The sequence below is a fragment of the Heteronotia binoei genome, chromosome 1 (genome assembly GCF_032191835.1).
Source record: "Heteronotia binoei isolate CCM8104 ecotype False Entrance Well chromosome 1, APGP_CSIRO_Hbin_v1, whole genome shotgun sequence".
NCBI lineage: Eukaryota > Metazoa > Chordata > Lepidosauria > Squamata > Gekkonidae > Heteronotia > Heteronotia binoei.
The window spans coordinates 193,518,822-193,590,910 of NC_083223.1; the positions used below are offsets into that span (position 1 = coordinate 193,518,822).

Below are 72,089 nucleotides of genomic sequence, written 5' to 3' on the forward strand. Positions count from 1 at the left end.
GTCTTTTAGCATGGGGCTTGTCAGAGTAGAGATTATACATATTGCTTCAAATGTGCAGTACAAACTTGCAGGAGCCTCTGAGTGTTCATGTGCCTTTGTCCCCAACCAGTTGTGCCTTCCCTAAGACATTTCTGGGGCTTTCCTTGAGGCAATGCTAGAAAAGAGTTACAATTAGAAATTCAATGAGGAATGGCTCCTATATATATGTTTTCCTATGTAAATGATGGTTTTGCTACAATACTTCCTCAATGAAGGGTTGTTACTAAATTGCATGCTCTATTGATACTACATTAGCAATGGTTTGAATGTCACACTGCTCCTGATAGCCACACTGTACTTCCAGAGTGCTATATTAGGTGCCCCTCTCCTAATACAGAACTCTCTGAACTTTTAAATTACCATCTAAAAGAACCTGATTCCTTGACAAATGCATAATGGATACTTGATTGGTAAAATAAAAGGTGACAAACCTTGCCTCAAAATTTGCCAATGGACCATTTAAAGAATTTCCGGGGTCTGAGCCTAATAACATCAGGAAAATCTGTTGACTAGGCCAGGGGTGGCCAACGGTAGCTCTCCAGATGTTTTTTGCCTACAACTCCCATCAGCCCCAGCCATTGGCCATGCTGGCTGGGGTTGATGGGAGTTGTAAGCAAAAAACATCTGGAGGGCTACCGTTGGCCACCCCTGGACTAGGCAATTCAGTAAACACTCTATTAAGGGAGGAAAAGGATTTGAGGAACCATGAAGGCTGCAATCCTGTAAGCACTTGAGATCAAATCACATCAAATTCAGTGGGACATGCTTCCAAGTAAACATGCATTTAATTGTATATCAGAGTAGTTCCACTCTATGACTACTGGAAGAACAGTATGTGCCATTTTGAATAATAAAAATTATCATAATTTACAAAGGCATCCTAAGAATTATAATTTAACATTTTTGTCAAAAGGGACCAGTAAATTGCTCTGCTGAATAGATCAAGATAGGTAGCCATGTTAGTCTGTCTGTAGCCGTAGAAAAGAGCAAGACTGCAGTAGCGTGAAGGCTAACAAAATAAGTGGCAGGCTATGAGCTTTCATAAATCACTGCTTGCTTTGAAGAAGTGTGCGGTGACTCACAAATGCTCATTGTCTGCCACATATTTTGTTAGTCTTTAAAGTGCTACTGTACTCTTGCTCTTTTCTAGCTCTGCTGAATGACGCTTTACTATTACAGTGGTGACACTGCTACTTCATAGGTTTCCAGATAGAAATTACACACTATTTGGTCACATTCAGCTAGATTTTCTGTCACTAATAAATCAATTAAAATATCGCAACACCTTCCAAACAAACATGTGAAAAGTATGTAACCTCTTAACCAGTCATTTATTCTTTGGAAAGTGATCAAGTCTATTTATTGAGGGTGGGATGGGGATAATTGCTAAAATCGGGAACAGCTCCAGCTGAATCTTTTGTGTTTAAGGTTAAGGATTTAAATGCACTAGAACTGAAAAGTTGCTTTTTGAATGTCCTTTAAGTGTGAATCTAAACACAGTAGTTTCCAGATTCCCCCCTAGCCATTGGCAGAGGGATAAGGTTACCAGCTCCAGGTTGAGAAACTCCTGTAGATTTGGGAATGGAGCTTATAGGGAAGATAAGGACCTCAGTGGGGTACAGTGCCAATAGAGTCCATCCTCCAAAGATCCATGTTCTCCAGGGGAACTAATCTCTGCAGTCTGGAGATGAGCTGTAATTTCCAAGGATCCACAGGTTCCACCTGGAGTGAGGCTGGCATCCCTGGTTTCAGGGAGCACCTTTTTGCATTCAGCATTCCACACTAAATTTCTCCTGAAGCAATCTAGTTCTCAAAACTGTTTCTGGAATCCTGACCTATTTAGAAACCTCACAGATTCCACAGACATTTGATTATGCCTAGGACTGCGGTCCTTTGTTTGCTGCATTCCCTGTTCTGCTTTCTATGTTCATAGTAAAGCTGTAGTAAGGAGTGCGATTTAAAAATAGAATTCCTGTGGGAGGACATCCCACTACAGCTCAGCCTGCCTGCAAATGGAACTCCTTTTCTCCTGTTGTCAGCCCATGCTTTCTTCCTTTTTAGCCATCACGAGAGCCTCTCTTCGAGATTCGTCCCTGTAGCCACCACTCTCCAGTCTGCAGGCCCGCTCCCCGCTAAAAGCTCCTAAAGGCGTCTTTCCTGGCCTTGCAGCCAGTCATTCACGAGAAAACCTGCCCCATATTAAAGCGCTGCGAGTCCATGACGTCACCCCCAGGGCCTAGTTGCCAAATATGGCTATCAGGCTGGGCGGAGTTTCCCTGTTCCATGATTACACTGGTGGTTCGCAGCTGTTTCTGCGCAGGAGGTTTTCTGCCTCTGCTGCTGCCGCCTCGTCTATCTCACGACAACGGAGGCTCTGGCTGATAGACGCTGAGGAAAAGGCTCGCTGGGTTTTGCCCTTGAATCGCCTGCTGCTTAATTCTGTAGTAGGCAGCCTGACGATTGTAAAGAGAGAGGAGCAAGGCTGCTTATAAGAGCTGGAAAGGAGCAACCAATAGAATTCACTTCCAGTTTAGTGGCCAATTCTATTCATATCCAAATATGACTAAAAGAAATCACTCTTGACTTAATTTCTAGTCAAGTATTATTGCCAAATTCACCATCTTATTTAGATGGGAGTAGTTTTCTTCACAGTGGTGCTCTCAATTTCCTTTGAGCTATTAATTATTAAGAAAAAGAACTTTCCATTTCTGCAAGGATCTCAGGAAGTCAGCCATCTAGCTCAGCCTCCTGCAGAATATCTTAGGAAGCTCTCTCAGAAAGGGTGACAGCTGCCAGTTCCACACATGAAAGACTGATTACAGTGCAACAGATTTAGAAAAATATGTGTGTGTGGTGGTGACAGATTCCCCATGAAAAATACTGCCATCTGATACAAATTTCTACCTAGGATTGATTTACAGGAATTGTGCAGCCTGGTCATATGCATAGTTCAAGGCACACCTTGGATTGCAGCCTAACAGTGGATCCTAGGCAGAGTAAAAGATATCCTTAAAAGTGATGGGTTTAGTAATGCCTAACTGGGTAATAATTCGTTTTTAACCTGTGAGGAAATTTTGTCTTGTCTAAAGTGGCCCTCTGACAACACACGCAAGGAGAGATTTAGTTTTCCTTTCCTCACCACTTTTCTTTCTAAGGAGCTCTACTCACAATTGAGAATCATTTTTCAAAAGTACACTTCATATAGTTCTTATCCATATCCCTGCAATATAATGTTTAGTAACCTAATTACCACCAGAGTACATGACCTAAGCATATTTCACCAGCAGTTTAGATTTCTATTCATCAATAAGTTTAATTTTTAAAAAACCAGTGGCAATGAGTTCCACAGATCAGTTTCTGCAAAATTATGCCTGACATGTGAATTTCATTGAGAAGCCTTGCTTCTAATATTATGCCAATTTTACCTTTCTATATTTTCTTATGTTTTCAGACACTGTTATCATACAAGAGCTTTAGTATACGGCAGGGGTGGCCAAACTGCGCCTCGGGAGCCACATGGGGCTCTTTCACACACATTGTGTGGCTCTCAAAGCCCCCACCGCCCTGTTGGCTGGCTTGGAGAATGCATTTAAAGTTGCTTTCTTTCCACATCTCCCCATCTACTTTCTTTCCCTTTCCCTTTCCCTTTCCTTCCCTCCCTCCCTCCCTTCCTTCCTTCCTTCCTTCCTTCCTTCCTTCCTTCCTTCCTTCCTTCCTTCCTTCCTTGTCTTGCAGTTCTCAAACATCTGATGTTTATTCTATGTGGCTCTTATATTAAGCAAATTTGACCACCCGGCATATGGAATATACATTCTATGCCATACATATATTACACTATAATAGTTAATACCAGAATTTTATGTACTTTTATCATAACATTATTGCTTTTGGTTCTCAGATCTTAGGCTCCGATCTGAAGGACACTATCCTAGGAGTAAGCCCCATTGAATAACGACATATTTCTCAGTAGATCTGCTTAGGATTGTTCCTTTATGTGACTTACTACTGTTAAAACTATCACTTGCTTCTAAAAAAAATGTCCAGTGAAGAAGAACATTGAAGACCACCATGATTTTCGAGGACCTGAAGAAGTGTGCATGTACATAAAAGCTTATACTCGGAATTAAACTTTGTTGATCTTAAAGGTGCTACTGGACTCTATAAGAGTTTATCAAAGCTGACAAATGGAGTTTTGACTCTCAAAAGCTTATACCCTGAAAATTTTTTTTGTCTCTAAGGTGTTACTGAATCTAGCTCTTTTAGAATTTGGGTATCCCACCCAATCCCCCCAAATCTCTCCTTGCAGGCTCTCAGAAATGTGAACAGGCTGATATCTCCTCTCAATCATTTATTCCTTGAAATAACACTCAGCAGTTTGCAGTCCTCAGTGTTCTTGAACATATCCATTTCTCATCCAATTGTTTTTTAATCCTCCCCCCACTTTTTCTTTTGGTTAATTTACAAGGTTATATTTTTCTGTGTATCTGGAAAGCCAAGCATGTAGAAGTCTCTGCCTTCTCAGTGGGTGGTCTGGTTTTACTGTTTTGTTATCCTTATAGGGCCAGCCACTTCACTGTTTGTTACAATAACAGGCTGAGAACCCAGGAAGAATCACAGCAAGGGAGACCAATCTTGCCCAGGATATTTCTGTGAAGGAATCTATACCTGGGCAGGGGCAGCGGTAAGCTGATTCCCCTCCTTTTTAAACGTATGCTAAGCCACTGTCAACATGCTGTCCCTTTTAGACTATAATCTTCATCAGACTATTTTGGGAGGGTTCCCCCCACCTTCGGATACTTTACAAAATCATTTTTTTCATCATACCATTCCTGACAGACGTACAGATCATTATATCAATTGTGTACGATGTGGCTTCACCAACCACACAAGGGTCAGCCAGTTTACTATTATAAATTTACAGTTTATATTTGTTTATTTAAACAGAGGTCCTCAACCCCTGGGCTGTGGACCAGTACTGGCCCGCGGCCTGTTAGCAACCGGGCCATGAGCTGTATAATTATTGCGATTGCAATAAAAAAGGCCAATGCCATGCTGGGAATTATTAGGAAGGGAATTGAAAACAAATCAGCCAGTATCATAATGCCCCTGTATAGATCAATGGTGCGGCCTCATTTGGAGTACTGCATACAATTCTGGTCTCTGCACCTCAAAAAAGATATTATAGGATTGGAAAAAGTGCAGAAAAGGGCAACTAGAATGATTAAAGGGTTGGAATACTTTCCCTATGAAGAAAGGTTAAAACTCTTGGGGCTCTTTATCTTGGAGAAACGTTGACTGAGGGGTGACATGATAGAGGTTTACAAGATTATGCATGGGATAGAGAAGGTAGAGAAAGAAGTACTTTTCTTCCTTTCTCATGATACAAAAACTTGTGAGCATTCAATGAAATTGCTGAGCAATCGGGTTAGAACGGATAAAAGGAAGTACTTCTTCACCCAAAGGGTGATTAACATGTGGAATTCACTGCCACAGGAGGTGGTGGTGGCTACAAGCATAGCTTCGAGAGAGGAGTGGATAAACATATAGATTCAACTGGATTATCTAGATCCATATGTTTATCCAATCCCCTCTTGAAGCTGTCTATGCTTGTAGCTGCCGCCACCTTCTGTGGCAGTGAATTCCACAAGTTGAATCCAGATATGCTAAAGATAAGGCGGTGGGTTTCACCAGTGAACAATACTGATTTGATGAAATCCTTTTGGGACCACAGGAAAAGTTAATTTCCAAATTATATGCATATTTACTTCAAATGAAGACACAAGAAGTTGTAAAAGATTGCATGGTTCAATGGGCGAAAAATTTTGGATATAACATTACCTTAGAACAGTGGGAAAGATTGTGGAAATTCAATGTTAAACTAACCAGGTCAGTGACTTTTAAAGAAAACCTCTATAAAATGTTTTATAGATGGTACTTGACCCCACAGAAACTGTGCAAGATCTACACTAACATGTCTAATAAATGTTGAAAGTGCAACAAACAAATTGGTACTTTTTTCCATATGTGGTGGATGTGTGAGATGGTGAAAGACTACTGGAAAATGGTACATGAAATGTTACAGAAGATTATGAAAACTCATATATATTTCAAACCAGAACTATTTTTACTACGAGAGGACTATTCTAAAGAAATGAGACACATGTTGGCACATTTTGTTTTATAACAATTTTATTATCCTGTAATATTTTGCAATAATACTCATCATCAATTATTAAAAATTCATACAAAAACATTACATTTTTCTCCTCCCCCCCCTTTTCGTGACCTCCAACTGTGTATTTTAAGTAAATTGCTAAAACTAAAAGGTAATTTTTTCAAATAATCTTCATAAAAAAAACTTACAAGAAGATAAAAAGGAAAGAAAAAACCATATATAATAATTATAATTCATCTTCATTATAATCCTTTAGTCCTTATCAAAAGAAAATTTAAAAAAAAAAGTATATTCCCGCTTTTGACTATAGTCCATATATACTTCTTCCAAAGTTCAACTCTTGTAAAAAATCGCCAAGTATCCTTTAACTTTCCATTGTTTTTCAACATATATTTGAAATTTTCCCCATTCATTTTTAAACTTCTCTAAATCATTTTCTTTTAAGATTCTTGTAAGCCTGTCCATTTCACTCCACATGTTGGCACATTTTAATACTGCAGCTTGAATTCTGTTAGTGCAGAGATGGAAATCTCAAGAAACCCCCTCAAAAATGGATTTGGTGGGAAAAGTTTTGGAGACTGCTGAGCTTGACTTTTTATCTCAATTGATGGCTGGGAAATCTAATGAAGAAGCGAGAAAAAACTGGATGAAATTCTATGTTTGGTTCGAAACTCAAGACTCTTAAGATTCTCTGGTGTGATTTGATTTCTTTTTCTTTGTTCCTGTGCTTATATTATAATACTTTTCTTGAATCGAATTTTCAATTAAAGATTTAAATTATATAATTTTAAAATATTTAGATTAAAATAATAATAAGAGATAACATATGTTAAGAAAATATTGCAGAATTATCCTTGTGATTTTGGAAGGTATTTTATAAAAATAAGACCAGAATGTATTGTGCTTTTACCCCTTTCCTCTTCTGTTCCCTATTTTCTAAACTTTTCTGAAACTAATAAAAACTTTTGAAAACATAACATGGAACAGAGGTCCATCAGTGGCTATTAACCACAGTTTATTATTGGAACTCTCTGTCTGGGGCAGTGATGCTCTGTATTCTTGTGTTTGGGGGGGGCACAGTGGCAGGGTTTCTAGCCCCACTGGTGGACTTCTTGATGGCACTTAGGTTTTTGGCCACTGTCTGACAGAGTGTTGGACTGGATGGGCTATTGGCCTAATCCAACATGGCTTCTCTTATGTTCTTATGTTCATTAGATATTACAATGTAATAATAAAAATAAAGTGTACAATTGTATCATCCCAACACTATCCCCCCCCTCACCGGTCCATGGAAAAACTGTCTTCCATAAAACCAGTCCTGGTGTCAAAAAGGTTGGAGACCACTGATTGAAAGCATTTATTATAGGAACTCAAGGTGGCTTGTAAGGTAAATAATAAAAATATATACTTTAAAAACACTGGTTAAAATCAATAATTTAAAGCCACTGCTAGACAGAAGAACTAATCAAATACCATCATGAATAAAACTGTCTTAAGTTGCCTCCTAACAATCAAGAATGAAGAGGCCAGGCGCACCTCCCTGTGGAGGTTCCTCCGTAATCTTTGGGCTGCCACTGTAACTATCAGATGAGCCTGTAGCTCGTGTAGCTACCAGATGAGCTTCTTTGGTCAATGGGTCAGTCAAGAGGGCCTCTCCATGTGATCTTAGTTCCCGAGAAGGGACATATGGAAGAAGACACTCCTTCAGATATGCTGGTCCCAAACTATGTAGGGTCTCAAAGGTCAAAACTAACACCTTGAATTTGGATCAGAAGCCAATGTAATTGCTATAGGATTTGGGGAGGGGGTGTCACATGATCCCCAATAACAGGTCCCAACCAGCAGTCTACCCACAGCACTCTGCAATAGCTGCTATCTTTGAACACTCTTTAAGGTACCTCCCAAGTAGAATGCATGTAACTAAAGGCATGGATTACTGTACCTGGATCACGCTCAGCCAGAAATGGGCATAGCCGGTACACTAGCTGAAGCTGGACCAAAGTATTATAAACCACAGCAACCACCTTATTTTTTTAAGGTGACAGCTGTGTTGAGTAGCACTCTAAGCTGTGGATCTGGCTTTTCAAGGGGAGTGTAACCACATCCAAGACAGAGGATGAAACGGAAACCCCTAAAACTCATCTGGAAACTCCAGCTAGTACAAATGCAGCAGCACACCTGCTGACTGCGACATCTTTATTGGTGAGTATTCAGCCAGTGCTGTACTAATTGCACTGGCTATCAATTGAGTACCAGATCCATTTTAAGGTGTTGGTACTGACCTTTAAAGCCCTATGTGGCCTGAGACCAACATATCTGAGGGATCGCCTATCCGTATATGTGTCCTGGAGAGCCTTGCACTCGGTGGACCATCATTTAATGGTCATCCCTAGCCTAAAGGATGTCTGCTTAGCCTCAACCAGAGTCAGGGCCTTCTCTGCCTTGGCCCCCACCTGGTGGAACATGCTCCCATCTGAGATCAGGGCCTTGTGAGAGCTATTACAGTTTTGCAGGAGCTGTAAAAAGGAGCTGTTTCACTAAGCCATGGGGGTTAAACATGCGACCCGCAGGCCGGATGAGGCCCGCAGAGAGCTCCAATCAGGCCCTCCAGCAACTGGCTGTCATCTGCTTCATTTTCCCTTGCCTGCTTTTTCCGGTGGTCATTTTGTGTTTTTCCCCAGAAAAGCTAGAGCAGCAAAGCAGCCCTTCCCTCTCCCCCCTCCCTTTTCCCAAAGGGAGAAGGAGGGAGGAGCAGCCTCAGCCAATGAGGAAGCTTGGCTCTATAGCTCTGCCGGGTGATTAAGTTTGCCAGGCTCAATTAATCACCCTGCAGATCTACTGAGACAAGCCTCTCTTCTAATTAATGGTTGAGGCTCCACCCCCTCCTCCAGCCTCCGGGGAAGGAAAGAAAGAGCCAGAGCTTCCTTTGCATAGACCCCACCATCAGGAGAGGTACAAAGAGTGCTTTTAAGACTAGCAACATTTTAGCGAAGGTATGAGCTTTTTCACTTGCTACAGAGAAAGAGAGAGATTTGTTGGGCTTGTTATGGGTATAACTGGGTTCCCCTCCTCTTTTTCAATAGGAAAGCATGTGAACTATTTAGAAGAGAAATATCAGCATTAGGCTGAGAGTGTGTTCCTCCCCAGGTTTACCCAGCAAATTTTCCTTAATTTTTCTTTCACATTTTCCTTTGATTGGGGGTCTTGAATGTAGACTTCCCAGATAGTAGGCTGACACTGACCACTGTACATGGCTGTGTCTCTGTTCTTGTAGTTGTTTTTTGGAGGAAGTTGTATTTTTATAGTTTTGTAGACAAGCACATAGCCCTCAGTCTGTGCCATGGTGCCTTCACATGTTCTTGACCAGCACTTGAAGCAACTTGTGTACAAAAGCTTACAATGCCCAGCTGCTTCATGTTCCTCTGGGTCTTAGGCTCAAAGCATTGACCATGAGATGTCTGTAATGAATTTCAATGAATCAAAAGTAGGTTTGCAATTTACAGATCTGCACACCTGAACAGCACATATTCAAGACTGGTACAGTACAGACATTGTCTGCAGTTTTTGATGCAATAATTCATAGCAAAAGGTGACATTTATTAGAGACTGTAAAACAAAATATTGCTAGCATGCTAATATTTTAAGCATGTTTTATTTTATGTTTAAAAATTATTTATGTGTGTGTGCCCTTTATAAAGTTTATATGTCCGCCACCTGGTATTCCATTTTATGATACACATGGCCCAACAAGGTCTCATTTATGCCAAATCCAGCCCTTGTATCATGAGTTCGACACCCCTGCACTAGGCCTTTGGTTGAGATGGCAGGCGCCCAATTATTTGGGCCTCCTTTACCTTTACCTTCTTTTACTGAAGCTTTCCTCTTTTTTTACTGAAGCTTTCCAACTATATGCTGCCCACATTAATAAGATCTTACTGCTTCTTGGTTCATGGCATAATTGCTTTCAACCATTTGGGATTGTTGAACTGTATTAATTTATTGAAGTACCTACCCTTTTAATTGTTTTAATTATTTATTTGTTATAATTGTTTTTAATGGTTTTGCAAAATTATTGTTGTGAGCTACCCTGGGCTTGCTTGCAGGGAGGGCAGGATATAAATAGAAATAAAGAAATAAATTAATGCTCCAAGCACCAGTTTAGAGCATCAACAGCTTGGCAGGCATGTAGTACAGCCAAAGAAAAATAGAAAATGATTTCTAGAGCTAATTCTCAAGGAATATGTTTCTTGTTGAATTATATAGACTTTCTTCTCAAGGATACTCAAGAATTTGTTTTAAATGCTATAACCTCTACAAGATTAGTCTTTGCTAGATCCTGGAAAAGGAACACAACTCCAAATAAAAAGGAATGGTTGGAGAAACTAAAAGAATGCATACAGTTCAGTAAACTAACCTGAATGTTGCATGGTAAAAAGTTAGATAAATTTGGTAAATGGAATGTTATTCTGACTAGAATGGTGAACTGAGTAACGTCTGTGTGGTTTATTTACAGAACTGAAGATGAATTTGTAAATTTGTACCCAATTTTTTTTCTACTGAATACATTTTTAATTAAGAAAAAATCAGGTGGAAAAGAAAGGCAAAGCTGGGTATCATCTGCATATTAGTGACACCATAGCCCAAACCTCCTGATGACCTCTCCGAGTAGCTTTGTGTGGATATTAAATATTATCAGAAATAAGATCAAACCCTGCAGAAGCCCACAGGCCAACAATGATGGGGCAGAGCAGAAATCTCCCAGCACCACTTTCTGAAACCAGCCTCCCCGATGGGACTTGAAACAACACAAAATGATGTCTCTTAGTTCGAGTGCCAAAATAATAATAATAATAATAAATTTTATTTGTATCCCGCCCTCCCCGCCGAAGCAGGCTCAGGGCGGCTGACAGGACATGGTCTAAGCCATGATTTGTATAAAACAATTTAAAATACAGTTAATAAATACTTTTAAAAACAGTTACATAAAGAATTAAAACTACAATAGATTAGGTGCTATTCCAATAGATATATTCCGGTGGCTAGATATCGTTTTCAGGGTTCCTTGTAAGCTTGCAGAAAGAGGGTGGTTTTGCAAGCCCTGCGGAACTGATTAAAGTCCCGCAGGGCTCACACTTCCTCCGGTAGTTGATTCTACCAGTGGGGGGCCATTATAGAGAAGGCCTGCTCCCTCATTACTTTCAGTTTGGCCTCCTTTGGTCCAGGAATCCTTAAAAGGTTTTGGGAGCTAGATCTTAGTGCTCTCTGGGGAACATGTGGAGAGAGGCAGTCCCTAAGGTAGGCAGGTCCTCGGCCATATAGGGCTTTATAGGTAATGACCAGCACCTTGTAGCGAACTCGGAATATAATTGGAAGCCAGTGCAGCTCCTTCAGCCCAGGCCGCACGTGTTCCCACCGGGGTAGTCCCAGTAGCAGCCTGGCCGCCGCATTCTGCACTAGCTGCAACTTCTGAGTTCGGCACAGGGGCAGCCCCATGTAGAGGGCATTACAGTCGTCTAATCTCGAGGTGACCGTCGCATGGATCACTGTTGCTAGGTCGCTACGTTCTAGGAAGGGGGCCAACTGTCTCGCCCTTCTAAGATGGAAGAAGGCGGATTTAGCAGTGGCTGCTATCTGTGCCTCCATTGTCAGGGAGGGCTCCAGTAGCACTCCTAGGCTCTTGACCCTGCGCACTGGTATCAGCGACGCACCGTCAAAGGCCGGTAGGGAGATCTCCCCTCCCAGCCCGCAGCGATCCACACAAAGGACCTCTGTCTTCACTGGGTTCAGCTTCAGCCCACTCAGCCTGATCCAGTCTGCCATGGCCTGTAACACCCGGTCCAAATTTATAGGGGTGTCGGCGGTCCGGTCGCCCATCAATAGATAGAGCTGAGTGTCATCAGCATACTGATGGCAACCCAGCCCATGTCTCCGGGCAATCTGGGCAAGGGGGCGCATAAAGATATTAAACAACATTGGGGAGAGAACTGCCCCCTGGGGCACCCCACAGCTAAGTAGGTGTCTCTGGGACATCTCTCCTCCAACCCTTTGTCCCCGACCTTCAAGGAAGGAGGAGAGCCACTGTAAGGCTAGCCCCCGAATTCCTGCATCGGTGAGGCGGCGGGTCAGCAGCCGATGGTCGACCATATAGAACGCAGCCGATAGGTCTAGCAACAGCAATACCGCCGAGCCGCCTCAATCCAGATGTCACCGGAGGTCATCCATGAGGGCGACCAACACCGTCTCCACCCCGTGGCCCGGGCGGAAGCCGGACTGATACGGATCCAAGGTGGAAGTGTCATCCAGAAAACTCTGTAACTGCAATGCCACAGCCCTCTTGATAATTTTGCCCAAAAAGGGCAAATTTGAGACCGGCCGGTAATGAGCCAATTCGGCCAGGTCCGATGTAACCTTTTTCAGGAGAGGGCGGACCACTGCCTCCTTCAGGGGCGATGGAAAATAGCCCCCTGAAAGAGATCTATTTATGATGTCCCGTATAGGACATCTTAACTCCTCCCGGCAGGCCTTAATTAACCAGGAGGGGCATGGGTCCAGATCGCATGTAGTAGGGCGTGCAGTTACAAGGATTCTGTCCACCTCCTCCAAGCTGAGTGGCTCAAAATAGTCCAGGGTCGAATTAGAAGACATGCACGGAGCCTCGAGTTCGTTCACTGTATCTAATATGGCCGGGCAGTCATGGCGGAGTGATTGGACCTTGTCTGCAAAAAATTTCGCAAAAGCCTCACAGCCTATTTCCAATTCCTTAACATTTGACTTGCCTTGTGGCAATGTAGTGAAAGTTTTCTTTGCGGCCTTGATTGCCATCTCATAGGACCTCATAAACGCCCTATAAGCTGATCTAGTCACTTCGTCACGGGTGCGTCGCCATTGCCTCTCTAGCCGTCTGAGACCTTGTTTCAGCTGACGCAGCTCCGGGGTGTACCACGGAGCCAGCCTACTCCGAGGCCGTAGAGGGCGTCGAGGTGCGATCTTGTCAATGGCCCTAGATAGTTGAGCGTTCCATGTCTCAACCAGGCCATTGAGGGAATCGCCAGAGGGCCAGGGATCCCACAGGGCTGATTAGAACCGTTCCAGGTCCATCTGGCTCCGCGGGCGAGCCATAATGGGCTCGTCGCCTAAACAGGTTTGGGGTGGCATATCTATATGAGCCCTAAGGGCGAAGTGGTCCGACCATGGCACCACTTCGGTGGTTATATCATCCACCATAAGGTGGCCCGGTAGGATGCCATGGTTGATGGTGCTGAAGGCTGTTCAGAGATCCAGCAAAACTAGCAGGATTACACTCCCTTTGTCTAGTTCTTGAAAGAAGTAATTAACCAAGGCAACCAAAGTGGTCTCTGTTCCAAATCATGACCTAGAGCCAGATTGAAATGGGTCCAGAAAATCAGTCTTATGTTCTTATTATAAAAGACAAATCATGAACGTACATAGTGTTTTTAAAAATTAAAAACAGAGTATTTAATTTAAAAATTAAAAACAGAGTATAAGAATATGAAGAGACAAGCATTCCTGGAATGCCTGTTTCCAGTTTATCTTCAGGCAAGTTTCAAAACTTAGAAATAGTGCATTGTTGTCAGATAACAACCTAAAAAATGTATTACTTCTTCTACTTAGGGAAGAAGTAGCCATGATTGCTATCCTCACAGAAAATTCCAAACACGTCTTAATAGTCAAGCTCTGGCCACAGTGCAGATTTTTAAAACATCCACAAATGGGGCCAGCCTGAGTTCAATTTAAAGTTCTCCAGACCAGGGAAAAACCCACCAGGTTTACAGAAAAATATAAAGTGCTTTCTTTCTTTTCTTTAATTTTTTTAAAAATATTGTATTAACGTTCAAACATCTATACAATATAACATAGTATAGAACAAAACTACATGGGTTGTCTGTTTTTATACAGAAAACAAAGTTGTCTAAAGAAAAGGTTTAAATTAAAAATAGAGCATTTTTGCATAGATTGGGTTACACGCAGGCCTCAGATTCAGCAGGAGCTCACAGGAGAAAAGCTCCTGAACCTTTCTGAGGGTTCCCCCTCCTCCTCCCCACCTCCCTTATCCATTGACTAGTAGGTGCAGCTGCATAACAATCCCTGGATTAGGAGAGCCGGCAGCCAGCCAGCCCCAGGGGCTTTGCCACACCCCCCAGCAGCCTCATTAACCCCTGCAGAAGCCTACATTACCCTTTCTCCACTTCTTATGTGATTTTGGGCGGTGGGTGGCTTGCTGGCCTTTTGACTGGGGGGGCGGCAGCCAAGGAGAGCCCCAGGTGAGCAAGGTCTGCTTGTGCCAGCTGGATCTCTAGCCAGCCCAAACAGACCTCGTTCACCTGGGAATCTTCTTTTTTGCATCAGGTTGCTTTTGGCTGGGCAACAGATAACATATGCTAATGAGTTATGCTATGAGCTCTACCACCTATTTTTCTACAAAACAACCCCTGGTTGAGTGGGCTAAAGGTGAAAGAGATTGAGAGTGATTGCTGCTCATTGCTTAGGAGTGCCTCTGCTCCACCCTCTTTGCATTTTAAGCTGCGCCTTGCCAAAGGGGGAGAGCTAAAGGGTGGTGGCTCTTTGCCTAGGGGCTCTTGGCCTGTGGCTCTTCGACTAGGGGCTCTCTAAGGACCAGGAACCCAGATCCCTGATTTCCTTGTTCTCCCAATAAGGTAAGTTGACCCTCTAGAAGGGGGGCCACTTAAACAAACAGCATTTAAAGAGGACTGTATATTTTAAAATATATATATCATGAAGATAGAATGCCAGCAGGGGGGTGGGGGCTTTCCAGTGTTTTGCACTGAGTGTCACATGTACGACTATCTGCCCAAAGGACAGAAGTCTTGGGTGTGTGCTCGATGCAAGGAGCTCCTGGTCCTCAGGGAACGAGTTCATACCCTTGAGGCCGAGCTGACTACCCTGGGGAAGCAGAGACGGTCAGTTAAGCACTTGGGGAAGACTCTCAGGGCGTATTAGATGAGCCCCGCTCTGAACGTAGCAGCCCCGTTGCTGCCAGAGAGTGTGAGGGTCGAGAGGGAACAGGGCACCGTGCTGAGGATAAGGGGAATGCGCCCTTCTTCGGTTGGTGAGCGGAAATCCTTTCGCGCCAAGGAACCATCCCTGGGCAGGGGGAGAGGGGAGGTTTTGGTAGTTGGTGATTCGATCCTTAGGCAAGTAGACAGCTGGGTGGTGAAACCGCGTACTGACCGTATGGTGACTTGCCTGCCTGGTGCGAAGGTAGCGAACATTACGCGTGTAGTAGATAGGCTGATAGACAGTGCTGGGGAGGAGCCTGTGGTCATGGTGAGTGTTGGCACCAACGATGTGGGGAAATGCAGTCGTGAGGTCCTGGAGGAAAAATTTAGGCTGTTAGGCGGGAGACTTAAGGCCAGGACCTCCAAGGTAGCCTTCTCGGAAGTGCTACCTGTTCCACGTGCAGGGCAGGAGAGACGGGCACAAATTAGAAGTCTCAATGTGTGGATGAGATGATGGTGTAAGGAGGAAGGGTTTAAGTTTGTTAGGCACTGGGATGCTTTTTGGAACAAGCGGGAGCTGTACAAAAGAGATGGTCTCCACTTGTCCCCGGATGGAACCAGGCTGCTGGCGCTTAAACTCAAAAAGGTGGCAGAGCAGTTTTTAAACTAAATCTTGGGGGAAAGCCGACAGGAGATGAAATGTCTCTGGTTCGGGAGGACTCGTCTCAAAGAGATGAAGGGTTGGCTGCTATTTTTCTACCAGGTAACAGATCAGAGTTGTCCACTGTGATGGTGACAAGCAGTATGGACTGTCTGCCAGAGTCCCAAGGCGGCAGGAGGAAGGTGGCGGGCCTAGCTTGCCTGGGAAATTATAGATGTTTGTATGCAAATGCTAGAAGTGTTCGAAGTAAAATTGGTGACTTGGAATGTTTAGTGTTGGGAGAAAACATAGACATTATGGGAATTTCAGAAACTTGGTGGAATGAGGAGAATCAGTGGAACACGATGATTCCTGGATATAAGTTATATCGGATGGATACGGAGGGAAGGGTTGGAGGTGGGGTGGCTCTGTATGTCAGAGAGGATATACAATCCAGTAAGACTGAGGTCACAGAATTAGATTCCCCTTTTGGAAATGCTTTGGGTTGAAATAGAGGGCCCAAAAGGAAATTTAACTATGGGAGTTTGTTATCACCCACCAAATCAAAAGAGAGAGGACAATTATAATATGATGGAAGGCTTATAATATGATGGAAGGCTTAAATGTAAAAACTGTGTCATAATAGGTGATTTTAACTACCCGCAGATTGATTGGGTCAATATGTGTTCTGGTCGAGAGAAAGATATTGAGTTTCTTGATGCTCTCAATGACTGTGCTATGGAGCAGATGGTCTCAGAACCTACCGGGGTGGGGCGATCCTGGATTAGGTCCTAAGTAATGCCCAAGACTTGGTGAGAGATGTAAAAGTGATTGCGCCGCTTGGGAGCAGTGACCATAATGTTATTGATTTCACCGTTTGTATAAATAGGGAGTTGCCCAAAAAGATCGCCACAACCACGTTTAACTTTAAAAGGGGTAAATTCTATGAGATGAGGAGGCATGTGAGGAGGAAACTGAAAGTAAAGGTAAATACGGTCAAAACCCTTGGGGAAGCTTGGAGACTATTTAAAACTATAATCCTAGAAGCTCAGATAAAATACATACCACAAGTTAGGAAAGGCACAAACAGGCATAAGAAAAGGGTTGCATGGTTAACAAACAAAGTAATGGAAGCTGTAAAAGGTAAGAAAGACTCCTTTAAGCGGTGGAAAAACAGTCCAAGTGAGATTAGTAAAAGGGAACACAGGCTATGGCAAATCAAATGCAAGACTGATCAGGCAGGCAAAAAGGGACTATGAGGAGCATATTGCAAAAAACATAAAGGCCAACAATAAAAATTTCTTCAAATATATTAGAACTAGGAAACCAGCCAGGAAGGCAGTGGGGCCCTTGGATGACCATGGGCTAAAAGGATTACTGAAGGAGGATAGGGAAATGGCTGAGAAGCTGAATACATTTTTTGCTTCCATCTTCATTGTGGAAGATGAGAACTTTTTGCCCGCCCCAGAACCACTAATTTTGGAAGGGGTGTTGAAAGACCTGAGTCAGATTGAGGTGACAACAGAGGAGGTCCTACAACTGATAGACGAATTAAAAACTAATAAGTCACCAGGTCCGGATGGCATACATCCAAGAGTTCTGAAAGAACTCAAAGTTGAACTTGTGGATCTCCTGACAAAAATATGTAATCTTTCATTGAAAATTGCCTCCGTTCCTGAGGACTGGAAGGTAGCAAATATCACCCCCATCTTTAAAAAGGGTTCCAGAGGAGATCCGGGAAATTACAGGCCAGTCAGTCTGACTTCAATGCGGGAAAGTTGGTAGAAATCATTATCAAGGACAGAATGAGTTGGCACATTGATGAACACGAGTTATTGAAGACTCAGCATGCGTTCTGTAAGGGAAGATCTTGCCTCACTAACCTGGGGAGGGGGAGGTATGGCGGTGGGAACAGACAATGATATAAGGGAAGGGGACCGAGACCAGTTAGAGCTCAATCACCTTCCAGTCTGTGTCCCATCCCGAGGGTGACAGGTAGTAGGGTCAGGTCAAATGACCCGCCTCCGTCATTGGTGTTATGCAACGCCAGGTCCATTAATAGTAAAACCTCTGTCCTCCGAGAGTTCTTACTCGAGCAGGACATGGACCTGACTTGTGTGACCGAGACCTGGGTACAAGAGGGAGACTTGGTGACCCTGCTCAAGGCCGTGGCAGGCTGGGTGTTGGAGCACCCAAGGCTGGTGATCCTGGATGACTTCAACGTCCACGCTGATGACGACACTGGGACTCTCTCAAGTTGTTGCAGCCCCCACTCACCAGGCTGGGCACATGCTAGACTTGATCTTTGTGGCCGGAGTTAAGGTGGATGATGTAACCACAGAAGCGGTGCCATGGTCGGACCACCTCGCTCTCAAGGCTCGTATGGACATTCCACTCCAAACTTGTTTAGGCGACGAGCGTATTATGGCTCGCCCGCGGAACCAGATGGATCTGGAACGGTTCCAGATGACCCTATGGGATCCCTGGCCCTCTGGCGATCCCCTTGACGACCTGATTGAGACCTGGAATAGCCGGCTCTCTAGGGCCATTGATGAGATTGCACCTCGACGCCCTCTGCGACCTCGGACTAGGCTGGCTCCGTGGTATAACCCGGAGTTACGCCAGCTGAAACAGGGCCTCAGACGGCTAGAGAGGCAATGGCGGCGTACTCGAGACGAAGTGACTAGAGAATCTTATAGGAAATTTATGAGGTCCTATGAGATGGCAGTCAAGGCCGCAAAGAAGATGTACTTTGCGGCTAAGATTGCATCTGCAAATTCGCACCCGGCACAATTGTTTAGGACAATTCGGACTCTTACTACATTGCCACAAGGCAAACCAAATGTTAAGGAATTAGAGATAAGCTGTGAGGCTTTTGTGAAATTTTTTGCAGATAAAGTCCAATAGCTCTGCTACGACTGCCCTACCATATTGGACACAGTATGTAAACTCAAGGCTCCGTGCCTGCCTTCTGATTTGATCCTGGATCGTTTCGACCCTCTCAGCTTGGAGGAAGTTGACAGAATCCTCTCTGCTGCACGCCCGACAACCTGTGATCTGGACCCATACCCCTCCTGGCTAATTAAAGCTTGCCAGGAGGAGCTAAGATGTCCTATACGGGACATCATAAATAGATCTCTTTCGGAGGGCCTTTTCCCAACCCCTCTGAAAGAGGCAGTGGCCCTCTCTTGAAAAAGGCTACATCAGACCCGGCCAAATTGGTGCATTACCGGCCAGTCTGAAACTTGCCCTTTTTGGGCAAAGTTATAGAGAGGGCTGTGGCGTTGCAGCTGCAGAGTTTTCTGGACGATGCTTCCACCTTCGATTCCTTTCAGTCTGGCTTTCGCCCGGGCCACGGGACAGAGACAGTGTTAGTCGCTCTCATGGATGATCTCCGGCGACATCTGGATCAAGGCGGTGTGGCGGTATTGCTGTTGCTAGACCTATCGGCAGCATTAGATATGGTCGATCACCAGCTGCTGACCCGCCACCTCGCTGACGCAGGGATTCAGGGGTTAGCCATGCAATGGCTTTCCTCCTTCCTTGAAGGTCAGGGACAAAGGGTGGCGATTGGAGGAGAACTGTCCCAGAGGCACCTACTTAATTGTGGGGTGCCCCAGGGGGTAGTTCTCTCTCCATTGTTATTTAACATCTATATGCGCCCCCTTGCCCAGATTGCCCGGAGATATGGCCTGGATTGTCACCAGTACGCTGATGACACCCAGCTCTATCTATTGATGGGCAGCCGAGCTGGCGACGTCCTGGTAAATCTGGACCAGGTGCTACAAGCCGTGGCTGATTGGATTAAGCTGAGCGAGCTGAAATTGAACCCAGCGAAGACAGAGGTCCTTTGCCTAGGTTGCGGCGGTCCAGAAAGAGAGATCTCCCTTCCAGCTTTGGACGGGGTGCCATTGGTACCAGTGCGCGAGGTCAAGAGCTTGGGAGTCCTACTGGAGTCTTCCTTGACAATGGAGGCCCAGATAGCAGCCACTGCCAAATCCGCCTTTTTCCATCTTCGGTGGGCGAGACAGTTGGCCCCCTTCCTGGAGCGCGGCAACCTGGCAATAGTGATCCATGCGACGGTCACCTTGAGGTTAGACTATTGTAATGCCCTCTACATGGGGCTGCCCCTGTACCGAACTTGGAAACTGCAGCTAGTGCAGGATGCAGCAGCCAGGCTACTAGTGGGACCATATGCGGCCTAGGCTGCGGGAACTGCATTGGCTGCCAATTGTATGCCGAGTTCATTACAAGGTGCTGGTTATTACCTTTAAAGCCTACCTTAAGGACCTACCTTAAGGACCACCTCTCTCCATATGTACTAGGGTTGCCAAGTCCAATTTAAGAAATATCTGGGGACTTTGGGGGTGGAGCCAGGAGACTTTGGGGGTGGAGCCAGGAGCAAGGAAGTGACATCACTTCCAAGTCAAAGGTCAAGTGATGTCACTTCCTGAGCTTCACTCCTCTATATCACTTCCAGCACACTGCATCAAACCCCACCTCTAAAACCCTTCACGGGGGTTTAGGAATCCTAATTTCTACATCACTTAAATTGAATGTGTCCATCTAAAAAATTCAAACCCATGGGCAATGGCTATCCTCCTACACTTCAAAATGGGGTCTCTTCTAATACTAAATGTATATATCCCTCCCCAGCAAAAATGATCAGATATAGCAAGGTGCTGTAATTAATCTGAATTTTTTATTGAAGAACTTTTATTAGATACTCCAGCAACCTGATTCTAAAGGGGGGGGGGGAGAGAGACTTTAGTGCTAGACTCAATTCAAATGATAAGATTCTAATTGACAAATTTGGATGAAAGCTTGCTAAATAATGTCACTTAATTCAAAACAGATATGGGCTTCCCCCTTAAACAGTGGAAGCCATTCCCAACCTAGTAAGACTTAGTTACTGCTGTCTTCTCAGGTCAAACACAATTACAAGGCTAAGTAGCTCTATCATACCTCTGGTAATTCTGTGGTCAGGTATTTCTCAGTTGCATTCCCTTTGCCACAAAAAAGAATTTGTAGCTCTTTATGCTTCAGGAACTTGGCAATTTGGAAGCTTAAGATAATTCACACCAGAGAAAATTCTTATATGCACACTAGAGCATATTATGTCCTCCTCTATGTCTAGCAATTGGGAGTGGAGGTTTGCATATATCACCCCTACCAAAAATCCTAATAAGCAGCTCTGGTTACCATCATGTAATAGAATAGCTCTAGGGTTGCCAGGACCTGTCACTGACCAGAGGCAGGAATAGGGTTGCCAGCTCCAGGTTGGGGTATTCCTGGAGACTTGGAGGTGGAGCCTGGGGTGCACACAGAACTCAGGGGATTACAATGCTCCCAAAGGCCACCCTCCAAAGCATCCATTTTCTCCAGTAGAAATTGACTTTGTAATCTGGAGATATGCCATAATTCCAGGAAATACTTTCAAGTATCAATTATTCGTCTTTCCATTTAGTGGGATTAGAAAAGAACACAATATCAAAGCAATATCTGCAGTACTGCATTTAGAACACCTGAGACTCAGAAGCAATGTTCCCTCTAAGCTGTGGGGTCATGTGAGCAAAAAATCTACTTTGTGAGCTACTGGCATTGAAGTCATGAGCTCCTGCATAAATTAGTTTCATGTGGGGCCATTTTTCCTGAGCTAAGACAAAAATGTGTGAGCTGGAGACTAAAAACTGAACTAGCTCACACTAACTCAGCTTAGAGGAAACATTGCTCAAGAATATGTTTAAATGTCATCTAGAACCAACATATTCATAATGCAATAAACTATATTGCTTCTTTTTCACAAAAAATACAATTCCTGTCAAACTATCTGATCTTTACCTGGAAAATCCCTCCCCCCAGTTGTTATAGGATTGGTTTGTTTGGTGTGTTTGTTGTGATAAAAAAAACCCTGCTATATCTTAAGGGGGGGGGGGAAGGGGAGCAAGATAATTAACTCAGCTAAACAATGCTAGCAAATAAAAATAGGTTAGTTTAACACCCATTTTCTCAAGTGAAAATGACTTCTGTAATCTGGAAATGAGTTGAATAAGTATGCTTGCACATGAAAAAATATACCTTGAATTAAACGTTGTTGGTCTTAAAGGTGCCACTGGGTTCAAAGTTTTAGCAAGGTTTTAAAAATTAAGACAAATTTCTTCAGAATGTTCCAGACACCCGGGCCAGCATATACTAAAGTTAAGCTGAACATGGGGTAGCCAAAGGCAATAAAAGCAGAGGAGGCAATAAATCAGATAAGACAATGAAAAAATAAACAGTCTCCACAAGAACACAAGGCTGGGACTGCGCTTAGCCCAGCCCGGCTGAAAAGCACATAAAACGAAAACTTAAGCACTCTAAACCAATACCTTAAATCATTGTAGAAAGCACCTTAGTAGCAGAGCAAAACAGCGTCAGAAGATTACTCCTTGTCTGTACACCCACCCACTGCAATTCCTGTTCTGGAAGAGAGGCTTTTCGTCTTAAAAGCAAAGCAACCCCAAAAGTTCTCAATAAGTATTCTACTGCAAAGTTCTGCAGAAGTTGCTGCTGACAGGTTGAGGGCAAGGCAGTTTATCAGTTCATGCATCATTCAAAATCTCATCAAGAACACCTCATGCCTTTCTGTTCTGTAGTGAAGGCACAGGGCAGGTTTGTGTGAGGAGAAAATGTTTGCTAGATCTCCCCTCTCTCGGTGCCTGGAAGGAATGTTTATTTACACACCAACCACCGTTTGAGCAATGAGATCTACAAATCGCGCAGGCTCTACAAATCTTCCTTACTAACAGGACAGGACAGACACCCCCCCCTCCCTTCCCTTCTTTTTAGGCTCTTTCTTAGCATGCCTGGGTGATGACTGGACTCCAGTGCCGAGCCTTCGGTGGGTGCAGGGAATCAGGCAGGCTCTCTCCAGGAGAGTGGCATAAAATTGGAGCCGTTCCCCTCCCCCCCTCCCGCTTCTGGACTTTTGAAGAGCGGGGGAGGAGGCCATAAATTCTGGAGTCCCCCGCCAGGGCGGGGGGGTTGGGAAGCCTAATATGTACCCCAGCGAGCACTGCGTTCCAGCTCACAAAACCTTCTGGAAATCCCTGGGCCTAAGGAGGCCAAGATTAAAACAACTAGGGAGCAGGCCTTCTCTATAAAGGCACCCCAATGGTGGAATAAGCTACCGGAAGAGGTGCAAGCCCCATGGGATCTTAATCAGTTTCGTAGGGCTTGCAAAATCGCTCTCTTCCAACTGGCCTTTTAAGACAGAACCCAGTGATTAACATCAAGCCATTTTGTATAATTGAGACGATAGCACCACTATACTGCTTTTAGATTAATTATTTTAATGTTAACTTATATTGTATTTATTTATATTACTTGTATTGATGTATACTGTTTTATTGTTATATCATGATATTTTATATCATGTCCTGTAAGCTGCCCTGAGCCTGCATCGGCGGGGAGGGCGGGGTATAAATAAAATTTATTATTATAATTATTAATTAATAGGAAGCAGAGAGTGAGTATAAATGGGCAGACTTCACAGTGGAGGATGATAAGTAGTGGGGTGCCGCAGGGTTCAGTACTAGGTCCCATGCTCTTTAACTTGTTCACAAATGATTTGGAGTTGGGAGTAAGCAGTGAAGTGGCCAAGTTTGCAGATGACACTAAATTGTTCAGGGTGGTGAGAACCAGAGAGCATTGTGAGGCACTCCAAAGGGATCTGTTGAGGCTGGGTGAGTGGGCGTCAACATGGCAGATGAGGTTCAATGTGGCCAAGTGCAAAGTAATGCACATTGGGGCCAAGAATCCCAGCTACAAATACAAATTGATGGGGTGTGAACTGGCAGAGACTGACCAAGAGAGAGATCTTGGGATTGTGGTAGATAACTCACTGAAAATGTCAAAACAGTGTGCGATTGCAATAAAAAAGGCCAACACCATGCTGGGAATTATTAGGAAGGGAATTGAAAACAAATCGGCCAGTATCATAATGCCCCTGTATAAATCGATGGTGCGGTCTCATTTGAAATACAGTGTGCAATTCTGGTCACCGCACCTCAAAAAGGATATTATAGCACTGGAAAAGTGCAGAAAAGGACAACTAGAATGATTAAAGGTTTGGAACACTTTCCCTATGAAGAAAGGTTAAAACGCTTGGGGCTCTTTAGCTTGGAGAAACGTCGAATGCGGGGTGACATGATAGAGGTTTACAAGATAATGCATGGGATGGAGAAAGTAGAGAAAGAAGTACTTTTCTCCCTTTCTCACAATACAAAAACTCGTGGGCATTTGATGAAATTGCTGAGCAGTTGGGTTAAAACGGATAAAAGGAAGTACTTCTTAACCCAAAAGGTGATTAACATGTGGAATTCACTGCCACAGTAGGTGGTGGCGGCCACAAGCATAGCCACCTTCAAGAGGGGGTTAGATAAAAATATGGAGCAGACATCCAACACTGTGGCTAATAGCCAACAAGGTCTCAGGTAATTAGTCTTCCCACTCCATAATTAAGAAGAATATATTTACATATCTATCTCCAATTTTGACATATTTGCTTCATTGTTTTCCCCTGAAATTAAATCTGAACAATGGTGAGCTTATAAACTTACCTTGTTAATCCTGTTTGCATTTGTTAAAACATCTTCATTATGTTGTATGCTAATTTGATGTTCAACCTCTGCCATATATGTATGGATTGGTAAATTCCATATCATTCTATCTGAGGAAGCGTGCACACACATGAAAGCTCATACCTTAAATAAAACTTAAAGGTGCCACTGGACTCAAACTTTGGTTTATTGCTTCAGACCAACATGGCTACCCACCTGGATCTATCTTCAAAGCAGAGCTATGTTATAATCTTAGAGTTCATGAACCTGTGTTGTTGCTTATGGGGAGATAAGTGGGCAGACTATGCTTCCATCCAAAGTATAGATAATACTAACCTTGGTAGACCAGTGCCTGACTCTGAATAAGGTAGCTCTGTGTTTAACATGGTTGTTATGCTATTCTTTTTCAAAGCAACGGGAGAGGTATTGCATTTGGTTCTTCCTCCTGTGGCAACCATTTTGGTTTGGTTCTACCTCCTGTGGTATTCCCTTTCTTTTGCCACAGAATCAAAATGATGTGTGTGTGTGGGGAGGGGGCTTTTTTAAATCTTCATCTATCTGATTACATGTTTTGTTTGTTTAAAGCCTGATAGATAATATTTTAAATAACTTTCCATATTTTCCCAAAACAATAAAGATTTGTTCTGGTATAATTATTTATCTGTTTGTATGATTTATTAGTCCAAAATACTGGTTGGCTATGTTCCTGATAGATGTATTATGTGTATATCACAAATGTTCTCAGAAAGAAATTTCCAATCCCAAGCATGCCACCAACTTCTTCACAGTCCCCCAAAGTTATTTCAAATACAAAACTCATTTATTTATAAATTTTATGCAACCTCTTCAGAGACCTGCTTGACACAGCACACAAGCTAAAAGACAATAAAATCAAATCATAAAAACAATAATAACTACCAGTATTTTGATATCAAAAGCTACTGATTGATCCAGGAGAATCAACAGCAGAGGTTCCCAGTGTGGCACCCATGGGCACCGTGGCACATGGTGACACTTTTCCTAACACCCACCAAGTGTTTTGTGAAAGTGGACAGGGCCTGGTCAGGCAGTGTTTACAGTTGGCTATTGGTGATCTTCACTGTGTTACTGAAGGTAAGCTGTGTGTATGTAAGAAAATATTTTTAAACAAAATAATTTTGAAATGCATCCTGTTCAACATTTCAGGCAGAGCTCTGTTTAAGAGTTAGTATTATGCATGGCCTCACTCCCTGACATTTTGTGGTTGGCTCCACTTCTTCCGGCAGCCATTTTGTGGTTGGCTCTGTTCGGAATCAAGGACTTTATGCTATCTCTTTCCTCAGACAACCAAGGAAGACTACAAGAGAGCTAGGAAGATTGAAAGGCCAGGTCACAGGGCATTCTTTCTTCTCTACTGCTATCCCTTTGATGTGTAGACTGATATTTTCAGGGATTGTGCCCTTTCTGGCTTGCCCCCTCACCCACACTTCTTTGCCATGACTCTCCATTTTAGCACAATGAGAGGATGCTATCCTGCATCTTCATCCATCTAGTTAGATTACAGATTCTGTCTCTTCTTTCCTATCTAGAGAATGGAGTTCATATAATAACTATATTAGCTTTCAAATACAAGGAGGCGCCATGTCACTTTTTTGTCCTTGCACTCCTGATGTGACCCAGATGAGCTCTGCTGTACTTTAAGGCCTTTGAGCACTCTGCTGACCACAATTCCTAACAGGCTCTGCTTCCTGCAGCAGCCATTTTGTAGTTGCACCTACCATCCAGTGTCAATTCAAAGATGCTCACAAGCTCAAAAAAGTTAGGGACCCTGGTTTTAACAGTTAAATGACTGGCAAGGGTTGCCCCCCCCCCCCCGCAGTTCTTAGGATGCTATTCTAAGGACACTTTCTGGGAATAACCACCATTAAATAACATGAAACTCATTTTTTAGTAGTCCTGTTCAATGCTGTTAAACAGCATTGACCTATTCAGCATTGCAAGCATTGACTTCAGAACTTGCATTGGAATCCTGAAGCTTACCTTGGAAAATGGGAATTAATGAATGTTAGAATATGTAGAGTAGGGGTCCCCAACTTTTTTGACCCTGTGGGCACATTTGGAATTTTGACACAGCATGGTGGGTACAGCCACAGTATGACTGCTACAAAATAGCTGCTGGGAGAGTTAGTTAGAGTTAGCCACAAAGCGACTACGGCAGCTTACTTTAGTCACACAGTTAAGATTCTTGTGTTATGGTGGCAGCTGCTGCCAAAGCAGCATTTAAAAAAAAAATCTGAAAAGAAGCCTTGCTCCAGAGGCAGACCATCCACTAGGCAACCTAGGTGGCTGCCTAGGGCATGGGTCAGGGGATGCCAGATTGGGCCCTCCCCCCACCCTGCCTCAAGGATGATTGATATCTACTTTCTAAAAACACCTGGCAGACACCAAGAAAGGTGTCAGTGGTCACCATGGCACCCATGGGCATCACACTGGGGATCCCTGAAGTACACTGTTCCTTGCCACCTGAAGCAGCACAGCTAAGTTTAGGAGGCAAGGCTTCCTGTTCACTGGGATACTTTTCAGATACACTTGAGCCTCAATGCTTTTATATTTTTTTATAAATGAACCATTGCTTCCCATGTCCCAGACTTAAACTGGAACAGCTTTAACACATCTTTGTTTAACTGTTCTTCATACCATGCTTATGGGAAAAGGTGGAATATAAGCCTATTAAATAAATAAAATAAATAAATGCTAAATTGTGGCAATATCAATTTCTGGCCCACTTCAAGCTATGTGTAGTCCCTTTATGAAGCAGCACTGTCAGCACCACTGTTATATCGTTTTTATGATTTCTGTTTATGTGGACATTGCTAGGCCCAAGAACCAGTGCCAGAAGCTGTGGGCTTTTAGAACCTGAGTCTCTCAGGTTGTATGGGATTTTAAAAAATATACACACTGATTGGAAAGAAGGGCATTGAAATAGTTGCAGAGTACTCTTTCCTCACACTTAATCTCCGCAGCAAACCCTAGTTTATTTGGCCTTTTACTGCTTCAGCATATGTAAGACATAGGGTTGCCAAGTCCAATTTAAGAAATATCTGGGGACTTTGGGGGTGGAGTCAGGAGACTTTGGGGGTGGAGCCAAGATCAAGGCTGTGAGAAGCATAATTGAACTCCAAAGGAAGTTCTGGCCATCACATTTAAAGGGACGGCACACATCTTCAATTTCTTCCATAGGAAATAATGGATAGGGGCACCTTCTTTTGGGGCTCATAGAATTGGACCCCCTGGTCCAATCTTTTTGAAACTTGGGGGGTATTTTGGGGAGAGGCACTAGATGCTATACTGAAAATTTGGTGCCTCTACCCAAAAAAACAGCCCCCCCCCCGATCAATTCTCCATGATTTTCTGTGGGAATAAATCTCCATAGGGAATAATAGAGTTCCCAGCAGACATTTCCCCCCCCCCCCACTTTCTGACGACCCTGAAAGAGGGGGAGGGATCCCTTGCCTCCACCTGGGGATTGGCAACCCTGGTAAGACATCTAACCACACTTTCACATAAGCATTCATTAAGGAAGCCTATGTGAGGTTGATGCCAGACTTAGATTGATGTGTTATTTCTTCTTCTAAATATCCTTCGCAATTTACTCAGATTTCTGTCATGCTCATTTCATATATTGAATGTTCAGGCTGTGCCTGTGTAGGGGAAGGCACAAACATTTTCTGTGTCTTTTGAAGAAAACTGCTGCGGGAGGAGGCGGCCAGGCTTGCTCGAGTATTCTGTAATTCGAGCCTTACTCTGGCTGGTTTATTTCCTGCCCTTCCTCAGGGTTTTATTATTTTTTTTAAGCGCGTTAGCTCAGGCAGTCGATGGCGGCTATGAAATATTCCTCGCATTCGAAACGATTGCTCTTGTTCCTGTTGTCACGGGCGCGGTGAAATAGCAGGTAGTGCCTTTGCTACGCTACAATCTGGCGCGGGGGGGGGGGCACCCATTGCCCCGAGAGCTTTCCAGATTGTTGGTCCCAAGCTGGCATTCAGGCTGGAAACATGGCGTATGCAAACACAATGAACTGTGTGCACCGAGAAGTGTAGGGGGAGAAAGGAGGGCTTAACAAATAGGTAAAAAAAGAGGAGGGGGCAAAGTGGAACGCAGAAACAATACCCCAAATGCTAGCTCATGTTTTCTCATTTTAACTGGCGGGGGGGGGGGGCGGCGGGAATACTGTTAATAACAGGCACACCAGGCGGATGCGTGGGCTTGGCTTTCCCGCGGAAAGCAGCACGGAGAAATTTTCGACTGCAAAACATGGAAGCCTAAGGCTCATTAGAGCTCCAAGAATAGACAGAACAGAAGGCCGATTAAGTGACGCACCCAAGCGGAAAGGAAATCCGGACAAAATTGTCTCCTGTATCTGAAAAGGGGTAACAAGCCCCAGCTCCGCAATGAGCCAAGAAATAAATCGCGACTCCAGCCGCTCAGCCACTTTCCTTCGCTGTCATGCAGCCAATTCCAACAATCCCACCCAGCCCCCTCCTCGCCTCTTTGCCAGTCTTCTCTTAGCGCGTGCGCATATCTTTCCCCAAGTGTCACGTGGGCGAGGAGAACGCCAAGGGGAAAAACAACGCGGTTCTCCGCAGAGGAAGTAGCAGGACTAAAGCACTACTTCCTGTTTTTTCCTTACGTCACCAGCGCGCGCCGGTGACGGCTCCCTGGTTTGGTGTCGACTGCGTTTTTCCGTTACAGAAACGAACAGAAGGCAGAAATGGCGGTGCTGGTGAGGGATCCGTTGGCTTCTAGAACAGAATTGGTGTTGTTGCCGGCTGGAGATGGTTCGGTGCGAAGTTTGCTTTTCGCTCGTTGCGAAGCACTGGTAAGTAGGTGCCTGTGAAAGGAGATATAAGGATGAGCTTTTTGCTTTCTTTGTTTTTTTTCCTTTTTAAAAGTGAAGGGTGGGGGGAGGCTAAAGAGTAGGAGGTTTACACTTCCCTCTTCGGATTGAAAATAGTGCTCTGTTACGCCACATAAAATAGCATTGTTGTGGCTGGGCCTGGACAACTTATTGCTCATCTAGTTATATATCAATAATCTATTATTACCAGTGGGGGTTGAAAACTTTTGCCCATAAGTTTGTACTTCAGAGGGTTAATTCTTTTTGTCAATCATTGTTTTTAGAGTGGACTGACAGCAGGTTGTTGAAGAGAAACCGTAGTGCTATTAACTGATCTTTATGATGCACCTTGATCTCCATAATAATGTTGTACAGTTTCTTTCTTCATTTATTGTCTTCCTTTCTCACAAATATTAAAGGCAGGTTACAAAAAATTAAAAGCCAGCAATGTATAAAATACACAAACCTTTTACAGAAAGCGAGCAAGCATTAAAAATCATGAGTTCCCTTTAAAAGCACTCTGTAGAGTAATACTAGTGTGGTTAAATTGCTGACCTGTCAGGTAGGTTATTTCACTAGATGGTAGCCATAATAAGTATTTAGGTATGCTAATCTTGCTCATGTAAATGAAGCTGTGAAAGGCTAGTGACCAATAGTTAGGGAAATTCAAAGGGGAGCAAGATTTTGCAGCGCTAAATACTTTTTGCACTTCAATATCTAAAATTCTGTGTTTAATTAGATAATATGCGTTTGTAAAAGGGAGCATATAGAGAGTCCATAGACAAACCTAAGGTGATTATTTTCCTTTCTATGCAGGAAATCCATTTGGAAGAGGAGGATTCAAACAGCATTTGATATAAATAGCTCTCACAGTTAGCAGAATAGTGTACATGTAACCAATATTTGATTGATATAAGTCATGCTCTAGTTTCTAACATATTGAGGCCTGTTTCTATACAAAGAATGGCATATGAGACACAGCATGGTAAGTCCATGATTTTCCTAACAAATTTGGACTGAACTCTTTCAATATCAGACTCAAAGGCACTAATCCAAGTTGGAATACCATACAATAACTGCGGGATTATTTTGGCTTTATAGATTTTTAAGCTGCTGGAACAAACTGGTTGCCTTTATTAAGAAAAAAACCTGGGAAATGGCTGATGCACTAATTGCAGCTAAGTTGACTGTAGATTTATGGTGACATGACCAGGACCTATTGCAACTAAAATAGACACCTAGGTATTTAAAATGCCTGACCTGTTCTATTTCTTTCTCGTCAAATAGCCATTTGTGGATTATACAAAATTTAGCAAAAACCAGTATCTTAGATTTTTCATAGTTCAAATGCAATTTGTTTTCTTGACAAAAACTGAGACATCTGTTCAACAATTGTCTGAGCCCAACCGTTGTACAAGAAAGGAGTACTGTGTCATCCATGTATAACAAGATGGGAACATGGAGAGACCCCAATTTTGGGGAAAGACAGTTTGCTTCTGTTAATGCTGGGGCCAAATCATTGAGGAATAGATTGAATAAAAAAGGAGCAAGTATGCATCATTGTTTAACTCCTTTATTGAAAGGAATTTTAGGTGTTAGTTCATCAATAGTTGAGATTTTGATTTGGCAAGTGGTGGAGGAATGTAGAATTATGATTAATTTGAGAAGTCTTTTATCAGTGCCCAGTGTCAGAACTTGTAACTTTCCTATGTGCTGAGCAACTATTGTTAGCCTAACTGACTCCATGTTAGAAATGTCTACTAACCCTGTAACTCTGCATTTCAAACAAACACTAACCATTAAAGGGTGACAGATAGCCCTGGGAAACATCTGCAGGTGGCCTTTGAAGCCAAGATGCCAGAGAGGAGCAGCGGGGTTCCTTCCCCCGCGTTTAGAGATAAGGGGCCTGGGAACAGACGCCTGTCTCTCTGGGTGTGAGAAATGGTTTTATTGTTTCTGTTACCACTGCATAAGAATGTGCCGATAGCTGGAAAAGCTATCAGAGTCAAGCTGCTCTTTTCCTGGATACGAAGTTCTCAATAAACGCCTTAACTTTTGAAACAAAGTAATGCGTTGTTCTTGAAGTTCCCAGTTCTGACACCTAGTTGATGCAGTTTAATCCATAGTCGTTCTCCATGCAGTTTAATCCATAGGGATCGAATGCCCCTTTAAGGTCCAAAAAAGCTGCGTAAAGTTTGGAATTCCTAGGGGTAGAATATTTGTTGCCAGATGCAGTGATCTACAGTAGATTTACCCTTAGTGAACCCAATTTGTTCAGGACCTAAGACTCTTTTCTAAGACATTCAAGAAGTTAATTTAGTTAATAGATGCTTGGTGCATAGTTTGCCTATGATGGAAAGAAGGCTGATTGGCCTGTAATTAGAAGGAATTGTACAGTCACCTTTCTTATAGATTTGGACTATCATTGCATCCCGCCAAGTATCAGGAATAAGGCCTGTTTGATTTGATATGGGTTAGCCATAGCTATCGCAGGAGTTGTCCTTAATAGGGCAGCTGCTGTGAGAGCCATTTCAGCCCCACCCACCTCACAGGGTGTCTGTTGTGGGGAGAGAAGATATAGAAGATTGTAAAGATTGTAAGCCACTCTGAGTCTCTGATTCAGAGAGAAGGGTGGGGTATAAATCTGCAGTCTTCTTCTTAATCATGGTAAAAAGGGAAGCGAAGGGGACAGACCACCATTCTGGATCTAACTTTAGGAGCCCTGGGGGAATCAAATCAGGGCTGGGAGCTTTCCCAGTTTTCAGTTGGTTGATTAATTCTATTACTTCATCTGGGGTCCCAGGTGACCAAGCTGGTAAGTCCTTATCATAAAAATCACATAGCTTAATGGTACAGTCTTGGTTTTGCGAAACATGTCAGAGAAATATTGAAACCATACACATGATGGCATCACAGACATGGGAAGAGGCCCCATGCACTCATACCCTGAGATTATAGCCCAGAACTTCTTAGAATTGTTTAGAATAGTGGCTTGATATAATTGATCCCATTGATTATGAAAATACTCTTAAATTTTTGTCATGCTCTCCCGTAGCTGTTTTTTTTTACCTGAAAGTACATAAGAGAAAAGTCATTACAAGAGGAAATATATGGCTTGCTAAATTGTGTCTTTCCCATCTGCTATGAGTGATCATTTATTTGGTACCTGCTTTGATGTAATCATTCTAATTTTTTTCCTCATGCATATCACTATTAATGGAATATTTCTTTTCTAAATTTGTGCTTTATTTTATGGTCTAGGCTGCACAATTGATCACATTTTTGTGTTCAATGCAGACAAAGTCCTGAATCTTCCTGCTGCCATTGAAAGAACTGGTAGCATGTTACTTTAAATAGCAGTGTTACTTAATGTTATATTGCACATGAGCTATTTCTGTGTAAGCTCACTGAAACCAGTGAACTTCGATTGGAGTGACTATATTGGCTTGCACTGCAAGTAACTTAAACAGCAATTATGATATGCTGTTGTAACTAACACAAAACATTTAACATTTTATTTTTAAAAACTTCTGTCTAGGGCTTTGAAGAAGAGCACTTCTATGTCAAGTGTAATGGCCGATGTGTTAATTCTGAAGATGCACTACAGCATGGCGCTGTCTACAATCTGGAACCCAGATTGTGTGGTGGAAAGGGAGGTTGGTACACTGCTGTTGCTTCCTGCTGATCTAGAGCTGCAACTTTTAAACAAGAGTAAAATGATACTCTGTTTCATGCTATCCCTGCAAGTAGCTTACAGCTGTAGCTGTGAAATGTAAAGCTAGTTTCCAGCTAAACTGCAGCTATAGTACCAGAATGCTTTTCCTTTAAAATGGTACCAAAGCTACTTCTCTGCCCAGTGAACAGCAAATGAATTATTGGAAAAAGGCTACTAGGCTGATTTTTGCAAATCTGATTCATTTAAGTTAATTTTATGACTTTTTCTGCTAGCTTTCTCTTTAAGCCTATGGCTGGCTTTCCATAGTGGGTTTAAACTTGTACTTATAATCCTAAAATACATTAAATGTTAGAATTTGATTGGATGAACTTTCTCGCTAGGAATGAGCTTATTTCATTATTATCACTTTGTAAACCAAGCAATTCATTAGGTCCAGTTTTTTTTTCATTTTTAAAACAATTTTATTAGTAACATATGGTAACAAAATTATTTATTAAATCTTAATAACTTCTTTTATCTACCCCATATATTACTTTCTACCCACCCCTCTCCCCGTTACTTGACCCCCGCCAGTGTTATTTACTTAAAATGCTAATATTTAAAGGTACCCTTAACTATTAAGACAAAAGCTTATATTCTTCTTCTTCTAAAACTTAATCATTATCAAAAATTGTCCAATATCCTTTTATTTTCCACTCTTTTTCTACATATCTTCTAAACTTTTTCCATTCCATCTTAAAAACTTCTACATCATAGTCTCTTAATGTTCTTGTTAATTTATCCATTTCACTCCATGTCATAACTTTTATAATCCAATCCCATTTCTCTGGTATTTTTTCTTGCTTCCACAACTGTGCATATAATGTCCTAGCAGCTGAAAGCAAGTACCAGATTACAGTTCTATCTTCTTTTGGAAATTTTTACATTTGTAATCCCAACAGAAAAGTCTCTGCAACTTTCTTAAATTCATATCCCAAGATCTTAGAAATGTCTTGCTGAATCATCTGCCAATACTTTTTCGCCCTTTCACAAGTCCACCACATATGGTAGAAATATCCTTCATGTTTTTTACATTTCTAACATCTATCTGGCATCTTATTATTCATCTTTGCCAATTTTTTAGGAGTCATGTACCATCTGTACATCATTTTAAAACCGTTCTCTTTAATACTATGACACGTCGAAAGCTTCATAGAATTTTTCCACAAGTATTCCCAAGTTTCCATCTGTATTTCTTTATTTACATTAATTGCCCACTTAATCATTTGAGATTTCACTACTTCATCTTCCGTAGACCAGTAATTTATATATTTTTGAAATTAATTTTTCATTATCTCCAAGCAGAACTTTGTTCTTTTCTTATCCCTTCAGTTTTGATATCATTATCCACCAAGCTCTTTATTTGTTGCATTTGGAACCAATCATATTTATTGTTCAACTCTTCAGTAGTTTTCAATTCTACTTTGCCACTTTGTAATTTTTAATAATTGGTTATATGACAACCACTTTCTTCACCTATTTCAGCTGTTATTTTTATTACTTCAGCCGGCACAATCCATAACGATTTTCTCTCAGCCCCATATTTCTTGTACTTCATCCATGTATTTAACAAGTTATTTCCTATATAATGGTGAGAGAAAAAACGGCCCATCTTCTTTTTTCCATAATATAAATATGCGCGCCAGCCAAATTTATTTCCATGACCTTCCAACACTAAAAGCTTTTTGTTTAACAGCGTTATCCATTCTTTTATCCACACCAAACAAACTGCTTCCTGATATAATTTTAAATTCGGTAGTTGAAATCCACCTCTCTCTTTTGCATCTGTCAGAACTTTCATTTTAATCCTTCCCAGCCCTCACAAATCCTGAAATCTTCCTTTGCCATTTATCAAATTGTTCACTTTCTTTCACAATGGGAATAGTTTTGTTCTCGGCTGCGGAGAACATCCTCAGTGGTGTTGCAACTGGAGCAGGCGCTCTGACCTTCTTGGCTGCTGTGCATTGAGTGCATCAATGCACAGCAGCCAAGAAGGTCAGAGCACCTGCTCCGGTTGCAACGCCACTGAGGATGTTCTCCGCAGCCGAGAACAAAACGTCTGGAAGAAAAACTTTCTCCAGTAGAACGCGGCACTTGAGCCCGAAAGATTCTACAAACCCTAATGATGTTACCAGCTGTGAAAACCTGAAATCTTTGATTAATAATATTAGCATCACATTTTAATAATCTGCCTGTTAGGAAGCTGGGGTTCCCATTACTGGAAAGTCCTTTTCTTTAAATTGAACAATGTTCTCATTTTCTGAAGGATTTTCTGATTCTTATACTTTTGTTGCTGATATCTGTTGTTCTTCCCAGGTTTTGGATCTATGCTGCGAGCACTTGGTGCTCAGATTGAAAAAACAACAAACCGAGAAGCTTGTAGAGATCTTAGTGGAAGGAGGCTTCGCGATGTGAACCATGAAAAAGCGTAAGGTGTTTCTTTCTTTTGGACACATTGGCCTTTTTCCCACACAGCTTACCGCGGAGCGAAGTCCCTCTTCACCGCGCAGCGTCTGCTCGGATTTCCCACCAACTGCTCCACAGAAGCAGGAAGAGCCGCAGCTTTTGCATCGCTAACATAAACTGGGTTTTAGCCATTTACATTTGCGATGCAAAAGGCCCAGTACTTCCTGCTTCTGCGGAGCAGTTGGTGGGAAATCCGAGCAGACGCTGCGTGGTGAAGAGGGACGTCGCTCCGCGGTAAGCTGTGTGGGAAAAAGGCCATTGTGTTGATCCAAGCCTTCCTTGAATACTTCTGCAAGAGTGAAGGAGATGCTTTTGATGGATTCTGCCCTCTTTCTCCCGTGTCCTCATGGCAAACTGTTATGGAGAGCCCTACTGATGTCCAGTAGTGGCTTTTTGGAGAAAGGGAACCAAGGAAACTGCTGAGAGAAGGCAAAGGTAGTAAAAATTATTTCCAATTATCACTGTTTGTAGAAGTCTTGGTTCAACCCACAAAATAACCATATTCCACTGTCACTACTCTTCTTTGGGAGATAATGTTAATTTTTTGTGGAATTAAAGCATTCAGATAGGAACTCTGTAACTGGTATAAAATATCAGAGCACTTCATTTCCTCTTAATCTAAGCCTCAGAAATAATCCTTTTTTCTCGTTAGCTTTGGTTTTAAAGGGCTGGTTAAAATGACTGTTTCCAGTTTCTGTAGCTGCCTTGGACTAGTAATGTCCTTGTTGCCAAGTTCTGCTCTGAGCTTGCTTATATGGCATCTTTACAAACTCAGTTTTTTTAGGACTGTACCTGTTTGGTCACATTAATCAATCCACATTTTTAGTGGCATTTACTGCTTGTATGTAATTTAGCAAGTAGAAGCTGCTTGGAAGGAGTGTTTAGAATGAAACTAAGAAGGGTATGAGATTTTTTTTAATGGGCAAGCCTTTCTTATCTTCTAAATTTATGTGTGATAAATTTTGAGGATTATGCTTTTACCCTTTCCTCACCTCCCTCTATGTGACATTTGTGGAGGTTCACTTAGTTCCTTTATTCTGTAGTAGGTTTTCAAAGTTTATGCAGGTGGATAGGTGGAGGAGGTTTTCCTTTTGCACCTAGGATATTTCCTCCAGCACTAAGTGGCAAAAATTAGGGACTAGAAGACTTGAAATCTATTGCAGAATTTGACATACTGAAAAGTATCTGGTTTCTTCCCTTCTAGAATGGCTGAATGGGTGAAGCAGCAAGCAGAACGTGAAGCAGAAAAGGAGCAAAGGCGCCTGGAAAGGCTGAAACGTAAACTTTCTGAGCCAAAGCATTTTTTCACAAATCCAGACTATCAGCAGCAATGTCATGAGATGGCAGAGAGGCTGGAAGACTCTGTTCTTAAAGGTAGTACTGAAAACATGGAATCTGTGCTTCTGAATAGCTGATACAATTTATTAGAAGCCATGACTATGTAGGCTCGCCATGGTCACCCATGCTGCCAGTTTCTGTTTTGGTATCATAGATTGCATATGGGAGCTTTTATAATCTGAATACAGAGGTTTGCAAGCAGCCTGTGTGAAACTGGTTTAGCTTTGCCAGGACTTCATGATCTCTTGCATGGTATATGGATGGCAGATTAGTTTGGTGAACTCACTGCTTTGTGATAAAAGCACAAAGATCACATAACTTACAAACTTTAAAAGATTTACTATTGATGATTCAAAGTTAAATTCCATTGGGTTCACCTTGATAATTGTTTCTGGATAAATTTGTATCAACACCAATTTCATCCAAAAAACTTCTGTTTTTTTTTTTAAAATGACACCATGAACAAAAGGGATTAGTGATTAACAATAAGCATGTTGTTTTTTGAGAATTAGATTTAAGGCAAGGAATGGAAGTGTAGCCACCTGTCATAAATTCTTATGGGCTGCTTGTGGCTAGCTTTTCTACATTTGAAGTGCTGAGAACTTAATGAAGTAGGAGGAGTTGAAGTTTTGTACTTCTCTTCAGGAATGCAGGCATCTTCCAGCAAGATCGTGTCACCAGTAAGCCATGAAAATCGAAAGCGCCCAAAGGATTCTGAGAGTGGAACAACTTCTGAGAAGAAAAGGTGTCTTTGGTAAGCATTATATTACTCAGTATTTACAATGTTAGAACAACAAATTGTAAGAAAAGATCAGAAACTGCTCTTTTTAAAGTGGAAGGTGAGAAATTATGAAATAGTTATTGATTAAAACTGTTTCATAGAATCTTTAGCAATTCAGCCTGCTGAATTCTCTGTTTGATGTACCATTCAACAGAACTGTATGGTAATTTATTGGATTAAAAAAACCCCAAAGCCCTGCAGTATAAATATTTCTAGCTCATGAGCTGAAAATGTTAGATACAGCAGTGTAACTTGAGTTGGGCTTCTTTGTGACCTACTTGTAGTTGGACTGGAATTCTACTGATGTATCAAATTTATAAAGTTGTGCACTAAGAGGACCATCAAGACATTGTCTCACGTTCTTGTTAACATTACCATAAATTTAGTTTTTCTTTTATCAAAACAAAAGCTTCATAAGCTCCCCAGCCTTGATGTGGGGCATGCATACTCTTGGCTTGTGACTCACATCACTTAAGCCTATTGTAGCTCATCAAGACAATTGCTGAATACTCATACACTTATAAAATACCCTTTTGTTGATTGTGACAGGCTGGGGGTGGAAGGATTGGAAGATCCTAATAGTTCTCCAGATGGCAGTGACAGCGAAGGTGACGAAGCTCCTGGTACATCAGGAAGTTGCAAGGCTTTGACTAGTGACCATTTCAAAATGGCTTCAGGCACAGGGCAGTGGCCTGGTGGTTCAGAGAATTCTGTAAGTTGCTGTTCAGTCTCTGACACTTCAGAAGAGTCACAAGAGGAAACAGAAACCTCTGGGAAAGATCTGGTAGAGGAGTTGCTTAGTGGTGAAACTGCTGTTGATGAGAACTATGAAGCAGCCAAGACCCTGACAGAAGGAGAGCAAGCAGATGCCTCAAAGTGTCAGCAAGCTGTTAGCCAGCTACAAGAGCATGTAAGTATGATCAAGTATTTCCCACTGGAGATGGAGTTGTTTTGCTATTTCAGTGCTCTGTGCATCTTTTAAAAAGAGATCTCTGCATGTGAGAATCTTGGTTTGCCTTGTTAACTTGGGTTAAGACATTAAGAGCTGAACTTTAGTTTAAGAACATAAGAGAAGCCATGTTGGATCAGGCCAATGGCCCATCCAGTCCAACACTCTGTGTCACACAGTGGCCAATATGTGTGTGTACATACATACATATACACACACACACACACATATACTGTGGCTAATAGCCACTGATGGACCTCTGCTCCATATTTTTATCCAATCCCCTCTTAAAGCTGGCTATGCTTGTAGCTGCCACCACCTCCTGTGGCAGTGAATTCCACATGTTAATCACCCTTTGGGTGAAGAAGTACTTCCTTTTATCTGTTTTAACCTGTCTGCTCAGCCATTTCATCGAATGCCCACGAGTTCTTGTATTGTGAAAAAGGGAGAAAAGTACTTCTTTCTGTACTTTCTCCATCCCATGCATAATCTTGTAAACCTCTATCATGTCACCCCGCACTCGATGTTTCTCCAAGTTAAAGAGCTCCAAGGGTTTTAACCTTTCTTCATAGGGAAAGTGTTCCAAACCTTTAATCATTCTAGTTGCCCTTTTCTGCACTTTTTCCAGTGCTATAATATCCTTTTTGAGGTGCAGTGACCAGAATTGTACACAGTATTCCAAATGAGACCGCACCATCGATTTATACAGGGGCATTATGATACTGGCCGATTTGTTTTCAATTCCCTTCCTAATAATTCCCAGCATGGCGTTGGCCTTTTTTATTGCAATCGCACACTGTCTTGACATTTTCAGTGAGTTATCTACCACAATCCCAAGATCTCTCTCTTGGTCCGTCTCTGCCAGTTCACACCCCATCAATTTGTATTTGTAGCTGGGATTCTTGGCCCCAATGTCCATTACTTTGCACTTGGCCACATTGAACCTCATCTGCCACATTGACACCCACTCACCCAGCCTCAGCAGATCCCTTTGGAGTGCCTCACAATCCTCTCTGGTTCTCACCACCCTGAACAATTTAGTGTCATCTGCAAACTTGGCCACTTCACTGCTTACTCCCAACTCTAAATCATTAATGAACACATTAAAGAGCATAGGACCCAGTACTGAGCCCTGCGGCACCCCACTACTTACCATCCTCCACTGTGAAGACTGTCCATTTATACTTACTCTCTGCTTCCTATTAGCCAGTTTTTGATCCACAAGGGGACCTGTCCTTTTATTCCATGACTCTCGAGCTTAATAAGAGCCTTTGATGAGGAACTTTATCAAAAGCTTTCTGGAAGTCAAGGTAAATAACATGTATTGGGTCCCCTTTGTCCACATGTTTGTTCACCCCCTCAAAGAACTGTTAACAGGTTAGTGAGGCAAGATTTTCCCTTACAGAAACCATGCTGAGTCTTCTTCAAAAACTTGTGTTCATCAGTGTGCCTACTCATTCTGTCTTTGATAATGCTTTCTACCAACTTTCCCAGTATTGAAGTCAGACTGACTGGCCTGTAATTTCCCAGATCTCCTCTGGAACCCTTTTTAAAGATGGGGGTGACATTTGCTACCTTCTAGTCCTCAGGAACGGAGGCAGATTTCAATGAAAGATTACATATTTTTGTCAGGAGATCCACAAGTTCAACTTTCTTTCAGAATTCTTGGATGTATGCCATCTGGACCTGGTGACTTATTAGTTTTTAATCCGTTTTACATCTCTCAGGATCTCCCAGGATCGCCCCACCCCTTGTAGGTTCTGTAACCATCTGCTCCATAGCACAGTCATTGAGAGCATCTAGAAACTCAATCTCTTTATTTCGACCTGAACACATATTGACCCAATCAATCTGCGGGTAGTTAAAATCACCTATTATGACACAGTTTTTACGTTTCGCCGCTATCTTTAATCCTTCCATCATATTCTAATTATCCTCTATCTTTTGATTTGGTGGGTGATAACAAACTCCCATAGTTAAATTTCCTTTTGGACCCTCTATTTCGACCCAAAGCATTTCTAGAAGGGAATCTAATTCTTTGACCTCAGTCTTACTGGACTGTATACCCTCTCTGTCACACAGAGCCACCCCACCTCCAACCCTTCCCTCCCTATCCTTCCGATATAACTTATATCCAGGAATCACCGTGTCCCACTGATTCTCCTCATTCCACCAAGTTTCTGAAATTCCCACAATGTCTATGTTTTCCCCCAACACTAAACATTTCAAGTCACCAATTTTATTTCGAACACTTCTAGCATTTGCATACAAACATCTATAATTTCCCAGGCAAGTTAGGCCTGCAACTTTCCTGCTGCTGCCTTGATACTTTGGCAGACAGTCCATACTGTTTGTCATCGTCTCAGTTGACAACTCTGATCGATTACCCGGTAGAAAAGTAACAGCTAACCCTTCATCTCTTTGAGATGAGTCCTCCCAAACCAGAGACATTTCATCTCCTGTCGGCTTTCCCCCAAGATTTAGTTTAAAAACTGCTCTGTCACCTTTTTGATTTTAAGCGCCAGCAGCTTGGTTCCATCTGGGGACAAGTGGAGACCGTCTCTTTTGTATAGCTCCCGCTTGTTCCAGAAAGCCTCTCAGTGCCTAACAAACTTAAACCCTTCCTCTCTACACCATCGTCTCATCCACACATTGAGACTTCTGATTTGTGCCTGTCTCTCCAGCCCTGCATGTGGAACAGGTAGCACTTCTGAGAAGGCTACCTTGGAGGTCCTGGCCTTAAGTCTCCTGCCTAGCAGCCTAAATTTTTCCTCCAGGACCTCACGACTGCATTTCCCCACATTGTTGGTGCCAACATGCACCACGACCACAGGCTCCTCCCCAGCACTGTCTATTAGCCTATCTACAACACGCTTAATGTCTGCTACCTTTGCACCAGGCAGGCAAGTCACCATACGGTCAGTACACGGTTTTGCCACCCAGCTGTCTACTTGCCTAAGGATCGAATCACCAACTACCAAGACCCCCCCCCCTCCCTGCCCAGGAATGGTTCCATTGGCGCGAAAGGATACCTGCTTACCAACTGAAGGAGAGGTCCCTTCTGAGGCGCATTCCCCTTATCCTCAGCACAATGCCCTGTTCCCTCTCGACCCTCATGCTCCCTGGCAGCAACGGGGCTGCCACGTTCAGAGTAGGGCTCACCTAATACATTCCCGAGAGTCTTCTCCGAGTGCAGAACTGACTGTCTCTGCTTCTACAGGTCAGTCACCTCAGCCTCAAGGGTACGAACTCGTTCCCTGAGGACCAGGAGCTCCTTGCATCAAGCACACACCCAAGACTTCTGTCCTGTGGGCAGATAGTCATACATGTGACACTCAGTGCAAAACACTGGGAAGCCCCCACCCCCCTTTTAAAGGAAACTGTCTTCTGCTTCACAGAGCTTCTATACTTCTGTAAAAAGAAATGTTTTCTTTACAGTCTTCTTGCCAGTGTTTTGAGTTTCAGACCAAACTCATTATTATTTTAGAACATACCAAAGAATAACATGGTCAAAGGACTCATCATGTTGGATTAGCTTTATAACAAGGGTATCTTTGCCCCCAGGCACAGGGTTGAGTCCAAAGCAATTCAGATGAACATGTCTCATGCAGCAATAAGCTTACAAAAGAGTCTACTGCAAATTTTCTTTCTTAATAGAAATAAGATTACAGGCACTATTGGCACCCATGATGCTGCTGCTTTGCCTTCTGTATATGTAATTGTGGATCCTCATAAATTAAAGTTATAGATTGTTCTAACACTGCAACCAAAACATGCACCACATTATTTAGAGGATTTTCAATAGCATGCATTGAAAGTGGTTGGGAGCCACCACAGGACCTTTAAATAGACCTTACCCTGGTTACTCCTGATCTATAGGAAGGAGGGGAGGGAGAGATGTGTACATATATGCACATGTGTACTGCGGGAAGGAATTCTCCTATGCCTAAGAGGAAAGCCTCTCTAGGAATCCAAGTTCTCTGCTTAATTAGAAAACATAGGAAGTGATCTATTTCTGCAGGAAACCACTTGCTGTGATTACAAGTCAAGTGAAGGCTTGAAATGAATGATTGTAGATTCCCATGGAGGCTTTTAGTGATTTCTGAAGCTCTAAGGCTTTAGACAAGATGCCCAGACCAACAGTCATCAAGCTGGCTGTTAGTTTGCTCTTGAGCAAAATGAAGCAGATGGACTGCCTTGGGGATCCAGAGCAACCCAACTCCCAGGAATCCCCTCCCCTCCTGTAGCAACTTTGCAGAAAAGTGAATGTTTTCTCTTTTGGGTTATATAGAAGCAAATTTACAACTTTGTGTTCTCATTTTTTAGGAAACTGCAACAATAAATCTGCTGGAATTCTACTCTGTAACTGAACTGGAAGCCCTTGGGTTAGAAAAGCTAAAGCTTGAACTGATGGCATTGGGGCTAAAATGTGGAGGCACATTACAGGAAAGAGCAGCAAGGCTTTTCTCAGTGAGAGGTCTGACTAGAAGTGAGATTGACCCTGCTTTATTTGCAAAGTCTTCAAAAGGGAAAAAGAAATAATCTGTACTGGAGTTTTTAACATTTAGGTTTCACGGTTTGTTATATTGGCATTTGTATAATGACTTGAGTGCTTTGGAAAATATTGTGTTTTTACATGAAGTGGTTCTTATGTCAAAAGTAAGGCTAGAAATCTTTGTGCCCACACTTGCCCCATCCTTGATTTTTCTGCCTGCACCATTTGCACTGGAAGATCAGGATCAGATGCTTCTGATCAGGAAGGTAGTACTTTTTAACACATTGCTTGGACCAAACTAAGTGGTGAAATTTTTGAAGTGATAAGATAGGGGAAAATAAACACTGAATGACATTCTAAGAGATGGGTAGCAGAAGGAGAGAAGATGCAGTGAAGCACCACAAATAAAAAAAAGACTCAAGCTTCTGACTTCATAGCGAATCATCAGTCCATTAGCCGTATCCATCTTCATCTTTGTTACATTAAAATAAAGTTTAAATAATAATCGAATTTGAGGGAAAGCTGTTACACTTAAATTTGTGGCAATGTTCACTTGAGCTGGCTCCTGTTGTAATCATATGTTGTGTGCTTGGAAGCAAACACTGAAACTGTGTAACAATATCAATTTTAGGTGGCTTAGCTGCTGATGAATTCCAAATATTCCAAGAGTTTCTAATATCAGTGAAAATAGTTTCTGTAAAAAGCAACATGTAAGCTTGAGTCAACTATCTTATTCATCTACTCCTTGGGTTAGGAGATTTGACCAGAACATATCCAGAAGTTAGATCCAAGATTACAGCTTTTCCCCATCAACATTAAAACATAAAATAGTAATTAATTTACAAAAACCCTACAGAATACAAGCAAGAAAATTCAAGAAAGTGGGCCTTAATGTATGTCCTGATTATTATTGCGGACTCTGTGCAGTTCTTTAAGGGCCAGCTTCTTACAACTTTAAAATGTTCAAGCATGTTCCTACAAGTATGTACAGCAATAAACTTTTGGTATATAACTTTTTAGGAGGATCATCATTTTTTCAGTTAAATACAGTGCTTGCTGATAGCATTCACTGAAGCCCAGTTTCAGACTCTCTGGTGGGGCTCCATACTAGAGAAGTAGTAATCTTACCAATAAATCTCCAGTTCCTGCTTTCTGTGTTCTAGCTCTTAAAGTACTAGCCTTCTTGCTTTGATAAGGGATAAAATACTACTGGAAACTGTAAAACAGGTAAGATTTCCTGTAAAATGATGGTTATATGTAAAAAAATAGTAGAAAAAATATTTTCATGTTATAAAGATACTAGAACCTAGGCAGAATAGCAGTTAATAGTTGCTATGGAAAAGGCTTGTCATATTCTCTTTTATCCTATGAGGTAAGAGGAATGCACTTTTAAAAATCTGTTAAGGTTGTTATGAGTCCCTTTGCCAACTAGAACTATCTCCTGTTTAAAAATGCTCTAGCCGACTTTTAAATGGGAAGGCCTGCGTTCTGCCACTAGAGGTCACTAGGTGCCAACTAAATGTGAATAATGCTTGAAGCTACAATTGTTAAGTCCAATGATGCATTACAATGGCTTCACTGTACATTTATTGTATGGTGATGTTATTGCAGTTATTTCAAGGAAGACTTTTTTCCTTTAAATGGCATAAAAGTAGGTATGCAAGAGTACCCATGCTTTTCTCCATTCATGTTAGTAACACCAGAATGGAACACCTATAGGACTCCGAATCAACCTTATGTGTTTAGTTTTATATACTGTGCTCCAGCTTTTGGAACTATGTTGGTAGGATCCCTGTGCATTTGTGTGTAGTTTGGCAGAGGTGTGGCAGTCTACTGCTGCATCTAGCTCTAAGGGCTTTCCTCCAACTTCTAAGAGCATTTAATGGATGGAGACTTCAGAGGCAGGACAGGAAGCAGCTAGGCACCTCTGTACCATGCTTCAATTCCATTCAGTTCCCTTTTAAAAATCCCACCATTTTGTATTGAACTGTAATTGCCATTTGTTCTTGGGAGTCATTTTGGAAGGTGGTTGGAAGGAAGGTCAACCAATCCTTTGTTGGTCAGATAAAACTACAGTAAACAGTGAAGAGTTCATTACACTGTCCAACTAAAGGGAATAATTCACTAATTGGATTTCCACCTCCCATGCAGCTGTAGAAGGTGTAGCAGCCAATCAGGAAATGCTAGGATAGCTCTTAAGGCTTTAGAGAGGAAGCTTGGGGGTGATAGGGAATTGATATATTTTATTGCCACAAACACTGTATATTTTGTTTTCCATTGACTGTACTATAAGTCTAATGATGCAGATGAAGTTCATTATTTTAGTTTTGTCATTGTGCACATAATGGGCTAGAAACGAATGAAACCACAATTTTTCTGAAGCATTCATAGTTTGGGGATTTGTGGTTTATTATGGCTGAAGGAGAAAGGGGGAGGCCCATAGGATACAATGGAGAGATCTCTCCCTGATCTTTCTTCACTTCCCTGGCCAACCAGCCCTGGCAGGCTGGCTGGGGAAGCAAAGAAAGATAGGGGAGACCTCTCCCTTTGGGCTCTGCTGGGCTGTCCAGTTTCTACCAGACAGTGTAGCAGAGCCTGTAGAACAGCTGGTTCTGCAGGGAAACTTCTCCCTGCAGACTCAGCTGGGGCTTGGAGGGAAGGCAATCCAAACTGTCAGCCTGTGGGCTTCCTCAGGCGCCTTCAGCTACTTGGTGCCTGGGGAAGCCAAGTAGGTAGGAAATGTCTTAAACCTTCCAAACTTCCCATGGGAGGTTTTGGGATAGTTCATGGGAAACATGGTTTCCAACCACAAACTGGCCTGATTTGTGCACAAATTGCAGTTCATGGTTAGGGTCATGCCCATTCCTATAAACAACACATAAGATTTATATATTTACAAGCTGGTTTCAAGGAAATCGGCACAAGTCTCCAGAAAGTCAGAGAAGCCTGACTGAGGCACATAAATTTAAGCCAGTTAATAGAGTGTGGTGTAAATTTTCTGTACTGCTTTCAGGCAAAAACAGGCTTTTATTGACAATCCTCTAGGTTGGATCCTCTTACAGCAGGGGTGGCCTCCAGATGTTTTTTTGCCAAACATCCTCCAGATGTTTTTTGCCTACAACTCCCATCAGCCTGAGCCATGCTGTCTGGGGCTGATAGGAGTTGGTCATGCTGTCTGGGGCTGATAGGAGTTGTAGGCAAAAACCATCTGGAGAGCTACTTTTGGCCACCCCTGTCTTACAGGATTCCATGCATGCCAGCCTGCCCTTTCCCAAGAGTCAGATTAAATGGCACGAAGTCTGCTCATTACCAGGAACAGGCCTAGGGATGCCAGTCCCCAGGTCTGGGTGGGGGATCCCCCAGTTTTTGGGGCTTCTCCCCACTGACAGCCAGCTAGGGAAAACTTGCCCTAAATAGTCCCACTGCTGGCCAGCTGGGGAAGATCTGCCCTCAATACAGAAGTGACATCATTATGTGGCGACACTCAGCTTTTGGGGCAAAACTCTGGTTTGTGCCCAATTTTACCATAGAGTTTGCCCAAAAAGTAGAGTGTTGCTGTGTGATGTTGCCAATGCAATGTCACGTCCACATGACATCACATTGGGAACATCCCTGCTCACTCCCGGAATGACCCCTAGATCCTCCCACTGGCATGACAAGGGGCCCTGGCAACCCTAGGCAGACCTAATAACTGGGTACTCTATTCTCTTGTCAGAAGTAGAGCTATACCACTCTGCCACACCACCAAGCAGAGCTATCCTTCCTTCTGTCTGTGCTTTTTCTTAGCCAGGCCTGAGCTATCACTGCCCTTTTCCTGAGGCAGAGCTGATCTCTCTTCACACTCTCTGAGGCAGACCTGAATGGAACTATCTCCTGCTGTGTTTCCCTCCAACATTCCAACCCCCCTCTGAAAGAAGATTGGATGCACTCCCGTAGGCTCAGCTGAGTGGCTGTTTTCCTCTCCTGTCAGTTATGCATGTTGATAAAGGATGTCCAGTTTTCCAAAGAGGATAACTTCATTTTAAATAATTTTAAAATATTTTATTTTTACATAGTTTATACCCACCTTTCTCCTTGATGATAACATAAAGCAGCTTATGTTGTTCTTTTTTCCATTTTCTCATAACAACCCAATAAAATAGGTTAGGCTAAAAGTATGTGACTGATGTGTATACATCTTAGTGTGTTATTTCATACATGAGTTTTGCTAGACATAAATGGAAATCGTGCAATGGAGGGAAATAAGCAGTGGGGCCCCACAAGAGATGGTACTGAGGCTGGTGCTATTTAATCTGTTCATAAATTATCTGGAACTAGCAGTGAGAAACACAGTGGCTGAGTTTTCAAAAGATACAATTGTTCAGGATTGTGAAAATCAAGACTGATTATGAAGAACTCCAGGAGGATCTCCACAAATTAGTTGAGTGGGTAAAATTGTGGTAAGTTCAGTGTAGGCAGGTGCAGGGTGATGCATACTGGAACAAAAAATCCAACTAATGGGATTGTTGAATGCTAAAATTGAAGGAAAGAGCCCTCAGGGCAGTAATGGATAGCTCAGTTAAAGTGTCAACCCAGGGTGCAACAGCAGTGACCTGAGTTCGATCCCTGGTGGAAGTTGTGTTCTCAACTAGCTGGCTCGAGGTTGACTCAGCCTTCCATTCTTCTGAGGTCAGTAAAATGAGTACCCAGCTTGCTGGGGGGAAAGCATAGATGACTGGGGATGGCAATGGCAAACCACCCCATAAAAAGTCTGCCGTGAAAACGTTGTGAAAGCAACGTCACCCCAGAGTCGGAAACGACTGGTGCTTGCACAGGGGACCTTTCCTTTCCTTTTCCTTAGATCTATGTTGAGCCTCATTTGGAACACTGTATGCAGTTCTGATGACTGTGGAAAGGTGGAAAATTCTGGAACTTTTCGGTTTAGAAAAGAGATGACTAAAGGGGACATTAAAGAAAGTTATAAAACTATGCATAGATTATAGAGAATGGTCTGAGGACTTTTCTTCATCTCCCAAAATACTAGAACTTGAGGGCATCCAGTGACGTTGAAAGATAGTAGATTCAGGGTCAGCCAAAGGGAATAACGCTATACACAATGGGTGATTAAAATGTGGAATTCACTGCTGGAAATTATAGTACTGGCCACAAGCATAGACAGCTTTAAAATGGGTTAAACAGATACATGGAGGATAGATCTATTGGTGGCAACTAGCCATAGTAACTAATGGGAACTTCAGAATACCAGTACCAGGAGGCAACATCTGGGGAATGCCTTGGCCTCTGTGCCCTACTGTTGGCTCTTTGGAATAAATAGCTGGCCACTATTTGAGACATGGTGCTGAGCTAGAAGAACCTCTGGTCTGATCCCACAGGGCTCTTAAGTTTTCTTAAGGTTATGTCAATTCTTGCTAATTCCCCCCCTACTGCAGACCCCCCACTATCTTGATCCAGAACAAAAATTCAGAGGGATTTTGTAGGCTGCAGTGGAAAAGAGGAATTGCAGACATTTACCTCTGAAGAAAACTTAAAGGCAGTCGGGTTTTCTTAACTGTGTGATTAGATCCAGGCTGTTTCTATTTTTGTGGATGCTTTGTTAATATCTTGTTAATGTGAAATTCCTACAACTGTCATTCTGCAGAGTTCTCCTGTGTCTCTAGGGTCTCTAGAAATTACCTGAGTGCATGCAGTGATTGCATATGGTCTTCAAGACACCATGCAGTACAGAACCTGCCACTTCATGCACTGCAGCTGTAGATAACCTGTTGTAGAGCAGCCCGTATATTTTTAAGTGTATCCTTAACTAAAGAAACAAAAACACACAACCCTCTTCTGTCTTTTGGGCAAGTGAAAGACCAGCTGTTCCAAAGTAAATGCATAACTCTGTGAATGTAAACTGTACTGAGCCTGCTTTGGCGGGGAGGGCAGGATATAAGCCGAATAAATAAATAAATAACCTCAGATGGAAGCAGTGCCTTGGGGAAGAAGGGGGTCAGGGTCAGGCTGTGATCCTCCATTTAAGAATGGGAGTGATCCAAGCAAGATCCCAACCAGTGGAAGGAATGTGGGAAGGAGCAGGTTGCAGTAGGGTATGGCTGATGCTCTGCCTCCAGGCCTACTCAAGCTACACTCCAGAAATCTGGTCGAAGAGGATCTGGTAACTTCCTCACACAGCAGTCCTACCTTTCAGAAATCTCACTACACTTGGAGAGCCTGAATAATCCTTAATCTGCCTTCTCACCTAGTAAATTTGTGAATATGGGAAGTGTTAATAAAAGAAACCTAAGAGGGGGCCTTTCATCTGAGAAGTGCAATGTGTTTTTACAAACATTCTCTGTTTACAATTCATGACACCTCAAAGAGGTAGGAAATGCAAATGCATCAGTTTTCACAAGCCGGAGTTGTCCATCACTGATTACTTTGTATACTTACTGTGGCATTATGGGAACAACTACAGTTGCCAAAAAAAGGCTTTCAGTATTCTGAATTTTTACTTCTCATTTTCAGTTATAATCACATATCTCTAATTTCTAATCTATGCTTGCTTCCTAAAATTAAAGGTGTGCAACACTAATATTATTTGGATCTTTATTGCCGCACAGAGGATGTAGTAAGTACAAAGATCAATTGACATTTGTGGTGAATGAAGAGGTTTTATTTAGCAGGAATGGGAGAGATGCTTAATTGGGAGCCACCAACTGAACACGGAACACAGCAGAACATAATAAATTGAACAAATATCAATGGGCACCATGTTCAGGACCCTTTATGTGATAGGATATGTGGTAGGGAATACATTCATATTGATCATTGTTTGTCATTTGATCTGTTATTGCATGGAATGTTAGCCCTGTAGGACAAAAAGGTTCTCAGTAAACTGTTCCTCACTAATGCTCTCTCCTATTATTGGATTACCACTGTTTGGAATTTGTTTTGGGAAGGGCAAATTTAAGTAATTTTCAGCTTTACTTTTTGCAGAATGATATGGCATTGTTGCAGAGCTTTCAAAGGTTTTGAATTGAGCCATGAGAGAGCAGCAAGAAGTTTGTCTGGGAAAAAACTGTGTGTTCTATGTGTTCCTGCATCCCCAAGGAGATTTTGGACCCTTGTAGAGGCCGGTCTTGTCCAGTTCACCCTTGGATTCTTTCTAGCCATTACCCTAGTACTCAATATTGCAGTACTTATGAGAAAAGGTGTTTCTAACTTTTCAGTTTTGGAGAAATATAACTGGGGAAGCACATTTAGAGGGTGAAGAAGGAGGTATCTTCCTCTCCATTCCAGTAATAGAACTCAAAGGCACCCTATGAAATTGATGGGCAATCGATACAAGAAAGATGAAAGTACTTCCTTCAGTCAATAAATTGTGGCATTCTTTGCTAGTGTACATAGTGATGGCCATCAGTACAGATGGCATTAAAGGGGAATTGGATGGATTCATAGAAGACAGGTCCATCATCAGTGGTTACTAGTAATGATTAAAGGAAACTTCCATAGTGAGAAGCAGTACATTTTTGAATACCAGTGCTGGGGGAAGGCAGAAGAAACCTCAGCTTCATGTTGTTTGTTAGCCTTCCAGAGCAACTGGTTGGTCACCGTCAGGGCTTTTTTGTTAGAAAAAGCCCAGCAGGAACTCATTTGCATATTAGACCACACCCCTGATGTCAAGCCAGCCAGAATTCCGTTCCTGTGCATTCCTGCTCTGGTCACCGTCCTGGTCACCGTCCTGGACTAGATAAACTACTGGCCCGATCCAGCAAGGCATCTCAGATGCTTACATTTTTAATAGCATCTTGTATGTGCCCCTACCTTGCAAGGAGTATTTGTTTATCAATTTAAAATATTTATATCCTGCTTTTCCTTCAAAAGGTCTAACACCCCTTGGCAATAAATGCAAAACTGCATTTTAAAATTACCTTAAAATGATCAAGTAGTGCATTTAATTCTAACAACACTAGTTAAATCACAGACAAATTCTTAATCAGCAATGAGTCAGTAACATCAACAGCAAGCACTGGAACAAAAAACCCTTGCATCTCCCTCACCTCTGAAATCTACTGCGTTTACATACATGCATGGATTTAGTTTATATCCTGCCTTTTTAACCTGAGAATAAGGACTTCAGGCAGGTTATGAAACATACGGGGAAAACACAAAATATGAAAGACTGTGCCCTCCTGACATCCTCAGCTGTATGCAGAAAGGTGATGCATTGATCCATATATTTGATTGAATCTCTGTGGCTCTGTGAAGAATGATATTGATATGAGAAATTGAGCAGATGAAGATAGTGAAACCATCATCGAGTTCCAGATTTGACGAGTATTCTTTCTGTCTTGAATGTGTTTTCTTTGTGGATTTTCCATCTGTATATGCTTGTCCTGCTACTTTGGAGCACATTTGATCGAAAGCGGGTGTTGGCTGTTTTTGTACTTTGGTATTTTAGGAGTCGCAGCTCCTTGGTAGAACTATTGAAGCCATATGGATTTAAAGAGACAGCAGATCCACGGAATCCCAGAAGCTATTTGGAATTTACTTTTGTAGCTGCGGACTTTTCCTTAGGTGTTGTACTGTTATTCAATGTGTTTGAAGCTGTTTTTCTCTATATATAAATTTAGTAAGATATATTATTCATGCTTATGAGGAAAGATTTTTTTTCAGTGATTTTTTTTCCAGTTATCTATTTTGCAGAAGGCTGACACTGCAACTGTGAGAGAAGAGCTTGAGGTGAAGAGGAGTCAGCACCGAAGAGCACAACTGGGCTTATATGAGGCAAGTACAAGAGTAGTGTGGGAGAGGTAGAATGATATAGCATAGCCCTATCTTGTCAGATCTTGGAAACTAAGCATGGTCAGTACTTGGATGGAGACCCCTAAGGAAGTCTTTGAAGCAGAAGGCAATGGCAAACCACCTCTGCTTAATCACTTGCCTTGAAAGTCCTATGGGGTTGTCATAAGCCTGCTTCCACTTGACTGCACTTTACACGCAAGGGGTGTAGTGGGGGGAGGGTGGAATTGACAAGGTTTTCTCCTCACTTCTGTTCCAGGAATCTGGAGATGGGCCTTCACTGAGATGACATTGACAACCTTACCTGCACACTTGGGAGAAAGTTTTGCTGATAGCTGGTATATTCACTATCCCAATCATTAGACTTTAGAATCAACATTTTGCTGTTTTTATTTCTTTTTCTGCCAGTAAACCTAAGTAAACCTGTATGTTTGGGTTCTACTAGTCCTCTCAATGCCTCCTCATGTTCTCTCAATAAAATCACTGAATAGGTGGATACTGTACCAACCCTTTAGCATAGTGGCTATGCATAGAGAGCCAGTTTGGTGTAGTTGTTAAGTGTGCGGACTCTTATCTGGGAGAACCGGGTTTGATTTCCCACTCCTCCACTTGCACCTGCTGGCATGGCCTTGGGTCAGCCATAGCTCTGGCAGAGGTTGTCCTTGAAAGGGCAGCTGCTGTGAGAGCCCTCTCCAGCCCCACCCACCTCACATGGTGTCTGTTGTGGGGGAGGGAGGTAAAGGAGATTGTGAGCCGCTCTGAGACTCTTCGGAGTGGAGGGCGGGATATAAATCCAATATCATCTTCTGGTGACAGACATATAGCTTGGTTCCCAAGTTAGATATGTTCCCCATAACAGTCCTGCTGTGAGTGCTTCTGTGCTGAAAGAGTTTGGGAGTTAAGAATGTTTTAAAAGTATTAAAAACACTTTGCAAGTGAGAACATATTGTGGTTTGAGGGATGGGGAAATGTGATAATTATGAAAATCAGAATGTAAGAAGAGCCCTGCTGGTCCATCTGCTGGTCCATCTAGTCCAGCATCATGGTTCACACAACAACCAACCAATTGCCCTGAAAGGCCAAAACAAACAGCATAGATATTCCTACAACAGGAGTCCAGGAAAAGGTAGAAATCCCATAGAACAACCACATAATTATTGTGCTAAAAATAATCATTTGGGAAAGCCCAGATCTGGAATAGATAATCTTTCAGAAAATCACCTGTGGGAAGCAGGCCCTTTAAAAAATTAAATACATAATGTGCAGTAATACAAAAATAATTCATTTTGTTAGCACATGCTGCTACACTGTGGGCTCTGAAATGTATACATAGAAACCAGTTTCTGGGCTCCTTTTCTTTTAGAATTCCAGCTGATTTGGGCAGCAACCAAATGAAGCTATACTAATTCCCACCTTCTGTGGATGTGGATTGGGCATTTGTTTTTCTGTTTAAACTACCAATTAGGGGCAGCCTGGGAAAGCTAAGTGCCAGACAGCGCTTGCTGGACCTTGCTAAATGAAGAGGAGTGGAAAGTGGGCAGGGAGGAGACAACCAGTCTCAAGGCATGCTTGCAGGAAGGGCATGGTTTTGTCACAGGAGTGGCAAAATCAAGAAACAGAATAGCAACCCACCCCAAAACTGGGCAGCTTGTCAAGGACAACAATATAATCCTTTAATTGCATCCAGTAGTCCAACGGCACCTTTAAGACCAACAAAGTTTAATTCTGGGTAAAAGCTTTTTCTTACCCACCTGGATCCAATTGCATCCAAGAAAGAGACAGTGAGCTGTAATGCTTAGAATATATGGAGAAGGAAAATATGGAGGAGTCCTGCATCTCCTTTCCTATTCAGCCCTGAAGCCAGCCACTCTTTCTCAACCTAGCTCGCCTCACACTGTTGTTATGACTATAAAACAGAAGGAAGGAAAACCATGCACGAACCTGGCCCCACTGGAGGGCCTCCTGATGGCACTTTTTTTTTTTTTGCCACTGTGTGACAGAGTGTTGGACTGGAAGGGCCACTGGCCTGATCTAACATGGCTTCTCTTATATTCTTAACCATAAGCTCCTTTGCAGGAGAAGAGTGAATATAATGATAAAAATGGTAAAAGAAGACAAGGCAAAGAGAATTCCATAAATCCTTGCGGAATTATGTATTCTTTAAAGAATCATTGCCTTCTTAATATTTCCTATAGCATTACTCTAATATATGTGCTTAATGTCATCCATATACATTCCAGTGTGAGTTCAAAATCCCCAAGTTTACATCATGCCTCAGACATAACCTGACTTGGTAGCCTTAAATAAGCCACTAATTTTCTGCTGCAACATTGCATCTGTCATATGGGAACAGTATTAGACTGCCTGATAGGGTTGCTGTAAGGACTTGTGAGCCTGACCTGGATGGCCCAGGGTCAGATTGAGTCAGATTGAGTCACCGGGTCCGGATGGCATACATCCGAGAGTTCTGAAAGAACTCAAAGTTGAACTTGTGAATCTTCTAACAAAAATCTGTAATCTTTCATTGAAATCTGCCTCTGTTCCTGAGGACTGGAAGGTAGCAAATGTCACCCCATCTTTAAAAAGGGTTCCAGAGGAGATCCAGGAAATTACAGGCCAGTCAGTCTGACTTCAATACCGGGAAAGTTGGTAGAAACCATTATCAAGGACAGAATGAGTAGGCACATTGATGAACACGGGTTATTGAGGAAGACTCAGCATGGGTTCTGTAAGGGAAGATCTTGCCTCACTAACCTGTTACATTTCTTTGAGGGGGTAAACAAACTTGTGGACAAAGGAGACCCGATAGATGTTGTTTACCTTGACTTCCAGAAAGCTTTTGATAAAGTTCCTCATCAAAGGCTCCTTAGAAAGCTTGAGAGTCATGGAGTAAAAGGACAGGTCCTCTTGTGGATCAAAAACTGGCTGAGTAATAGGAAGCAGAGAGTGAGTATAAATGGGCAGTCTTCGCAGTGGAGGACGGTAAGCAGTGGGGTGCCGCAGGGCTCGGTACTGGGTCCCATGCTCTTTAACTTGTTCATAAATGATTTAGAGTTGGGAGTGAGCAGTAAAGTGGCCAAATTTGCGGATGACACTAAATTGTTCAGGGTGGTGAGAACCAGAGAGGATTGTGAGGAACTCCAAAGGGATCTGTTGAGGCTGGGTGAGTGGGCGTCAACGTGGCAGATGCGGTTCAATGTGGCCAAGTGCAAAGTAATGCACATTGGGGCCAAGAATCCCAGCTACAAATACAAGTTGATGGGGTGTGAACTGGCAGAGACTGACCAAGAGAGAGATCTTGGGGTCGTGGTAGATAATTCACTGAAAATGTCAAGGCAGTGTGCGTTTGCAATAAAAAAGGCCAACGCCATGCTGGGAATTATTAGGAAGGGAATTGAAAACAAATCAGCCAGTATCATAATGCCCCTGTATAAATCGATGGTGCGGTCTCATTTGGAGTACTGTGTGCAGTTCTGGTCGCCGCACCTCAAAAAGGATATTATAGCATTGGAGAAAGTTCAGAAAAGGGCAACTAGAATGATTAAAGGGCTGGAACACCTTCCCTATGAAGAAAGGTTGAAACGCTTAGGGCTCTTTAGCTTGGAGAAACGTCGACTGAGGGGTGACATGATAGAGGTTTACAAGATAATGCATGGGATGGAGAAAGTAGAGAAAGAAGTACTTTTCTCCCTTTCTCACAATACGAGAACTCGTGGGCATTCGATGAAATTGCTGAGCAGACAGGTTAAAACGGATAAAAGGAAGTACTTCTTCACCCAAAGGGTGATTAACATGTGGAATTCACTGCCACAGGAGGTGGTGGCGGCCACAAGCATGGCCACCTTCAAGAGGGGGTTAGATAAAAATATGGAGCAGAGGTCCATCAGTGGCTATTAGCCACAGTGTGTGTGTGTGTGTGTGTGTGTGTGTGTATATTTGGCCGCTGTGTGACACAGAATGTTGGACTGGATGGGCCATTGGCCTGATCTAACATGGCTTCTCTTATGTTCTTAACCCAATCTCATCACTTCTTAGAAGCTAAGCAGGGTTGGCTTTGGTTAGTACTTGGATGGAAGACCACCAAGAAGTCCAGTGTTACTACACAAAGGCAGGCAATGCAAACCATCTGAACATCCCTTGCTCTGAAAACTCTAGGGGGTTTACATAAATCAGCTGTGACTTGAGGGTACTTCCTACCCCCACAAAGTATTGGGTGTGAAATATTTAGAACTCTTGAAACAGTCTTTATAAATATTAAATATTATTACTATTATTATTGACAAAATGGAAGTCAAATACCATAACAATAAAAAACAAAGTAATTTAATTTGATATTACACCCCTGCCTTGAACCATGAGAAATGTTTTAATAAATAAATAGATCATGCATACTATAATATGATGGGTTCAATACAAGGAAGAAGTGAGATGGTAGTGATCATAGCTCTTTATTTGGCACAGCATAGTATAGGGCTGCACTAAAAGACTGAGGAACTGGGCCAATGGGGCCAACAGGGCCAACTTATATACACTTCAAGGTTCCTGTGCTAGCACGCCATTGGTTCATTCAAACCGGCCAGTGGCTCGTGATTGGAGCAGGGCAACAGGTATTTGGATCCTGCTGTCCATTGTTCCTGAGTCCCCAAGCTCAGTCCTTACGGCTCCAATCAGTGAGGCAGGAGCACATACACATAGTCTTCAGTGTGGTCCACATACACAACACATACTAAGGTTCTAAGGTTTCAACATGCAACACTTGTAATACCTTTTATTAGGACAAACTTAAACAATGCAACACCTTGTGCAACTTTTAAAGGTCTCTAGATTTCTTCATCAAGCTGGATGTTGAAAACAAATTAAAAGTGGTGGGGCTCTTTGCTGCATTCTGAAAGATGTCTGTAGGATGCTTTCGTGATGTCAGCAGGCAAAGGGTGTGACTTTCAAGTTGTGCCTTCCAGCATGAAAATATAATAACCCCCTAGGAGAGTAAATGTCTCTCAGCTGCAAAGTAGAATTCATAAATCCCTTGAAAGGCTGGGAACCATCTACCTGTCATACTTTCTGTTAGCCAAGTCTCAGGGCTTTTAGCATTGTAGAGCAATAAGAAAGAAAGGAAATAAAAAGAAATGTATGATCTAGTCAAGTGAAGCACTTTTATTTCAGGTTTTTATGACTGGACTTTGAGAGATCTCCCCCATTTAAATCAACAAGATGTAAAATACTTAACTTTGCTTGGATTTTGCTCTCTCTTTTACGATTGCTATGTCTCTTTTATTTTATAAAACTCCGGTACTGCAGTTCTATTTTTTGTAGTGCTTAACTAGACAGCCTAATATAACCAGACAGAGCATAGTTAAAATGTTTTTTTTAATCATTCGTATAATTTATTTATTTACACATTGCTTTTCTTCCCAATAGGGACCTAAATCTCATCCATTTTATCCTCACAACAATTCTAAAAGGGAGGTTAGAGTGGGAGGGACTAGCCCAAGGTTACCCAGCAAGCTTCCATGGCAGAGTGAGGATTTGAACCTAGGTCTCACAGATCCTAGTCTGACAACCTAACCACAATACCAAACACCGGAGGAGTTGTTGTAATGCAAAGTTTTTTAAAAAGGCAGAGCCAGCACTTCTCTCCCCTGCCTGGTTGCAATTTGCACGGATGTTGAGATAGTTCCTGCAGAAAACACCAAGGGAAAGGCAGTCCAGTCCACTTAAAAGTGGATGGGAAAGTGCTGGTAGTAAAATAGGTTTTACAACAAGGTATTTGGAAACCAATTTCTAAAGCTGGTGTCAGTTTTGCTTTCTCCTTTCTATGCATATGGGAAACTGCCTTATATAGTGCTATCAGAGGGAGCATCTAGCCCAGTATTGTTTCTTTGACTGGAAGTGGCAGTCCATGGTCATTGGGATTGGCAGTTGTTATACAAGGGAAGCCCGACACTGCATCAGTTTAAGAAGCCCCATCCACTAAGAGCATGTTATGATTATTCTCACAGAAAAGACACTGAAAATATAAAATTTAAAGCTTTACATTTTCATATATATGAATGGAAAGCCACATCAGCTTTTTTTCTTCTTTCAAGGGCCTTCATATAGTGATGCCCCAAACTGAGTTTTCTCCTAAATCTGGCTCTGAAAATCACTCTTCTCAGCCTCAGTACCTGAGAACCTTTGAAGTTAAGGTACTTCCTGGTTGGTAGCTCTGTTGGTTTGTAACAGTACCGCTAATGAAGATAGCTCTGATTCAGGAAAGCTTATGCAGGAATAAATTTTGTTAGCCTGTAAACTGCTACTGGACTCACAGTTTATTTTGAAGTGAAGATCATTGTACTGAGGATCTTCTTCAGGATATGCTCTACTATTGAGCTATTGCCTGTCTCTGAAATGATGTGGTGCAAAGTCTTAAGGGTAGTCCAGCTTCTGGAAAGAATGGATCCCTGTCTCTTGTGAAGGCAACTATTGTATCCATTTTGTGTATTACACAGCTTGGATACAGAAGACTTACCTGCAACAACTCTAGCAGACATCTTATGAACTCTCTAGTTCTTCCCTCCAGATATAGTTGCCACAACCAGGCTGGGGAATTCCTAGAGACGGAGGGGGTGGGCAATACCTAGGGAGGTCAAAGTTTTGGAGAAGGGAAGAGAATTATGCGGAGATATTACATCACTCTGGGATTTCTGTTTCTCCTAGAGATTCTGCGGTATACTGTACAGCCTGCCATTTCCTCTTTAAGCTGGCTATGCTTGTAGCCGCGACCTCCTCCTATGGCAGTGAATTCCACATGTTAATCACCCTTTGGGTGAAGCAATACTTCCTTTTATCCATTTTAACCTAACTGCTCAGCAATTTCATTGAATGCCCACGAGTTCTTGTATTGTGAGAAAGGGGGGAAAGTACTTCTTTCTCTACTTTCTCCATGCCATGCATAATCTTGTAAACCTCTATCATGTCACCCCGCAGTTGACGTTTCTCCAAGCTAAAGAGTCCCAAGCGTTTCAACCTTTCTTCATAGGGAAAGTGTTCCAAAACTTTTATCATTCTAGTTGCCCTTTTCTGCACTTTTTCCAATGCTATAATGACCTTTTTGAGGTGCAGTGACCAAAATTGTACACACTATTCCAAATGAGATCGCACCATCCATTTATACAGGGGCATTATGATACTGGCTGATTTGTTTTCAGTTCCCTTCCTAATAATTCCCAGCATGGTGTTGGCCTTTTTTTATTGCAATCGCACACTGTCTTGAAATTTTCAGTGAGTTACCTACCATGACCCCAAGATCTCTCTCTTGGTCAGTCTCTGCCAGTTCACACCCCATCAACTTGTATTTGTAGCTGGGATTCTTGGCCCAAATGTGCATTCTTTGCACTTGGCCACATTGAACCTCATCTGCCATGCTGATGCCCACTCACCCAGCCTCAACAGATCCCTTTGGAGTTCGTCACAATCCTCTCTGGTTCCCACCACCCTGAACAATTTAGTGTCATCTGCAAACTTGGCCACTTCACTGCTTACTCCCAACTCCAAATCATTTATGAACAAGTTAAAGAGCATGGGACCCAGTACTGAGCCCTGCGGCACCCCACTGCTTACCGTCCTCCACTGTGAAGACTGCCCATTTATACTCACTCTCTGCTTCCTATTAATTAGCCAGTTTTTGATCCACAAGAGGACATGTCCTTTTACTCCATGACTCTCGAGCTTACTAAGGAGCCTTTGATGAGGAACTTTATCAAAAGCTTTCTGGAAGTCAAGGTAAACAACATCTATTGGGTCCCCTTTGTCCACATGTTTGTGCACCCCCTCAAATAACTGTAACAGGTTAGTGAGGCAAGATCTTCCCTTACAGAACCCATGCTGAGTCTTCCTCAATAACTTGTGTTCCATCAATGTGCCTACTCATTCTGTCCTTGATAATGGTTTCCAACAGCTTTCCTGGCATTGAAATCAGACTGACTGGCCTGCAATTTCCCGGATCTCCACTGGAACCCTTTTTAAAGATGGGGGTGACATTTGCTACCTCCCAGTCCTCAGGAACGGAGGCAGATTTCAATGAAAGATTACATATTTTTGTCAGAAGATCCACAAGTTCAACTTCGAGTTCTTTCAGAACCCTTGAATGTATGCCATCTGGACCTGGTGACTTATTAGTTTTTAATTCATCAATCAGTTGTAGGACCTCTTCTCTTGTCACCTCAATCTGACTCAGGTCTTTCAACACCCCTTCCAAAATTAGTGGTTCTGGAGCGGGCAAACACTTCTCATCTTCCACAGTGAAGACGAAGGCAAAAAATGCATTCAGCTTCTCAGCCATTTCCCTATCCTCCTTCAGTAATCCTTCTACCCTTTGGTCATTCAAGGCCCCATTGCCTCCCTGGCTGATTTCCTGCTTCTAATATAGTTGAAGAAATTTTTATTGTTGGTCTTTATGTTTTTTGCAATATGCTCCTCATAGTCGCTTTTTGCCTGCCTGATCACAGTCTTGCATTTGATATGCCTCAGCCTGTGTTCCCTTTTATTAATCTCACTTGGACTAGCTTTCCATCTCACAGAGGTCTGAGAGGAGCAGAACAGAGCAGAGCAGCTCTGATAGCTGAGACAGCTGGAGAAGATGCTGAGAATTTCTGAGTTTCGAAAGACTTCATTTTGAGGTTTGTGGGGCTGCCTAAAATTCTGAGTTGTGATAGCTGGGGAACTGCTCTTTGTTTGGTTGAGTGGGCTAAAGGTGAAAGAGACTGAGCATGATTGCTGCTGATTGCTTAGGAGTGCCTCTGCTCCACCCTCTTTGCATTTTAAGCTGCACCTTGCCAAAGGGCAAGAGCTAAAGGGCTCTTGGCCTGTGGCTCTTTGCCTAGGGGCTCCCTAAGGACCAGGAACCCAGATCCCTGATTTCCTTGGTCTCCCTATAAGGTAAGTTGACCCTCCAGAAGGGTGTGTATATATATATATATATATATATATATATATATATATATATATATATATATATATATATATATATATATATATATATATATATATATATATATATATATATATATATATATATATATATATATATATATATATATATATATATAATGAAGATAGAATGCCAGCAGGGGGGTGGGGGCTTCCCAGTGTTTTGCACTGAGTGTCACATGTATGACTATCTGCCCAAAGGACAGAAGTCTTGGGTATGTGCTCGATGCAAGGAGCTCCTGGTCCTCAGGGAACGAGTTTGTACCCTTGAGGCCGAGGTGACTGCCCTGGAGAAGCAGAGACGGTCAGTTAGGCACTTCGGGAAGACTCTCAGGGCGTATTAGATGAGCCCCGCTCTGAACGTAGCAGCCCCGTGGCTGCCAGAGAGCTTGAGGGTTGAGAGGGAACAGGGCACCGTGCTGAGGATAAGGGGAATGCGCCCTCAGAAGGGACCTCTTCTTCGGTTGGTGAGTGGGAATCCTTTTGCGCCAAGGAACCATCCCTGGGCAGGGGGAGGGGGGGTTGGTAGTTGGTGATTCGATCCTTAGGCAAGTAGACAGCTGGGTGGCAAAACCGCGTACTGACCGTATGGTGACTTGCCTGCCTGGTGCGAAGGTAGCGGACATTACACGTGTAGTAGATAGGCTAATAGACAGTGCTGGGGAGGAGCCTATGGTCATGGTGCATGTTGGCACCAGCGATGTGGGGAAATGCAGTTGTGAGGTCCTGGAGGAAAAATTTAGGCTGATAGGCGGGAGACTTAAGGCCAGGACCTCCAAGGTAGCCTTCTCAGAAGTGCTACCTGTTCCACGTGCAGGGCAGGAGAGACAGGCACAAATTAGAAGTCTCAATGTGTGGATGAGACGATGGTGTAAGGAGGAAGGGTTTAAGTTTGTTAGGCACTGGGATGCTTTCTGGAACAAGCGGGAGCTGTACAAAAGAGATGGTCTCCACTTGTCCCCGGATGGAACCAAGCTGCTGGCGCTTAAAATAAAAAAGGTGGCAGAGCAGTTTTTAAACTAAATCTTGGGGGAAAGCCGACAGGAGATGAAATGTCTCTGGTTCGGGAGGACTCGTCTCAAAGAGATGAAGGGTTGGCTGCTATTTTTCTACCGGGTAACGGATCAGAGTTGTCCACTGTGATGGTGACAAACAGTATGGACTGTCTGCCAAAGTCTCGAGGCGGCAGGAGGAAGGTGGCAGGCCTAGCTTGCCTGGGAAATTATAGATGTTTGTATGCAAATGCTAGAAGTGTTCGAAGTAAAATTGGTGACTTGGAATTTTTAGTGTTGGGAGAAAACATAGACATTGTGGGAATTTCAGAAACTTGGTGGAATGAGGAGAATCAGTGGGACACGGTGATTCCTGAATATAAGTTATATCAGGATAGGGAGGGGAGGGTTGGAGATGGGGTGGCTCTGTATGTCAGAGAGGATATACGGTCCAGTAAGACTGAGGTCCAGAGAATTAGATTCACTTTTAGAAATGCTTTGGGTTGAAATAGAGGGCCCAAAAGGAAATTTAACTATGGGAGTTTGTTATCGCCCACCAAATCAAAAGAGAGAGGACAATTATAATATGATGGAAGACTTAAAGATAGCGGCTAAACGTAAAAACTGTGTCGTAATAGGTGATTTTAACTACCCGCAGATTGATTGGGTCAATATGTGTTTTGGTTGAGAGAAAGAGATTGAGTTTCTTGGTGCTCTCAATGACTGTGCTATGGAGCAGATGGTCTCAGAACCTAGCAGGGGTGGGGCGATCCTGGATTTGGTCCTAAGTAATGCCCAAGACTTGTTGAGAGATGTAAAAGTGATTGCACTGCTTGGGCGCAGTGACCATAATGTTATTGATTTCACCGTTTGTATAAATAGGGAGTTGTCCAAAAAGACCGCCACAACCACGTTTAACTTTAAAAGGGGTAAATACACTGAGATGAGGAGGCATGTGAGGAGGAAACTGAAAGGAAAGGTACATACGGTCAAAACCCTTGGGGAAGCTTGGATGCTATTTAAAACTATAATCCTAGAAGCTCAGATAAAATACATACCACAAGTTAGGAAAGGCACAAACAGGCATAAGAAAAGGCCTGCGTGGTTAACAAACAAAGTAATGGAAGCTGTAAAAGGTAAGAAGGACTCCTTTAAGCGGTGGAAAACCAGTCCAAGTGAGATTAGTAAAAGGAAACACAGGCTGTGGCAAATCAAATGCAAGACTGTGATCAGGCAGGCAAAAAGGGACTATGAGGAGCATATTGCAAAAAACATAAAGACCAACAATAAAACTTTCTTCAAATATATTAGAAGTAGGAAACCAGCCAGGGAGGCAGTGGGGCCCTTGGATGACCATGGGATAAAAGGATTACTGAAGGAGGATAGGGAAATGCCTGAGAAGCTAAATGAATTTTTTGCCTCCGTCTTCACTGTGGAAGATGAGAACTTTTTGCCTGCCCCAGAACCACTAATTTTGGAAGGGGTATTGAAAGACCTGAGTCAGATTGAGGTGACAAAAGAGGAGGTCCTACAACTGATAGACAAATTAAAAACTAATAAGTCACCGGGTCCGGATGGCATACATCCGAGAGTTCTGAAAGAACTCAAAGTTGAACTTGTGGATCTTCTAACAAAAATCTGTAATCTTTCATTGAAATCTGCCTCCATTCCTGAGGACTGGAAGGTAGCAAATGTCACCCCATCTTTAAAAAAGGTTCCAGAGGAGACCCGGGAAATTACAGGCCAGTCAGTCTGACTTCAATACCGGGAAAGTTGGTAGAAAGCATTATCAAGGACAGAATGAGTAGGCACATTGATGGACACGGGTTATTGAGGAAGACACAGCATGGGTTCTGTAAGGGAAGATCTTGCCTCACTAACCTGTTACATTTCTTTGAGGGGGTGAACAAACATGTGGACAAAGGAGACCCGATAGATATTGTTTACCTTGACTTCCAGAAAGCTTTTGATAAAGTTCCTCATCAAAGGCTCCTTAGAAAGCTTGAGAGTCATGGAGTAAAAGGACAGGTCCTCTTGTGGATCAAAAACTGGCTGAGTAATAGGAAGCAGAGAGTGAGTATAAATGGGCAGTCTTCGCAGTGGAGGACGGTAAGCAGTGGGGTGCTGCAGGGCTTGGTACTGGGTCCCATGCTCTTTAACTTGTTCATAAATGTTTTAGAATTGGGAGTGAGCAGTGAAGTGGCCAAGTTTGCGGATGACTCTAAATTGCTCAGGGTGGTGAGAACCAGAGAGGATTGTGAGGAACTCCAAAGAGATCTGTTGTGGCTGGGTGAGTGGGCGTCAACGTGGCAGATGCGGTTCAATGTGGCAAGTGCAAAGTAATGCACATTGGGGCCAAGAATCCCAGCTACAAATACAAGTTGATGGGGTGTGAACTGGCAGAGACTGACCATGAGAGAGATCTTGGGGTCGTGGTAGATAACTCACTGAAAATTTCAAGACAGTGTGCGTTTGCAATAAAAAAGGCCAACGCCATGCTGGGAATTATTAGGAAGGGAATTGAAAACAAATCAGCCAGTATCATAATGCCCCTGTATAAATCGATGATGCGGTCTCATTTGGAGTACTGTGTGCAGTTCTGGTCGCCGCACCTCAAAAAGGATATTATAGCATTGGAGAAAGTCCAGAAAAGGGCAACTAGAATTATTAAAGGGCTGGAACACTTTCCCTATGAAGAAAGGTTGAAACGCTTGGGTCTCTTTAGCTTGGAGAAAAGTTGACTGTGGGGTGACATGATAGAGGTTTACAAGATAATGCATGGGATGGAGAAAGTAGAGAAAGAAGTACTTTTCTCCCTTTCTCACAATAGAAGAACTCGTGGGCATTCTATGAAGTTGCTGAGCAGACAGGTTAAAATGGATAAAAGGAAGTACTTCTTCACCCAAAGGGTGATTAACATGTGGAATTCACTGCCACAGGTGGTGGTGGCGGGCACAAGCATAGCCACCTCTAAGAGGGGTTTAGATAAAACTATGGAGCAGAGGTCCATCAGTGGCTATTAGCCACAGTGTGTGTGTGTGTGTGTGTATATATACATAAATTTTTTTGCCACTGTGTGACACAGTGTGTTGGACTGTATGGGCCATTGGCCTGATCAAACATGGCTTCTCTTATGTTCAACCGCTTAAATGAGTCCTTCTTACCTTTTACTGATTCCATTACTTTGTTTGTTAACCATGCAGGCCATTTCTTATACCTGTTTGTGACTTTCCTAACTTGTGGTATATATTTTATCTGAGCTTCTAGGATTGTAGTTTTAAATAGCCTCCAAATTTCCCCAAGGGTTTTGACTGTATTTACCTTTCCTTTCAGTTTCAGAATACTTGTTGGATTTCTGTACTTTGAAGTACTTGGAGAAAGCAGCCATTTTCATTAGGGGGTTATTTGTTTTAAATTGTGTTTTGATGTACCTGATTCCTTACCACCCCCTTACTATGAAGTCATTTAAGTTTTGTTTGCCTGTGTATTCTGTAATGAGGGGCTGACTAGACTACATGTATATTTGCTTAACTTTAAAAAATGTATGAAGTGAACTCTTTCCTGGTAATTTTTTCCTCAGTATTTACATTTTGTGGTCAGATATAGGTGTTCATCTGCACATCTATGAACACATATAGAATGCACTTAGGTAACTTACTATATGTTTTAGCTTTAAGGAATGAATCAGGAGGTAATAAAATGTTTTGTAATGTACTAAGGGATAGATAGAACTAATGTCTTCACTCCATAGTAACAGAACAACTCAGTAACTATGGATGGAGGAACAGCAACCACAGAATACTACAAAAGCAGCCACGGTCTGCACATATGACCCAGGTGAGAGGTGGATCTGTATATTAAGTGTGAATATATCTCTATTTCCCCCCTTTTGCCTGCTTGAGGGAGAGATGTGGTTGGGGGGACAGAATGAGGTGAGATATGGTGTCATGATCCATGGTGTGTGAAGCAGGGGGAGATATGGTCATGGGAGAAGAGCAGGCCAGGTATTAGGAAGGGACAGCAGACATGCCGCTTCTGGCTCTACTTACAGCTGAAGTGATGTCAGTAACCATATCAGTAACACGCCTGGCTATAAAATTTTGCTGCTAAATGACAGGTCAATTACAGGAAAAACAGCAGCCATCTAGAGGCCTGATCTTGCATGTGTCGAGACTTGGCTAGGGAAGGCAGGAGGTGTTAGCCTCTTAATAGTGCTCTCCAAGGTACTCAATGTTACATGAACATAGCTTATCCAGAACCCTAATGTACCTTTTGCTGGGACTGAAAAACAGGGCTGAGATTCTGTCAGTATATTTCCCACCCTGCTGCCTAACAGTCTCCCTACCTGAACTGACACAGTTGGTCTGAAGAGTGGTATTGAGGGCCCCTGCAATGATTGTCTTAGGGAACTTCAACATTCAACAGAGTGCTGGTCACACTCTTGATCTGTTATTTTGTTCTGGTCAAGAAGAATGTGACCTGAAGGTGGAGGAACTGATTATGTTTCTTTTTTCATGGACAGATCATTACCTGCTTGGGTTTAGACTTATAGAGATACCAAGGGCTTTTTATCACATGCTCAACTTATCACAATATTGACATGTTAGAGTCCATTTTTTAAAAAAATTCAAAACTAAAAACACTTGTCATCAGAGCGGGGTGTGAGGAGAGGGAGTGGTTTGCCAATGATGACAGTACAATTATTGATAAGTGTGATGGAGGTGGGTAGGAGAGGGTGGGACAAAGAGAACCAACAGAAACATTCTCTCTCTCTCTCTCGGCTTGACTTCGCGAACGAAGATTTAAGAAGGGTGCAGTAGTCCACGTCCGCTGCAGGCTCACTGGTGGCTGACAAGACCAATGCGGGACAGGCAGATCCGGCCACAGTGGCTGCAGGGAAAAGTCTGATCTGGGGCTAGTGCTGTAGCAGCGCGATTCTTCCTCAATCTCCTTTTGTCCTCAAGACCAGCTATGCGTGGGTTCTCAAAGGAAGAGACAGCCTGGTGGATGGTGTGCCTCCATGCTTTGCGATCTGAGGCTAGGTCAGACCACTGGTGATGGTTGATGCGACAGGTGCCAAGGGATTTCTTCAGAACAGAAACATTACACAAAAGGAAAAAGCCAACTCAACATTGGCTTCTAGAAGAGATCAAGGTAAAAGTGGTGGTTTCAAAAGAACTGGAGGGGAAACAGGGGAACCCCCTTCCAAAAACCCCCTTCCAAAAGCAAAAATGGAAGGCACAAAAATGCATGTGGAAATTGGGACATAAAGCAAAGCAGTATGGGGCCAGAACCAATGGGGAAAAGCCCATGTTTGTAAAGCTCCAAGACTCTTCAGGGGTGAGAAATCTATTAAAATGAGCCACCTCTGGAGCCAATGTATCCAAATGGTTTTCTGGTGACTCTAGGGATTTTTTCTGTTGATATGATTGCTGCTCCTGTTGATGCCCTACTTGACCTCCAAAAAGAGAAAATGACCTAGGCAGGTAGCACGATGGCTTCCAGGTACTCTCTCTCAGGTGCTAGAGTCCAAGTAGTCCCTTGGTTTACTGAAGGGCTGCAGGTGATGAAAAGACTAAAGGGACAGCTAGAGTGATAGTGGAGGAAGACTTGAGCCTAATCCAATAGGAAGCAGGCAAAAGCTAATTTTAAGACATACTCTGTGGTGGTAATGGCAGCAAAGAAAGAACACTTTTCTGCATTGCATTTGCACAATGTAGGCCAGTGGAGCTGTAACAAATGGCTACTGCTTACAAGCACACTGGGATCTGGCCTGCAGGAGGAGGTAGACTGTTTGGTGGCCCACTGTGACTGTTCTGTTCAGCACTTTGCAGATAAAATCTCTTATTTGTTCCAACTTCAACTCTATGTTAGCAGTGACAGGGTTGGACAGTGACAGGGTGTCAATTTGTTTAACTGTGTGGGATTCTTTTCAGTTTATTCAGTCTGAGGATGTGGACAAGATCCTTGAGGCCTACCACCTGTTTGTATGACCATGATGAAAGCCCATGTTTGTAAAGCTCCAAGACTCTTCAGGGGTGAGAAATCTATTAAGATGAGCCACCTCCAGAGCCAATGTATCCAAATGATTTTCTGGTGTAGCAGTTAAGAGCAGTGGACTCTAATCTGGAGAAATGGGTTTGATTCCCACTCCTCCACATGAAGTCTGCTGGGCGACCTTGGGCCAGGATGTTGACTGGAGTGGGTTGACTAGCCAGTCACAGTTCTCTCAGCCCCACCTGTTGTGGGGAGAAGAAGGGAAGATGATTGTAAACTGCTTTGAGATTCCTTAGGGTAGAGAAAAGTGGGGTATAAAAACCAGCTCTTCTTCCTGTGAGGGGTGCTGGCTAACTGGGTTCAAGAAATAGTTAATGCTTCCTTAAGAGAGGGGGTGGTCACCCCAATCATGAAACAGGCTGTGGTGTGTCCACTTCTTGACCCAGGAGAATTTAATAACTATCGACTAGTCTCAAATGTTCTATTATTGAGCAAGGTAATGGAACAGATGTTGTCTGGACAACTCCAAGCCTTCCTGGATGAGGTAAATTGTTTTACTCCCAGTCTGGTTTCAGGCCTGGTTATGGGATTGAAACAGTCTTAGCTGCTCTGGTGGATGACTTGTACCAGGAAATTAACAGAGGGACTACAACTCTGTTGATCCTCCTGGACCTCTCTATGACTTTCAATACCATTGATCATGGTATTTTCTGGACCACCTATCTGGCACCATTCTGTAGTAATTTCAGTCCTTCCTAGAGAGTGGGTTTCAGAAGGTGATGCTGGTGGATGGCTGTCCATCCCCTTGGCCTTTAGCTTATGGGATCCCACAAGGCTCCATCTTGTCCCTATGCTCTTTAAGATCTATATGAAAGCACCGGGTGAGGAGATTTATGTGAATGACACTCAGCTTGTCCTCTATGCTTCTTAAGATCTACATAAAACCACTACGTGAGGAGATTTGCCAGATCTGTCACCAATATGCAGATGATACTCATCTCTATCTTGCACTTCCAGCTGATGCCACCAAGGCTGTAGAAACCCTGAAATGGTGCTTGGAGGCAGTTTTTGAGTGGATGCAGACTAGTAAACTGAAGCTTAATCCTGACAAGACAGAAGTGCTACTGGTAGGTGGATGGTCAGACCCAGAATTTAAGGTGTCACCTGTTCTGGTTGGTGTTGTAGTCCCCCCTGCAGTCCAGTCTAGGGGTGCTCTTGGGCCCAGGCCTACTGCTGGATAAGCAGGAGGCAGCTGTGGCCAGGACTCAACTAGTTAGCCACCTGTAGTCTTTCCTGGACAGAAAAGATCTGTCACAGTGTTGCATGCCCTGGTTGCATCTAGACAGGGCTTTTTTGTAGCAGGAACTCCTTTGCATATTAGGCCACACACCCCAGATGTAGCCAGTCCTCCAAGAGCTTACAGGGCTCTTAGTCCAGGGCCTGCTGTAAGCTCAAGGAGGATTGGCTACATCAGGGGTGTGGGGCCTAATATGCAAAGGAGTTCCTGCTACAAAAAAAGCCCTGCATCTAGATTAGATTGCTGCAATATGCTCTGGAACTGCCTTTGAAGAGAGTTTGAAAACTTCAGTTGGTACAGAACACTGCAGCTAGGATGTTGACTGGAGTGGGTCATGTGGACCATATCACTCTAGTCTTGACTTGTCTATTCTGGCTTCCAATTTATTTCCAGGCACAATTCAAGGTGCTGGTTTTGACCTTCATAGCCCTATGTTGTATTGGACTGCCTAATCCCTTAGGAACCTGCAAATCATTGTGGTTGTCTTTGCAGACCCTGCTTCAGGTGTCCTCACCTTCTGAGATTAGTGATACCCAAAACGGACCTTCTCAGTAATGGCACCAAAATTCTAGAAATCTCTCCCCAAGGAGATCTGTCCTCTTCTGTTCCCATTTTCTACCAGCAGGTGAATACTTGTTGGTTTCATTTGGCATTCCCTCAATGATCCCTCCTTAATAACCAATGTTTTTATGTTTTATAAATATTTTAATATTCTAGATGTATTTTATCTCTTTTAAGAGATAAAATACAATCTTTAAAAAAAATTTTAAAAGTGATTTTAATGAGTCTTGTTTAGGAGATGGGTTTATTTTAATAGTTTTATAATGTATTTTATCATGTATTTTAAAAAATTGTTAGTTGCCTTGGAAGCCCTTGTAAAAGCAGAAAGATGGCATATAAATTTTGTAAATAAATATTTAAGTATGCACAAACATTTCTACCATTCTTATATGGTATGCTTGTCATCTGCATGTTTGTGAGCAAACATTGCATGAGTTGAGAAAAGCAAAACAAAAATCTTCAAAGAAGGTCATAGACCTTCTAGTAATCACAAGGAAAGGAAACATGTATGTATTGCAGACAGGGAATAATGCATAAGGCATACTAAACAGGGATAATGACAGAAATTAAAATGAATAAACTGTAAGTGTTTAGTGGAGGTACACCAGAGTGTAAGCAACCACCAGCTGCAGGTCCTAGAAGATGACATTCTGAAGTGATTAGTGGTCGTGTGTGTGCATACATTTGTGTATATATTTAAAGTTACTTTTTAAAAAGTAACAGGAATGCCAAGCTTGTTTGGAATTCTCTTATAGCAAAAAAGCACTATGTAAATGTTATACTTTATTGTTTTCTGTTGTTTCAAAATATACAAAAAAAAGGGAAATTAATCAATTATAATGTCTGTATGTTAGACCTAAAAAGGATCTGTTCCTGCCAACAACTCACTCAAACAGCTCTTACCAATTCCAGGACTGATAGTTTTTAAATCCACACACAGGGGGCATTCCTTACATGGAAATGTGACAAGGACAGAGAATATCTATGAATCCTACAGTATTTACAGATAAGTGCCTTGACTTTTACAATTCATGAAAGTCTTATGGCCTGATCATTTGGTCTGATAATGGTGGGCAGAATGTTAGTTTTGGATCAACTCTCTGCTGAGCTATAATTTGCTAGAAGGGTACACATCATAGTTCTTCACCACTAAATGGGAGTCTGTTAGAAGGCACAACCTCACCAAAGCTGAATTCTTCTAAGTCTCATTCATTTCAATAGGAGGCACGTAAGTATGCATTTAAACTTTACCTGGGCGCAATCCAGTCATGGATATGTATATTTAAAGGCCATCCATTTCAAAAGGAGAGTTAAATGAATGTTTAAATTGTTAGGTATTTTGCAATACTTATGGAAGCACACATATAGGGTTGGATACAAATTATTGCAAGCGGAGCAAAGCTCACGGAACAAGACTTTCCTGGCTCCCCCCGCCCACTGCAGCCCACTGAGCTCCCCAAAGTTACATTGGTGGCAGGGGACACTCATAAAAATTATAGAAGAAGGAAATGGGTGGAGGGAATCAGCAAGAATTGGATCTCCCTCCTTGGTGAGCAGAAGTGCTATTCTACTCATGTACGGCATTACAACCATTATGCCAACAGAACAGCACCTTTTGAACCCATCCCAATGATTTAACAGTAAGTGCATGGAACAACATTACAAGTAACAGCTACATATGATTGCAGTTTATCAACTGAAAATCCTTGTGGTTCTATAAAACCATAGATATTGAGAGAAATAAATATATTGATCAAGTATCTTGATCACAGACAGTTTCAGGAATTATTACAGTAGGTGAAAGGATGCAAAAAGGATCTATCCAACAACAGTCTTTTAATAAAAACTTGTATTGTGCAAAGAAAGCAGCATCTTTACAGCCAGACCCTTTTAGTACAGAAGGACTGAAGGTATTTATTTACCTGCACCTTCTCCTGAGAGGAAAAAGTTTAAAGCATACAGTTTAAAGTACTGTTCCACTGGCACTGGCACAATCTATCAAGAGCCTGGGACTGAACTTGGACCCCTCCATGATTTTGAAGGCCCAAGTCTTTCTTTCATCTATGCCAAGCTCAGCAATTGACCCCTTACCTGTCATGCCCTGACCTAGCCATGGTAAACCATGCAACAGTTACCTCCAGGCTAGACTACTGTAACTCGCTGTATGCTGGCCTGCCCTTGAGACTGACCTGAACATTCCAACTGGTCCAGAATGTGAGAGTATGAGTCCTGATGGGAATGCCACGGATGGCACATATACACCCTATGCTGGGCCAGCTACACTGGCTTCCAGTAGAATACCAAGTCAAGTTCAGAGTTCTGGTATTGACCTATAAGGCCTTGAGCAGTCAGGGACCAACATACCTATCGACCGTTTCCTCCATCATGTCCCTGGGAGAGCATTGTGCTCCTTAGACAATGATTTACTGGTAGTCTCCAGAT

The 72,089-nt window shown here is 42.6% G+C and overlaps 1 protein-coding gene across 1 annotated transcript; it reads left to right on the forward strand.

Annotated features, from left to right (window-relative positions):
• Positions 1–29,001: 29,001 nt before the first annotated feature.
• On the forward strand, positions 29,002–44,064 carry SDE2 (SDE2 telomere maintenance homolog). The gene is made up of 7 exons (XM_060245593.1): positions 29,002–29,290; positions 32,847–32,964; positions 35,340–35,451; positions 36,694–36,863; positions 37,473–37,581; positions 38,158–38,518; positions 42,884–44,064. Exons 1-7 carry the CDS (start codon positions 29,183–29,185, stop codon positions 43,097–43,099), a joined length of 1,194 nt encoding a protein of 397 aa, XP_060101576.1. The 5' UTR covers positions 29,002–29,182; the 3' UTR covers positions 43,100–44,064.
• Positions 44,065–72,089: the final 28,025 nt, after the last annotated feature.

Bases quoted from the DNA above. Each gene is read 5' to 3' on its own strand.
- SDE2 (XM_060245593.1), top strand. From the start codon at position 29,183: ATGGCGGTGCTGGTGAGGGATCCGTTGGCTTCTAGAACAGAATTGGTG. The intron at 32,965-35,339 runs GTTGGTACACTG...TGTTCTTCCCAG, and splicing joins ATTGTGTGGTGGAAAGGGAG to GTTTTGGATCTATGCTGCGA. The intron at 36,864-37,472 runs GTAGTACTGAAA...ACTTCTCTTCAG, and splicing joins GGAAGACTCTGTTCTTAAAG to GAATGCAGGCATCTTCCAGC.